General features: G+C 39.5%; 2 protein-coding genes across 6 annotated transcripts; one reads left to right on the top strand and one right to left on the bottom strand.

Annotated features, from left to right (window-relative positions):
- Positions 1-11103: 11103 nt before the first annotated feature.
- Positions 11104-32154, bottom strand: C2H18orf63 (chromosome 2 C18orf63 homolog). Of its 5 annotated transcripts, none has more exons than XM_085052439.1 (15): positions 31569-32154; positions 28726-28895; positions 28010-28088; positions 26504-26560; positions 25059-25170; positions 24264-24305; positions 23251-23327; positions 21748-21857; positions 21001-21097; positions 20820-20905; positions 20068-20251; positions 17538-18614; positions 16455-16571; positions 14803-14890; positions 11104-11521 (listed from the first exon to the last, which is right to left on the bottom strand). In XM_085052439.1, the coding sequence occupies exons 2-14, from the start codon at positions 28857-28859 to the stop codon at positions 14834-14836; spliced, it is 2229 nt and encodes a 742-aa protein (XP_084908565.1). In that variant the 5' UTR covers positions 28860-28895; positions 31569-32154; the 3' UTR covers positions 11104-11521; positions 14803-14833. The 5 variants fall into 5 exon arrangements, with proteins under 5 accessions (XP_084908565.1, XP_084908564.1, XP_084908563.1 ...); XM_085052438.1 differs by having other exon boundaries at positions 31048-32154; XM_085052437.1 differs by having other exon boundaries at positions 30996-32154.
- A 395-nt stretch (positions 32155-32549) lies between these two features.
- Positions 32550-47732, top strand: CYB5A (cytochrome b5 type A). Its single transcript, XM_085052442.1, has 5 exons — positions 32550-32788; positions 42516-42644; positions 44283-44312; positions 45984-46018; positions 46649-47732. Exons 1-5 carry the CDS (start codon positions 32645-32647, stop codon positions 46725-46727), a joined length of 417 nt encoding a protein of 138 aa, XP_084908568.1. The 5' UTR covers positions 32550-32644; the 3' UTR covers positions 46728-47732.
- The last annotated feature ends 24357 nt before the right edge of the window (positions 47733-72089 follow it).

Consider the following 72089-nt stretch of genomic DNA (forward strand, 5'->3'; position numbering starts at 1 on the left):
GTTGAAAGAGATGAAGCTCTTTTAATATCTCACAGATTATAATTTATTGAGAAGGGAAAAGCCATTGAATTCTTCTTCCTCTAATTACTATTAATTTGTTAGGTACGGACAGAAGTTGTGCCACTGTTTATATGGGTGTTTTAAATACTGACCTTATGTTTGCTATCCAAGCTATTCCCATGGAAGAGTAAATGGATTACTTGTGCTCCCTGCAGTTGCTGCAGCACTCCCTGGGCAGTCCTGAGGGGTGTGTGTCAGCCAGGCTGAGAGTGGAGACTCCACTGCCAAAAACATCTAATGAAATAATGAAATGGTATTAATTTTTTCCCATATGGTAACCTGTTCTTGTACCTTAAATCCTGACAGTTCAGTTGTATCAAATGATAAAATGCTTTATCACACGAGTCAGTGCTTAGATGGAAAATGTGACTGGGAGAACTGGTGATGACTTACAAGTCAGTTTGCTCAATCCATTTCTCTGTCCTTAGACTTGTCAAGCATGAAGACAATCAAAACCTGGCAGCATTTGCATTTGATGTCCATCCAGACCAATTTACTGAGTAATAGAATTATCTCAGTTTGACATTTGGGGTCACCAAGAGGTTTTCTGGGCGAAAGATGAAAGCAGGCCATATCTCAGTCAGACTCCTTGATGGCCCATCAGGATAAGAACAGATTCTCTCTGCTGTGAGAAGTTTTCACCTACAGATGTGTATTGTAACATGTGGGCCCATGATTTTCTTGGCAAATTTTCAAAACTGGGCTTTTTCAAAATTATTTCCATACTCACTGAATAGTTGGATGTTCAGAGTTTGGCAGACTTGAAAAAAAAGATCTGCAAAAGGGAATTCAGGGTTCAGAAAGTCACACTCATGTTATCAGTATTTTAATTTGCCCTGAACTCAGGCTTAAATCCAGAAGGAATCATTAAATATTGTATTCTTCTGTAGAACACAGACTTTCATACAGTTACCCTTTGTTGAGCCCCAAAATTGTTTGTTTGCTTACTCATTTCTTCCATGTGAGATTTGATTGTTGATTTGAAGACATCCAGACGTGGAAAGCCCTTCACTTCTCTTCCTGGTTTGTTCCAGTGGCTAATCACTCTCACTTGTTTCTCAATTAAGTCTGCCTGATTCTGGCTTCCAGCCACCCATTCTTCCAATGTCTTTCTCATGAAGTAAGACAGCTTTGGGTAAGGAAGGGTCAGGCACTGGCACGCTACGTCCGCTCGAGCAAAATGCTTTGCAAGAATGCTTGTTGGCATTTTTAATTAGAAAACTCTTTGAATGTTTATTTAAATTAATTTAAATTTAAAAAACCCAAAATGAATTCATGTTTTATATAGCATTTTAAAAGGCATCGAGTGCTCTAAAAGCGTATGGTTTTATTTTAATGTTTCTCTGGGCAGGTATTGTTGAGAACTGACAAAATAAAAAAACCCCAAACCTATGTGTCCCTATGTATTTGTTCTTCTGCTCTGTATAATGAACACCTGCATTCTTGTCCACCTCAAGTGTCTGGTTATGAAGTTAGAGAGATTCACTGCCTAAGGAGTTGTCCAAAACAGTACTGAAAAATCAAAAGAAATTCCAGATGACAGTCTGACTACCTAAAGAGAATGAAATAAAACTCAAAGTTTCACCTATCTCTAACAATACTCATGCAAAAAAAGACCCTTAAAGGCCCACCTATAACATTAAATAATTATATTTTCATTAGAAAGCTGTTTCTTCTCTGCAAACTCTACCCTGAAATCAGGATGGACAGAAAAACTGAGTCCTCAGACACCAAGAAAAAATAGGAATTACTCAAAAAGTACTAAACATACAGCAGAGAGAAGAATTTAAAAAATCTGTGTCTACATCTGTTGAAACTGATGCAAGTTTTGCTCTCAATGTTAAGACATGTTTTATTGCGTTAACTGAAATATTTCTGTTTCACAGACCCCTGAGATTCAAGAACAACCAGTGTCACCTCCTCTGTCAATGTCACTGTGCAGGGGTGGGTCTGTTGGCCCTGTGCTGGTTTGGGAAGGATGGTTTGGGAAGGATGGCAAGATAAGGACATACTGACAATCTAAGAAAATACACCAAACTCAAAGCCCACAGAGATGACAAATCAAGCAGAGCCCAGGGGCAAGGGAAGGAAAAGCAAAAAATATTAAAAACCCCTCCAAACAGCCTCCCAAGAACTATTCTTGAAAGTAATCCAAGTTTCTAAGGCTCCTACAAACCAAACTAGCCAAGATTTGTTTTAATAATTGATTCAATATTCTAACTTCTTGTTGTTGTTTTCCACCATGGAAGAACAACACCGCAGTTAACTAATTATTGTGAATGAATCAATTACACAATTACCATTAGTGCAGATGTCCAATTAAGTCTTTTCACAGAGCTAAAGGAAATCAGACAATCCATGAACATTAATGTGCTGCACCTTTTCTGCAGGATAATCTGGGACTGCATTAAGTGCTATTTCTAAGGACTGCCTGAAGCAGATTTCAATTCTGGTTGGGTTGAATAAAGGAAAGATAATGTTACTTCAACCTCTTACAGTCATCTGGGTTTTGTTTTGATCATATTTCTGGAATAGTCACATGCTTTCCATACATACTGTAAGGGTATTTTTGTAGCATAAAGTTCTCGTTTCTAAGGTCATTTATTTTAGTCAATGCAGCCATGCTGATAAATGGGAGATGATGGGGCATGAGAACTTACTTCCCCATTAAATCACAAACTCTAAGCCATAAACTCCCCAAGTTCTAAGAATTGTTTGGGGCCAAATCTTACATATGGAAAACTAGCTGCTTGCAGGGCGACTGATGACTGTCAGTCATGGATCCAGATCCTCTGTGTTTTCTAAGCCTTTATGTCTCTCTGTCCCTGCTCATTGGGCAGGTCTGGTACTGCCTAATTGCAACCAAGCTGTGCAGTCAGCACAGCCAGCATGAACCTTCCTGTTAGATGGTTTCTGTGGCAGCTCTAGCTCTGGCAGGGATGGGATGGTTGTGCTGGTATGTCATCACATCTTGGGATGAGAGAAGAACAGTTTCCAGATATCCAGATACACAACTGGAGGAACATATTTTTTGGCAGTGATCCCTTGGGGCATAAAAGGATGTAGGAGCTGGAGGAAAGATAGTGGTGCAGTCAGGGGAAGAACATAATCTGTCTGAAATCAGCAGCACATTCCCTCAATCTTGAATGCTGGAAAAACCACTGCTCTAAAAGACATGTCTCAAGGTCCCTCTTTCAATGTAAATCTTTACCTCTTCAAAGTAAATCTTGGAAGAATAAAATACTGGAAAACTTCTTTGTCCTCCCTGGATTTTTGTTTGGACAAATCCAAGCATGGAAGCCAAGGCAGGGGTAAGAAAACACTGATTAGTGACAGAGATGTCTGTCTGGGAAACTAAGAAAACATCAGCCTGGAGTAAGACTCTGGGAGAGAGCAAGCCTTGTGGGAGAAGCTGTCACTGTCTGGTTTTCTGGGATGCACTGGGCTGCTCAGAAATAGATCTCTGGCATGTACTCACAGACAGAATTAGCTAATGCCTGGCCCAGGAGGGAATCATTTCCATGCAACTCATGCAGCACCATCAACCAAACTGCATAATCACTTCAAGCCTGGGATGGGGCAATGGAGGGGTGGATATCAGGACATTACAGGAGGCATCCAGGTGGCCAAGGCCAGATGCTGGCAGGCGCAGAGACACCCTGGGGCAGGCACAGGGACACCCCAAGGAACTGCAGCCACAGGTGACCTGCTTGGGAACAGAGAAAGAGAAAAAGCAGCAAGCAGCAAAACATTGTCACAAATGGGAGTTTGTAGCTTTGTGAGACAGCACATTGTAAGCACAAGCAAGAAACAATAGAAGTTGTTGCAAAAAGACCAAGGATAAAAAAGATTTGAGCAAAGACATGAGCTGAATACCTATGCTCACAGTTTTGTTTTCAGTCAAAATATTTTTTTTCCTACAAGAGTAAATGTTAGAAGGAAAAGGTAAAAGAAATATAATGTGTTTGGTGATGAACAAAATACCTCAATCTCAAAAGACCAAAATGGGAAAATAAAGCTTATTTCAATTCTTGTTAGATTTCCTTTTCAAAAGACACCTGGCTCAGACACTCTGACTGCATTTAATCACGTCTGGCTTATTAAGCAATACTGAGGAACCTAAACTATATGAAAATTGTTACTGGCCCAAACATGACTCACTAGGAATGAAAGCCAGTCCCATTAATTACTTTCTGTAGAGCATTCCCAAAAGTGCATTATTCACACTGTAGTTCTAAGCACATTGTAGTTCATGAGGCAGAGGTGGGAAGACCTTCATTTGGATAAAGGCAGAGAGCTGCACCTTTGGACTGAGCAAGCACAAACTCATGGGAGAGGGGAGTGACAAAAATTACACAGAATTCAGTATGACTGATTACTTACCTTTAATGGAAGTACCACCATAATCATAAAGGGAGACATGATTAAATGTGCAAAGAGCTTGATGGGAACCATGACACAGAATCAGTTGTAAATTTCGATACTCACCAGCTCTCTGTTCCTGTCCATAGTCTGTGCCTCCAAAAATGTGTCTGTCCTGCTTAAGTATAAGCTCATCAGAACTGCAAGTGCCACATCCAGTGATGCTATGTGAGTCTTACATTTTTATAGACATCTGAGCTTATGTGACTGTTACATCTGAAAATGACAATGCAATATATCATATCTTAATAAAATAGTGTGTTACTGCATACGTGTTTTATCCTAAGTTCACAAAAATACAAAAAAAATACCTGGTGCACTTCATACTAATTTCTTTTTTTTTTTGTAATGAACATGTTAAAAGGCTACTGTTATTATTCTGAATTATTCTAAAATAGTTGCTCTGATTATGCAGTAGCAGGCATGTGCAGTTGATTTGAAGGAGCTAAACTTTGCATCAAATTTCCCCTGGGTACTGTGTGAAACTGCACAATAAATGAGTGTTGCTGTAACTTAAACAGATACTGACTCTTCAGAGACGTGAAAATAAAAATGTTCTGGCATTAAAATGTGGCCCTGACAGGTCTATTACACTCTTCACAAAGTCTGATCATTTTCTTCTAACAGTAGCTCTCTTAAAAATTAATGATGCATACTTTCCATGCTATCTCATTGCTGATGCACAACTCAGTAGGTTCAGATGAGATTCCAGCTAGGCAGATATTCCTTCAGGGGGGTGTATTCCCCCTCGGTGAGGAATGGGCTTAGTTCACAAAAAAACTTTCCTTCTCTGTATTTTTTTTCTATTTAATCTACAGAGACTTTTGGTGAGATCTCTGTTCTCTTTTCCAGTTGTCAGTATGACTGCTTTAGATCTCCATCTTGAGTTTAAAATTCCATATAATAGCATAAAAATATACTTTTTTTAACTGAAGTTTGGAAAAAACCCAAATATCTCAAAAGGAATCTTCTATAGCACCTGTTAAGTTTTCCATTAATATTTGAAAAGAACACAGCAGATGAGAACTTTTCTCATAAAATTGCAAAAGTTAAAGCATTCAGAGTATTGAAACTCCCAGCATAATTCTTATGAAAAATTCCCTCAGGCTTATTATAATTGACTAACAATGCTGCAAATACGTAGCTTTCAGATTTTTAATTTAGTTAATTTAAAAATAATTAATATCTGTATAATCTTATATCAAACATGAAAATCAGCTTTCTAAAGCAGTGTCTCTGTGATTTAACTCAACTTATTGCCCACTCCCAGCCAATTGGCTCCCTCCAGCCCAAAAAAAAGGCTGCGAAAGTAGGTAAAATTGGCATTCTGGCCAAAAGAATTGCAGATCTATGTGTGCCAGGGGAGTGCAGGGGGTGAAGGAGTGCAGTTCAGCACCCCTCACCCACCTGCAACCTCAGATTTCAGTAGATGCATCCATGCCAGAGGCCAAGGAATGTGTGCTTATCCAGTATTCCCAGTACGAATGAAATCCCAAAACTGGTGTTGGTTTTCCCTTTACATCTGAATGGTGGTTCATACTGTGTGCACTTATATTGCTAACATCAATTGACTCATCTCTAAATGAGAATTAATGAATATGTATGATTAATACCAAACTGGGCTGGCTGGGTGCCCAGGTATTGGGAGCTATGTGTTTTCCTTTACTGGGAAGCATTTACTTTCACTGATGGGCAGAATTTGGATTTTATTGTTATTCTTTCTAAACTAAAAGAAAACCTGCAGAGACAGAATATTCAAGTAGTACTATGAGACTGAAAAGTAATAACCCAGGACGACGTGCTCACTTTGGGTGGCATTTTAGTGAGGGCATTACTACAGGACCTGCAAAATCTACAATTAAAAGCTTTTGTCAGCCTTCAAAGCATCCTAACTCCCAGAAAACACAAACTTATGGAACTTTAAGTCTTACTTAAGTTTCTCTTGCAATACAAGGAGCAATACAGAATTTTCCTGGTTAACAAATGTTTGAATTTACACATATTTCAACACTTTAAAGTGCTGGCCACATATGTTAAGAGCTGCACAATAAGCTGCAGAATGTTATCTGCATTACCAAGGGTCCATTTTAATTTTTCCCATACTATTTTCCATTGTATGAATGGAAAATAAATGAAGTTAATTTTCTGGTTATTTTTTATTTTGAAGACTAAGAACTATAGGTTATAATTTTGAATTATAATTTACCATCCCTTTTTTTCCCTCTTTAGCAGAGGTTTAATTTAGTTTCATTTACCTCATGTGCTTTGAAATATTCCAGAGACGTGAACTTCCAGTTGCAATACAAATATTTCTGCTGCATAATGTAATAAAAAAGGTGACACAAAAATTTAAATAGGTACCTATCTTTTTTAGATGTGCAGACATAGGGGTTTCTTGCTTGCACCTCCCAGGAGAATAACGCTTCTTATTTTCATTCGGGAAAACACTTTGGCACTGAGCAGTTTTAGCTGATTTTATAGAATCATAGAATGCTTTGGGTTGGAAGGGATGATAAAGGTCATCTTGTTCTAATTCTTGTGCCATGGGCAAGGACACCTTCTGCTAGACCAGGTTGCCCAGGGCCCCATCCAACCCAGCCTTGAACACTTCCAGGGATGGAGTACCCACAGCTTCTCTGGGCAGCCCATTCCAGTGCCTCATCACCCTCACAGCGAAGAATTTCCTCCAAACATCTGATTCAAACCTGCCTTTTTCAGTTTAATGTTCTATCACTCCGTCCCCTTGTAAGCAGTCCCTCTCCTGCTCTCTTGTACCCTTTATGTCCAAGGCTGCTGTGAGGCGTCTCCAGAGCCTTCTCTCCTCTTGAACAACCACAGCTCTCTCAGACTGTCTTCATAGCAGAGATGCTGCAGCACTCTGATCATCTTCAGGCCCTACTCTGGACCTGCTTCCACTTCCTTCTTGTGCTGGTAAGCCCAGAAATGGGTGCAGCTCTCCAGGTGTGGTCTCACAAGAGCAGAATGGAGAGGGAGAATCCCCTCCCTCGACCTGCTGGTCACCATTCCCTGGTACTCGCTGGCTGAACTGAGACAGGTGGCCAATTGCTTTGTAAGACAAATGTTCATTATTGCCAAAATCTGTGCTGTGATTCCATGCATAATTAAGGGAAATGCATTTTACTGGACTGTGGAAGCTGATAAGCACATAACAAAATGTTTTGTGTTTATTTGTGTTAAAAGTTCAGCTTTGGATCATCCACCCAGGTAGCCCTTTCAGCTCCCAGGCAGCTGCAGTGTGCAGAACAGTGTTGGGAGAGGTAGGTCCTGGCACACAGAGAAAAGTCAAAGCTTTACCTCCACTACTGAGTTGGCATAACCCAAGATTTCACACCATAACCATACCACAATCTGCAGCTATCAGCACACTTTGCATACTCTTGATATATTTAGATAGTAGTTGATGGGTTGATAGTGTTTAATTAAGCTCAGCACAGTTAAAACCAGCTAAGCTTTGGCAGCTGCTCCTGTCATTGTAAATTGAGTTTTGTATTTTGGACAAGGGAATCAGGGAAACAAGATGAAAATTATCCCTTTTGCACCACCCCCTGGTACTTGGCAACAGGGAACTACCAAAAACTGCTGCCCAGTCAGAATTGTCTGTACTAGAACAACATTTTTCACATTACACACACTCAGCATATTTATTAAACATCTCTAATGAAGCATAGCCATATGTATGTATGTGCATATTCACACACATGCTCTTATACATACAAGTATATTTGTGCACATTTACATATAAATTTACACAAATATTGGCTGCAATCACAATGGAACAAAACTGTTTCTCTGAAAGTGATTATTTAATCCCAAAGAGCTTCCTGAAAGAAGATCAGACATATTAGCCTTCAATACTTTTGAACTTGTCCCACTGGAACAAGCTTAAATCCCTCTTTAATATTGGGTTAAATAAGGAATTTGTTGTCACTCTTTTGAACAATAAAAAATGGTTGCAAGAAGCTATGTGTGTTCCTGGTGGACCTGTAAACTCTTTGAAAACAATTTTCACATATTTTCCAGCAAGGATGGACTGCCTTGTTCCAGATTCTAACGCTACCCTGGGGGGATTAAGACGTTCAGAGTTTACACTGAGTTCTGCACACATCCCAGGGAAAACAGACTTGTTCATCCTGGCTGCAGATTTTTAGGTGAGAGGTTGAGCTGCTGCTCTGTGCTGTCCATGGGTCAGTAGAACCACTCAGATTTGCAAAGAGCCAGAAGAGCAGTGCAGGGTTTTTCAGGGCTGGGTTAAGACGTTTTCATGAACCAGTTTAGGAGATGCCACAATTCTTCACTTCTCCATGAAGGTAGGATGAGCATGTAGATGCACTAAAACATGCAGGCCAAAGTTCTTAAAGTGCTGTATTTACTAAGTAACATTGTGATATAGTGACATAGTACTTTCAGATGTCTTAATCTGACTATTTTTAAGCCATCTGGTTTGAACCACAAGCTGGTACAGAGCTGATACCAAAGGAACTAAACAGCAAGCTTCCCTGCACTTTTAAGCACCAATAAAATAATCTGTAAACTTTCAAACTGAGATTTGACAGAGGGCTTGAGCCTATGCCAATTTAAAGTACATAAAAATTCCCTCTGGCTTACATCTGTGAAGACAAGGGAGGATAAGAACAGTGTCAATTTAGGAATATATGTGAGGAAAGATCACTCTCTGGAAATGCATATTTCCTAAATATTGTGAACTCATCATGAATACTTCAACTCAACAAATATTTGCTGAATCCTCTAATAAAGAGGCCAAAGAAAGCTTTGGCAAATGTAAATCTGAATTGACTTAGACATAGAATCAGATGATTTGAGAACTGATAGCAAAGCTATAAAACACAATAAAAGCCATCAGTGGGCAAGTGATAGTTTCTGCCAGTTGACCTCTTCAGAGCTTCTCACACTTGAGGATTGTTTTAACCTTTTATATTTTCCCTTGTTCCTGATGTACATTTATACATTTTGGGGGCAGTGGAGGAGTCAGTTTCTTTAATAGTGAGAAACCAAGCCTGCAGACATCACTGTGAAGCCTCTAGGTGATCTGGGATGTCGAGGGGCTCCTGTGCTTTGACAGGTTCTGGAACCTGCCAGAAGTGAGGGTATTCTGCCCAGTTAGTAGGAACTGATTAAAAGCAGAAACTGAAGTGGGCTCTTACAACCTTTCCACATAAACAGTGAAGAGTAAGGCAGCAGCAAATGTCCGTTCAGCACGGTTCTGCTGAAGTGTATCAACACTTTCAGATACATTTACAAGGAGTGGGTGGGTGGGGTGGAGTAACAGGGTTCTCCCCCACAGTTTAGACCAGGAAGTCGCTGCCAATTTAACACAGATGAGTAACTCAATAGTTTATTTAAATGGAACACATTGGATCTGAGATAAATAATTTTTTCTGTATTTTGAGTACTATAACAGATAACACAAAATGACATAAACATGTAAAAATGCAAGAATAGTGCAAAATTACTTCTGTAACACAAGGCAAATATTGGCAACTGGCAGCATTTTAATAGCAATAATAGGAAACAGATCAGATAAAGCACTAATTTATATTGCATGGTAGAAAGTCAACTACTCTACTGGCTTTTCCATGTTGTAACACAGGAGAAAGATCAGTTACACACAGTCAAACCAATGAAAGGTAACTAAACCACAGCATTCAACAAGTAGCCTTGTATACTAATTTTCAGACAAAATGCAAATATAATTTGATTTCTTGCTGAGAATATTGCTCTAACCTCTTTTAGTATTTGTCTTGGCTTGTATTTTTTTGTATTCTGTATAAGAAAATGGCATGTTGTTGAAGAGCCCACTTTCTTTTAAACACTGGCACCCTGAAGTTAGAGCTATGTTAACAGCACCATTTGAGAAAAAACCAAAAATTGTTATAACAGTAGGACAAAATCCAGCTCTGAAGAATAAGATAAATAGAAACACAGCTATTGAAATATAAACTTAAAAAAAAGTTTTCACTAAGTGCAGAAAGTCCCATTGTATTAATTCCTTTAGAAAAAAAGATTTGCAAATGTATGTCCAAAACAAATGTTAAGCTACAGTTCTGTAATGTCTGAATCTAGGAGCTAGTGTGACATTTGATTCTTATTTTCCAGGTAACACAATAATATTCACTTCAAAGTAGCGATTATGAGACAACAATTATGGGAATATATTTGTATTTGCACCTTGAAGTAGGTCACTGAAGACACACTTATGGCAATAAAATTACTCAAAGGGCAACTAACTACAGGTTATGTATGAACTCCTGAAGAATGATATTGTCAATTTAACTTAAAAAATCTTTTACAGAGCAGTTTCACATCTCAAAAATCGTCAAAAATTACAACAAGAATTAATGAAGCTTGAGTAAAATCCACCCTTTAAATTATTCCCCTAGGAATAAAATTGTTTATTTTCTAACCATTTGACTTGACAAGGAAAACTTATTTAGAAATTTTTTACTGATGAAACAAACTCCCAACAACAAAAAAAAAAAAAAAACCCACAAAACAAAAAAAATCTTTTACAGAGCAGTTTCACATCTCAAAAATCGTCAAAAATTACAAGAAGAATTAATGAAGCTTGAGTAAAATCCACCCTTTAAATTATTCCCCTAGGAATAAAATTGTTTATTTTCTAACCATTTGACTTGACAAGGAAAACTTATTTAGAAATTTTTTACTGATGAAACAAACTGGCCCAGACAGGGTAGCAAAGAATTAAATATTATATCTTTAAAAACCCGACTAGAAACAAGAAAATAATTTGGAAGAATGATTAACTGTGTAAGCAAATAGCAGGACAGACATAATGTGATTCAAAACCTAAACAATTTAGTTAAATTTTCAAATGCATTAGAGGCTTTTTAACCTGAACTGTCTGAAGAAGCTGATGATACATGGATTCACTTGACTGTATTTAACCCTCAATTTTTCATCCAGAAACAGCTACCAGTGACAAACAGCAAAATACACAAAGCTCAGAGATCCTCAAGGATGTTACTGCCCTCTTGGGAACCTGAATGGAGGAAAACACAGAAAAAGTTTACATCATAGAAGAAACCAAAAGACAACTGAGAGCTGTATGACTAATAAGCAGGAAAAAAATATTGCTGTATTCCCACACCCCTCTTTGCATTCTGTTTACAATGTTTGGGTTCAGGGCATCCAAACTAAATGTGTGCATTTTTGTACAGAACAAGAAGGAATTCTCTCCATGATAAATTAGTGGTATTATGCACAGATTTATCCTTTCTCTTAGATCTGGGGTTTTTTAATTTAAAGTCCTCAAAATATCACAATCACTTGTGGTTTTGGAAGAAGGAACTTCTGCTGCACAAGTCTATTCAAACCTTCTTAACCTGCTGAGGTCAAGCCGCTGAACCTCATCCTTAACTCTACAAGAAAGTAAGAGACAGAATTTTAAGAAACTATTATTTAGCATTTGTAAATTGTCAGCCATGCAATAAATTAACTCCTAACCCAAAACAATCCCGTAGCAATGGAAAGTGGATAGGATAACAGAAAAAAATGTTACAATAGCAAATTTTTTTTGAGCATGTCTCAAGTACTTAGGTACTAACAACCTACTGATGCACACAGTCCAAAGGTTATTTCTGCTACTAGATTTGATTGTGGAATTTTCTACCATCATAAAATAAACTGCTTTCCCATTGAAAGATTGAACATTTTCAGAATCTTTTTTTTCAATGAAACCAACTATTTTCACTACATAGAAAAGGTATTATTTCCACCTACTATTTCACATCAAGAAAATGTTTGAAAGATGGCTTTGTTGAAATTTTTGTAGAATAGCATTCATATTATAAGATTAATTCCTAAATGGTGGGTTTAGGGATACCCTAAAACAGGGATACCCTGTTTCTTCTTCTTTTAGAAGAAACAGTCCAGTAAATCTCAGCTCAAAACTGCCGAGAATTTTTATATAATTCCAATTGTGTGGACCTCCTACAATATTCTTATGTTCACACCAGATTCTTACAGTAATGGCAGCAAATACTTTCTGGTGAAATACTACTGTTATTACTTTATGTGATGAATTTGTATCTTCTCATTTGCTAAATGAAATTTGGCAGCTGAAACCAAAAGTCAGTGTCTCACTGCAGCACAGGACCAGAACAACAGGAAGAGTTTTGGAGATCAGTGGAAAAGGCTTGGGACCTTCAGTGCTGCCATTTTTAATATATCTGTTCTTCCACCAACATTTGCAATTATGCAAATGCTTCTTTTAAGACATCTTTGTGCAGCAGTAAATGCTGTCCTTTGGAAGCTCTGCTTTTCTGATTGGTCTTAGAAAACAAATTTCCCTTTCCCAGCAGTTTTTGACCTTGAAAATGATAGGATGACGTTCATTGATAAAGAACTAAGCATGAAGACTCTTAGTATTAGAATCAAATGTTCAGCTTAAAAGGTTAAGTACTTCTCTCCTGTTGCTTTATTAAGACACTCAAACAAAACAAAGAAAAAAATTACTATTATGCTGTGATTTCCTGGACAAGTCAAGAGGCTGTGCAACTTGGCACATAAGTCATAAAAACCAACCCTTTTTGCAAGGTAATTGTAAAAAATGTTTTTATTGTCATGAATTATAGAACAAAGTCCTTCCTGCTGACTACATCACTGAATTCCAATGTAAGGACTTCTCACACATAAATCTTGCTACACAGTAAATTTGAAAACTTACAAGTAATTCCCAAGTGTTCAAATGAAAACATGCACTCTGAATGCATGTGTAATAATACATAATAGAGGAATTTAGAGCAAAGCTTTCCAGAATCAAAACTGTAGGCACAAATCCAACAGCAGAAGTTGTTTTAGCTGCAGTTTTCTTTTTAAATCATCAGCACCAATGAAGAACCCGTACCAGTGGGATGCTTGGAAATCATATTTTAAACACTATATGGAAGACACTGTTTTCTCTCCAGGATTTAAGCGTTTTCTACCACAATCAACTCGATCCTGTGGCATTTAACTCATAAATAAGAAAAACGTCAGAGTAAAAAGAAAGTAAAGTTCTGACCATTTATAGAGACACCACTTCTGCTCATCAGTCCTCTGTGAAAGTCAGACTTTGGAGCTATGGATATCTGTGCTGATAACTAAAATAGAACACCTCTGAAGGACCATGCTTGAACTGCCTGGCTTGAAGCAGGAGAGATGAAATGCTAGACCCAGGGACAAAATATGCTGAATACCAAAAATACCAAATATGCTTTATACCAAGTATAAAGGCCATAGATGGAAAGTTTCTATCCATAAAATTGACTTTTTTTAGGAAAAGCAGACAATTATATATATATTCACTGGAGGAAATATATCCAGATAAGGAAAGAAAGAACATAAAGTGCATCTCTGAGACAAAAAACACTTTTGGCTACTTGTTACCACTTCCATTGAAGCTAAAAGCCAGGTTAAAAGATGTAGTTTATATCTTGCTTCTTTATTGCTCTGTTTTTCTATTTGCTTTGTGTAATAGACATTTTTGTGCTGTTCTGTCTGTGTGACCATCTTGCTTACTTCAATATTTTCTTCTGAGTAAATATACTCCTATTTATCTCTGAAACAGTTAACTGTATAGGTTACTCTTTCCTGCATGTTTTACAACTGACAACTTGTGATAGTCATTCAGTCCCTAAACTCAGTGAGGTTCTTATGCTATATGCTAATGCTGTATCCTTAATATTCAAAGGAATGTTCACAGGACAAGCTTGCTTTATCCTGAAAAACTATTACTGACAACCACCCACAATGTGGGTTGAAATATCTTGTCACAAAACTAAATTTATTCCGTTTGTATGACAGAAAATTTTGTCCTTTGATTCGATCTCGGCAACAAAAACGCATTTAGCCACCTCATTTCATGCAAAAATATCAAATAATATTCACAGCTCCACTTCAATGGTTTATGGTTTTAACTTCAGCTCAGATTCAAATCAAACTTTGAAGTCCAAAAAGCAGGTTTATGTTACTATGAAAGAAAAATGAGCCAATCAAAACACAAATTTGTATAAAACTCTAAGTTCTAGAATGTACAAAATGCCTTTGTTTTAACATTGCTTGTTTCACAAAAAAAAAAAAGGCAAAGCTTTATTTGCTATTGTCCAATAAAACTTGGCTTCTGTTACCTCATCAGCTTTCTCTAGAAGCCATTTCTTTAGTTAAGTGATTCCTTTGTAGACAGCTGATATCATCATCATGATCCAAAAGAGTAGGAACTATTACAGACATGTGACATTATTTTAATAAAAGAAAAACATTTAAAATTTGTAATACACATACCCAGAGTTTTCTTTCAATACACCAGAACACTTTAGGAAGAGGGTTTACTTCTTTTGGCTCTCTTTAACTTTGAATAACTTTCTTCTTTCTGCTCACAAAAACAAGACAAACAGAAAAGGACAAAAACCGGTAAAGAAAATGAAGCAGCAATACTAAGCTAACAGTTGAACTAAAAAAGTTGTTTCTGAGTGAAAGGCTTAGTTGAATAATAAGTTTTCTTAATAAAAGTTTCTATTTTCCAATATAAAAAAATTAAAATATGGTTATAAGTACAGTGACTAAATAATTAAGATCACAGCTACTTTGAAAATACTCTACACGCTGGCAACCATAACTTTCAAAACCAACTGATCATTTTTGAGATAATGACAAAGGCTTACTCTTCAGAGATGTGTTTAGCAGTGTCCCCAGTTAGCACCATTAAATTTTAATCTGGAGACAGGAGGAATCAGGCAAATAAGCATCAGAGAGTCCACCCCTACCCCAGTTAACAGACAAGTCTCTTTCCTATTGCTGACACACCACTGAAACTGCCTAAGAGCTGTGCACTCAGCTCCCCTGAGCCCAGTGGTGTCAGTGCTGCAGTGGCAGTGTGGCAGTGAGAACTTTCAGTGTCCTGACACTTCCCAGGAATATCTTGCAGGGCTCAGAAAAGTACCTGTGCTCCTCTCAGCCTGCCTGGAGAGTGAGGAATGCACGGGCCACTTGTCACACCTGACTAGGACAGGACAGTACCCCTTCTCCTTTCCAGCAGTGCTGCCAGACCAGCTACAAGTTCTCCATGCTCACAAGCCCTGGTGTGTCTCAGTCATTCCCAATGCCAGGCAAAGGACTTCAGCATTAATTCATATTGTGGTGGAAGTCTCCCCTCAATACCCAGAGTGAAATAACAAGATGGTTATTCTTATAATGACAGTTATTTTTAGTTGCTGGTTTTCTTCTCTTTGTGAGAGTGACTCTACTGCTGCAGCACTGCAGTGCTGGGCCTGTAACCAGTGACTCAGTTGTGGCCCAGTGGAAGGGCCTTTCCCAGCTGCAGTTGCATGGGGCCAGCTCAGAGCAGCTGGGCTGGCGCTTCCCACACAAACTTTTGTGTTCCCTGCTGCAGCTCGAGCTCTGGGCTATGAGTGTGTCAGTGTGTTCCTCCAGCAGGCCCCTGGGGGTGCTGCACGGGCCTTCTCTGAGCTGCACGCACGGAGAGCACGGACTGTGTTCTTTTAATTACAGCTAAATCTTCTAGAATTGGCTTGTATTTGGCTTTAAAAATATAACAGAACATTGTTTCTAGAGAATGTTGCTAAATTCAAGCCCTTTAGATGAGAAACTCACAGAGCCACTGAGAATGCCCTGAGTTATACTGGGCAGGATAAAACTGTTTTCTGTAGAATCAGAAAATCTGCTTCAGAAACAGTAACATTCAATAAACATTTCAGTAGTATCTTTTGCTCAAGACAAACATTTTAAATGAACTCTTCAAGTGACAGTATCATACCCAATGGTTACTGTTAATTTTATCCAGAGCAAACTCAGTAAGATTTCTTAGTTTGCCCATTTCAACTGGAATGTGATAAAAAGTTTTAAATATCTTTCTCATCTCTTAATTCAGGTCCTTCTGGATTGAACCAAGGAGTGTACACGTGGGAGGGGTTTACCTGTCTTCTTTTGGCATAAGCTTTCTTTACAGATGCTTCCATGTTGTTCTCCTTGACTGGCAAAGTCAGGTTTGAGGTCAGTGTTTCACATGTCAGGTACTTGTTCCCTGCAATCATCTTGAAGTATAGAAGTTTATACCTTCATTAGCAAACACATCCCACAACACTTTGAACAAGTTTTCTAACTGTTGAAATTATCTGCTTTTTCAAAAGGTGTCCTCATCACACAAAGCTAACTTACCAATTACATTATATAGATGAAAAAAGTGATAAGCACAAGACATTTCATCCATGTACCCAACATGAGATATCATCCTCATAAAAATTGCACTGAAATCCACTCAACTATTTATTTAATTGAAATGGAGGGAGAATCACAGAAAATTTAGGTTATAAAGTACTTCTAGCTGTCATGTAATTGTAAATATTACTCAAAACAGAGCTAACTTCATAGATAGGTCAGCTTGCTTTGGGCCCTATTCAGTGAAGTTCTGAGAATCTGAAACAAACCCAAAAACCTCCCTCTGCAACTTGTTCTAGTAGTTGGCTATTCTCACTCTGAAGACTTTTTTCCTCATGTTCAGTGGGATTTTTTTTTCCTGCTGCAACTTGTGAAATTGTAATTAAGCTTATATTTGCAAAACTTCCATGTTTGTCTAGCAGCACAATGCCTTACACACAACTGCTGTCAGCACTACACAATTGACGAGGTTTGAGATTCCTTTCAGGAAGAAGGAATTATTTCATCAATATTGTTTTATAGGAAGAGAGACTGAACACCAAAAAATGTCACCATGTTAACCTCACACAGACCTTGATAAACTGTCTTAAACAAAAGAAAACTAATTACCCCACCATAAAAGCCCCAAATAAAAGAAGTGTATATTCCACAAAACACAGTAAATCATCTTCCCTTTCAGAAAAAAAGCAGCAGTGGCTGAAAACATTTAGTTATATGGTAGAATTTTAGAGAACTATATTGAGAATGATGGTAGAACATGATGAAAGTCATGCTCTTTATTGCTTAACGCTGTTTTTGAATTTGTGAGAAGCAGTGAGAATGAGCCCTGTTCTTTACTGTACCTGTTCAAAGTTAGGTTTGGAATGATGACTGGTTGTCTCAGCAATACAGTCCTTAGCGTGGCATGCTGCTTTATTTTCTTCACTTTTGGCCATGCACACTGTATCTTTGAAGACAGATTCATGAATATTTAACCCAGCTCCTTTATTTGATCTCTTTGTTTGTTGCAGTGACAAACTGGAATTTGTCATTTCATTGTCTAATTTGCAAATCTGCAAATGAACTTCCTTCGACTGGTGTTGTTTCTCGAGAACTTGAGTAGTATTTTGACTTGCAAACTTTTTTCCCCTTCTTGCACTGGAAGTAGGAGATTCATATGTATTCAGACATGGACTGGTGTTTGTTTTCTGAAGCACTGGCCCAACATTCTTAAGAAAGAAGGGAGAATTTGCCTTTTTTTGATTGACTTCACTGGGATTCCCACCTGAAGTTGAGTTTTCAGAAAAGTCAGAATTAGCAGTTTGTCCACCACACTGGGTTTTCCATCGGAATATGGGTGTACCATGTTTTGCATGTGTCTTTGTGTTCTTTGCCTGAAGCACACTGTTATCAGTAGAATTTTTGACTGGTCTACTTTGAATGTGTTTGAAAACCTGAGTTATGCTGGACTTGTGCACAGACAGTGTAGAAGATGAAACACCTACATTTTTTACTGGTGAATGTCTTTCAGCATTTTCCCTTTTCTTCCTGTCTCTTTGGTTTGTGATCTTTCCATTCATTTGCATCAACTTTCCTTTGAAAATTGGTATAATTTTGCTGACTTTGGTGGGGGTGGATTCAAAGGCTGAATTTACAGGTGTTCCTAAAGATTTTGCAGTTGGTAACTCTTGTACTCCTGGTATTTGCTTATTGCTCATTGATTTCTCTGCTGCTTCAGTGCCAATCCCTCCTGCACTCTTACTGCTACTCGAAAAACTGTGTGTTCCTGGCTCTTTGATCAAACGCTCCATCCAGTGGCTGTTTTCCGTACTGCATGGAGAAGGAATCCCAGGCAAAGCCGGTTTCCTTGGAGGAGACTGAGTTAGTGATACTACACAAACCAGCTCACTGTCCAAGTTCGTATGCTTCGGTTTTATTTCCTGCAACACAGCAAGAGTTGCTAAACTGAATGAACTGCATTTAAAGATCTGATAGTACCACCTAATGCATCACTATATGATATCAACCTAATACACATCACAAAATATAAGCATACAATTCCATATTTTGAATTAGAATGACTACATTTTTAAACAATATTTAGTTGTCACTATAAATTAAGTGGGATTTTTTTTTATCCTGCTCCTGTTCTTTGTTTATAAACTATGCTGGAATATCGTATTTCTTGGAAGGAAAAACTTAAATTACAGTCATTATCTTGGTTTAGTGCTTTCCAACTGGATAATATCTACCCCTTTTGGTGGGTCTGCAGAGGGTTAGACTGACAGAGTTCCTCATTTCTTAAGACTTCTAAGAGCCTCTGTGTTCTGAGCCAAAGACTGTTTGGATGTCTATAAAAACTGCAGATGACACTTAGGGCCCATTCTGGCTTTGATCACTGAAGAGACATAAACAGTAACTGCTTTCTGAAAGAGGATTATACTATTTTAGAACCTCTGCAACTTCTGTCACTATTCTTTGTTCAGAATTAATTACTTCATTTCTTCTTTCACACACTACTACCAAAGAAATTTCAGTCTCAGCCTTTGTCACAACGTCAAATTAAAGAAGTTTTGATTACTTGCCTCCTTTCCATCACCAGACCTGGAGTAAATCTTACAGCTTGGTGTTTTAAAATGCTTATGTCCACACAGGTTTTTTTTCAGTTTTTATATAAATTGTAATAATAACAATAACAATAACAATAATATTAATAATAATAATAATAATAATAATAATAATAATAATAATAGAATCACTAATGGTTTGGGTTGGAAGGGACCTGATAGATGATCTAGTCCCAGCCCCACTGCCATGGGCAGAAACAACTTTCACTAGACCAGGTTGCTCAAAGCTCCATCCAGCCTAGCCTTGAACACTTCCAGGGATGGAGAACCTACAACTTCTCTGGACAACCTGTTCCAGTGCCTCACCACGCTCACAGCAAAAATTTCTTCCTAATATCTAATCTAAAGCTACCCTCTGTCAGTTTAAGGTCATTCCTCCCTGTCCTGTCATCACATGCCCTTGAAATAGCAACAATAGTAATAATGTTACTGTTGTAATTATTGTTGTTATTACTGTTGTTATTACAGAAGGGATTTGAGAAAGTTTTGGATATCAAACTGTTAAAAAACATGTATAGAATTGCAAATACTGATAGCAACTAATTAACACCAAATCCATTTTTAACATATTTCTAACGTGAAGATTAACATAACAATGGCAAATTACAATACTATTTTTACTTACACATTAATTAAAAGTTAAAGGATTGATAGTTGTCTGTTGTGAAAAGCAGTTATGTGCTCTTACTGAGCTCTGAATATGTTAAAGATCACTTCATACCATGAAAAAGTACATGACATTAATATGTTTATAAAAAAGCCTTACATGCACTGAAGCCCTGGAGAGTTCCTTTGCAGCATAAAGTGCTTTACTTGTCATCTTTATTGGAAATCCACACAGTTGTGAAAGATTGTTCTTCATGTCAGAAAGAAAAGAGTTCACTACGCTTTCTGCATCTGTTCTAGGGAAATATTGCACTGGCTGACTTCGAATGCAACTTAACGGGTACCTGAATAAGCATTCAGGGATATACAACAAGTTTCTTTAGATTTCTATAATTATTAATCATCTTTGTTGAGAAGAGAGAATGAGTATGTCTACAGCTTTTTTAAAAGGTGAACAAAAGTACTTAGTCCCTTAAGGGCCTGAAGGTTATAAAGTTATAAAGGACTTCAGCATGATTATACCACACTAATCTATGATAGCAAAGATTACTCAATATAAATAATCCTTAGTCTTTCCTGGCAGGAAAAATCTCTTTAAAAGAAATCTTTGTTGGCCAGATTTTTACATCATTTAACTTTCTTTTATACCACTTTCTTCTCCATCAGCATTTAGAGTGGCATTATTGTGTTTACAGAAGCCATGAAGCAAATTGCTCTATTTGACTTCCTACTATTCAATACTGAGACAGAGACTTGAATAAATATTTTGTTTTAATTTGTCTAGTGAAACACTTCTCTACTGACATCTATAAAATTTTGAAAAAAGAAAATGTGGCACATTCAAAAATGAAAAGCAGAGCTTTTCTAAAAGTGTGGGAGAGGAAACTTAACAGATATTTTCTGAAAGGATACGTGAAAAACCTTTCCCCAATTGGTTTGAAGTAAACACTCAAGTATATTTTTGTCTCTTCAAGATCCTCAGGAAGAATATATCCGTACTTGAAAAAACCAAATACAAATGGGTATTACAAGGACAAACTCAATAGGAACAAAAAAGGGAGGGAAAAATGAAAGCAGTGTGTGTATTTCTCACCAGACTCTTCCAGTGCATCTGAAATTCTTTATATGAACGGAAAGGAGATTCTGGAGGAATTACATGGCTGATGTTTATGATCTGACCCATTTTCATGCTGTGCACAGGGAAAGAAAGAAGGGATGCTTAGAAAGGGTGTCATAAAATCCAGCTGAAAAAATACTAGCCTTTTGGGAAAAAAATCTCATTTTTGGCATTCAGAGTATTTACAGATTGTTTTTATCTTTTGAGAGCTAATTCCTTTAGCTCATAAGTTCATGACACAGCAATAGCAATATTTCCTGAAGTATGGAAAAGAACTTGGCACCTACAAGTCTAATTTCTCTTACAATGCTCACTAGCAGTGAATGTAGAAAAAAAAACCAAATATAATTACTTTTGTTATAATTAATGATGAAAAATCGTAGGTAAAACCAGACGTAGTTCATGGCAAAGGTGGAAATACTTTTTCTTTAAATTGACATTTTCTGCTTAGAATGTATTTGAGAAAAATTGATGGTCTTGCATACCATAGAAGTAGCACAAAGATTAGTAAAATTGAAATAGTATTAAAATGTGTGATTTCTGATATGTTGATTAATTTTTCTTATTTTCCTTAATGAGATAATAAAAACAAACAAAAATATTCTTGAATGTAAAACAGACTGTAAAACAGAAGTGTTCTTATCACTAGTATCAAATTCACAATTTGTAGTGCAAACATTCTGGGAAATGCTTATTTCTGCCAAAATGTAAACAGATTCTTACCTTGGCAACACATAGCACCAGTTACTTAATATGGAATGTTGCTGAATAACTGTATTTTCATTGCTGTCAAACAGCTTTACAGTGTTTGCTGAAATATCAAAATCTTCCAACTTAAAAAGGAAAGAGAGTTTATATGCAAATAATTCTACAGCAGTACAAATTTATATTTTTTAAAAATAATTGTGTATCACAATACACTGAAACTTAATAAATTATTATTCTTTTGTCAGCTCTCACAGATTGGTTATTTCAGAAGATATTCCCATCATCAAATTGCACACTACCTTATGTTAGAGCCTTCACTTCCATGAGTAAAAGGTTTAAAGTTTATTGAAATCAGTGAGATTTAAAGTTTATTTGAAATGGTTTCATAAGAGAATAGAAGGAATTTCTTAAACTGAGAGCTGTCTCACTTTCTTGCACATTTTTAGAATACAAATCAGAAACTCATGCTTGACATTCTAGTAACTGAGTGAGTCACTTTGCCCAATCAAGAGCAAATATCCAAGGAACAGAACTAATGGCATATGCAGGTTCATCCTCTGAGAAGTCAAAAAACACCACATATTTTCACAGTGTCAGAATTTGACTGTAGGGGACAATCAAAGATTGAGACAAAGATTTCAGAAACATTTTATCTTTCTGTGGTCTACCAGGGTTTTCAATTATTCACTGACAAGAAAACCTGGCCATTTCTGTTTTAGAAAAGTATTGAAAGGATCAAACAGATAAAGCCATATCATGATCATTTCCATCATTGAACTGTGTCATTTGGGAACTGGATTCCTATAGATAGCTTTAATGTTTATGCTGCCCCAAGCAGGTCTCAGAAGGAATCCTATTCTTCTATTCTAAGAAAGTAGAGTCTGGATCAGAAATATTTATTTTAGAAGAAACCAGCAAATCTGACAAATAGGCCCTGCTTGTATGGACATATTCACCACAGGTGATATGGCTGTCAAAAAGGATGATAAGTTTTCAACCTCAAGCAAGGTTTCTAAAACAATGAATTAATTATGCTTACAAGCAGCATAGTCCTGGCTGCTCCAGTATTCTGGAAGCTGCATGGAAATGAAGCAGATTCCATAATAACCATATACAGGAACTTTAAACATGGTGCTGACAACTCACCTGTGGTTTTATTTTTGTTACTCAAAACTGTCTATGTACTACAGTGTGACTGAGAGCTTTCTTAGAAAACACTGCTAGAAGGAAATCTACAGTCACAAAGATATGTCATTGCTATACTGTTAGCATTTTTGAAAGTTCTCTTAGCCTAGAATCTCAGCTTTACAGTGCTTGCTAGACTGCATCAACATAGATACAATATGGATGTTATGATTTTATAACCTCTGCAGACAGTCAATGAATAGGGTTAATGTCTCTATGCAATCAGAACTAGGCACTTCTATCCCCATCATGCTAACTGGAAGTCACCTAACAGTAAAGAAGATAAAGAGTAATAAAACAAACACAGTAATAGAAAATACAACTGGCTTGTACCTCAGGGGGTGGCAGCCGAATTGAGCAAGGCTCCACACTGATGCAAAGCTGTCTCTCTGACACATTGAGGTCTACAACTAAATTGAAAAAGAAAGCACAACGCCCTGTTTTGAGTTACAGCTCATCTCTTAGACAGAAAGCTAACCCAAATGTTTATTTAAGGTAATTGTTAGTCAAAATGCTGTGTCTGAAAATCAAAAGGCTAGACTTTCTCAGCATGCAAATTAAAATTAGGTGCATTTTACCAGTGAAGAATAAATATAATGAATTACTGTCATACAGTAACTCAGAAATTCAAGGCTGGCTGTGCAGCTGTGTGCATGATACTCGTATCCTTGACAAATAAACACCCATTTTCAAAGCAAATGCACTTCATATAACTATTTTCTGCACAGAGTCATTCAGCCCAGTATTATCTATCCTGGTGCTGTCAAAAGGAAAGACTTTATGGACACACCTCTGGAACTTTCACTCAGCTCTGAGTTCCTCAACATATATCTCTGGAACAAATTTAGGCTCCAATACCCCCAAATGTAATCTTTAGCTTCTATACTGGAATTAAAATATTACTTTGTAATTTTTGCAATAGCTAAACAGCATGCTTTGTGACTTCACTTTTCTAAACAGCAAACATAGTACATGGTGGACAGTCACTGTAGCTCATTTTCCTATCTATTGTTATGGAACTTTCACATCACTTGCAAGACTCATAATTTGAGGCAAGTGCATTTAATTGCAATAATCATGCCTGTGAAATGGAAAATTTCAGTCAATGGCTGTAGATTCATAGTATTTAAAAATTACCTTTTTTGTGGGTAATTTTCCAAAGGTTCAGTTGAGCTGACAGCTATTACAGACAGAGCATCATCTGCCACCAAGTGTAATTTGACAGAAGTTATTTCAGAATGAAAACCAAACACACTGTGCTGCTAATGCCAAGATTGTGGCAGTATGAAAGTCCTTAACTTTACCTTTCTCTCTCAAGTTTATCGTTAACAGAATATTGTACTTACCAACAGCATTTTGCCTTCCAGAATGAGACAAAAAGTCTTTCCCTTAATAAATGGAATAGACAGACATTATTTTCTAAATCATATGTGTAAAGTCTTTATGCAAAAAAAAGGAGAATCACAGGTTTTTTGTGTCTGTCAAAAATGCTGAAAAGTGTGTTCCCTCTAAGGAGACAAAATCCCCTCTATCAATTAACTTTTCACTGATTCATTAACATCTTCTGTAAGAATGAAAGACAGATAAAAGTATATTAGTGGACAGCAATATATACATCGCTTTTTCCTCCTAACCCTCTACTTCCAGCTGCAGCTCCTGAATCAGCTGTTTTCCTTCTGAGACCCTTATATTTTGAAGATACTGAGAAGAGGATACTGTTGTTATTGTGGTTGTTTAGAAAAGCCTGCAAACCATGTGCAGGACTGCCACTGCTGAAAGCATAAATCTGAAAAAAAGGCCCAATTTTTAGAAGACATTCACCGTCCAAACCAGCAGTTGGTTTGGAAATTATTAATCTGGTACATTGCATTCAGTTGACATAATTATTTGATCTTTTACAAAGATAAGGAAGAAGATGAACAAGTGAATGGTATGTCCATTCAGAATATTAACTTGAATCATTTAACTTGGATAAAGAAACAATAACAATGTAGTTAAAGAAAAAAAGTAATAGGATAAAGGAATGAAAGAATTTATTATAATGAATGAAACACTTATGGAAATTAAATCATAGAGAATAAATGGAACAACAAAGAACTGAAAACTAAACGCTTGATCCCTGACCCAAGTGAGTCAAATACCTTGCACCAAGAGATGACCAGCCTTGTTCCATCTGGGTGCAAGCCTGGCTGTAAGTGTGTAGGAGAGACAGGTTTGGAGAAGCTCTGGAGTAACTGTTTGTGGTGCTTCCAGCTAATAACAGTGACAAAAAGAAACATATATTTTTAATAATTTAACAGATTTCTTAAAGGCCTCAGCCAAAATTTAAGCAAATATATTACTACTGCACCTTGGAGCAAAAGCCACACATCTTTAGCTTTCATCTAATTAGCTACAGAAAGAAGTTAGCACAGTATTTGATACAGGCATTTAGATTTCATGCACAATCAAAGTGAGGTGCACTACAGTTCAGTTCCTAGAACGTATTCACAGGACTGATAATAGACTTGGAGAAAAGATTACTTGAACCCTCTGGAGTACTTTACTAGATATGCAACTCCTTCCAGACAACAGGCACAACATTGAAAGCTGACATTACCTCTGCTGTCAGACTCAAGACCGGAGATACTTTCTAGCAATCACATTAGCTAAACATAGCTTCGCTCATCCAGCAGCTCTGCTTGCCTGCCTGTCCTGCAGAGCTTTCTTCTGACCATCCGCATTAGTCAAGAAACTAATTACAATGGGTTTAAAAGAGTTAAGTGATACACCTCCAGAGGGATTTTTCTAATGAATCCTGCAAGGAACTTCTTGGTACTACCAATCTGCTGGTGTTGGAAAACCTAACAATGACCGGTCAGCTATACATATCAACATAAAGCAGTTCTGTAAGGTAAGCATATTTGAACAGTTTATGTCTTGCTTATCTGCATATGCATTTGCACTTCTTGGAACAAATTAAAATACACCCAGCTGGCTGTGCAAATGAATTATGAGAGCTACTGGCTTTGGTTACAATCAGTCTTTTGACTCAGCAATTTTAGTGCATCTGCACACACATTCATAAACCCCACAGATGTTGCATGCTAGAAGATAGTAAATCATATGCATAATGGTCTAAAAATAAATCAGCTGTTAAGATCCTGGGCTCCGTTTTTTCTCTTTGCTTTTATTTTGTTTCCCTAAGACTGTCCTGTACAGGCTGGGTAAACCCAAAGGTGAATGGGGAGACAGGTCAGCTGCCTGAACATCCCCCACTGGTGCAGGGGGATGACACCAGCAGGAGAGCTGCAGGTCTTTGGCCCAAATGTTGTCTTAAAGTCAATCCCAAATGCCTCTGAGTAGGAGTAGGATGCAACTGCAGCAGAGAAATCTGGGGAAATTGCTCACAAACTTCTTAAAACTATTGACTCTGACAAAGTGTACTTACCATACCCAATTCACAGGACACATTTGGTCTTATTCACCCTGAAACTTGACTTCTGTGGTGCAAACCACATAGCCTGTGAAAAATACTCATCTCTGGCAACAGCAATTGCAGACAAGTGTACCAGCCTTATGAACTGTGTCATATTTCAGCACTTACAGTAGCTCCGTGTCTCTCTACATAGGCTTGACATATTCCTGATTCGTAAAATGGTATCTACAAACAACAATAAAAAAAATAAATCAAGTGTCTGGTGTGAAGAGGTATTTTAGCAAATCGTAAATCAAATTCTGGTACAACAGTGACTTTGCCCTCTAAAATCATGCAAGGGAATAGTTAAGCAAACATTCATCTTGTGTTTTAAAGGAGAAAACTAAAATTAGCGCAGGCTCTTGTCATAGTGTAATCTCATTTATAGATAAAGATACATTAACAAGCAAGCCAAGCAAGCAAAAGACTGCCCAAAACAAAGCTGCAGAACTCTGCACCTGCTTCTCTTGTTGCTAATTGGGTGGCATCTTACTAATTGAGTCATTCCATTCCATTCCACAAATCAGTTCACCATCTGTAAAGGAGGTTTCATCAAAAGTGTAGAGGACTTAAGGTGTCCTCTACACCACTAATGCACAAAAATAAAAGTTTGCTTTAAATGAAATGTTTTTACTTATCCTTGATCTTTAAAAAAACAATACTTATTAGAGAAGCATCCATGTATATGTGACTGCTACAAGTGACCCCTAGCCATACTTTGGCTCAGGGTGACCAAGAGGCAACAGCCTCACATCCTTGGGATGAACTTGCAAGCTGGGAAGTCCCTGGCTCATGTACAAGGGAGTGAAGGTGTCTTGAAAAATATTTCAAAAGGTGTTTTGGAAACCCGAAAGTACAAGATAACCTAAGTAGAGAAAGAGATATCAGCACTAAATCAAAGACATCCATCTTGTCTGTACTATTGACTAGGAGCCAACTACTTCACCCTTTAAATATTAAAATCAGGATGGGCCTGATCTAAACTGTCCCTGAACTCAAGACTGTATGAAAACTGGTCTGCATGGCAAGTGATGCTCTTTGAGCAGGGACTCCCCTCAAGGTTAGAGACTCCATGATGGAAATTAAGAGATCATTCCTTACACAAGGTCAACAGATCCCTTACCTGTGATCTGCAGTAAGTGAGTGATAGCATGTTGAATTCATGCTATGGAGAATTACTAATCCATGCAGCTACTCAGACACTATAAATATTGTATGGATAATTCCATCATGCATGAATTGTTGACCAAGTCTGAGATGAAGATTGGATCCAGCCACACCTAGGCTCCAAAAAGGAATTCCCAAAAGGGATCTACTCTGAACCTCATAACTCCATAGGAGGGCCCTCTTTACTCTTTGCACCTCTGGTCTCTCTATGAGTCATTCTAACTCAGTTTTCCTTTTCATGTTTCCTCCATGCAGTAATTATTAAGGCAAATCTTGCCATCAAACTTCCTGAACCTTGTCAGACCACCGTTAAAACTTCGCTAAATTCCGTCAAACTCATCAAACTCTGTCAAATTATTATTTTACCTCAATAAAACATAGTGCTGCTTCTCTCTTTTGAGTGAGGTGCACTCTGCTCCCCTGCAGCAGTCTGCAACTACAGATACTTATTTACACAGTGATACTGACCGCCATTACAACCGAAATTCGATTCAGTGTCCCAATAACAGGTGCAGCAAGGACCTCTGGATACAGGAATAATAATTGCCTATAAAAAGGTGAGAAAGAAATGAAAAATGTTTTATTTTCTCAGATTAAATTTATTTTCCTCACCTTCTGCAAACACAATACATTACACTTTTAACCAGTCTCCATTGGTTCAGTATAATAAATAGGATTAGTCTGAGTTACTTGTTCTAGATGACCCACAGTGGTCTAAGACAAAGACTGCAGGCCTCTGGCACATGAATGGAGCTCTCCAAAAGTGCTCCTTTTGGCAGAATTTCTAATTTCTCCCCTTTTTGTTTGAAAGGAATGACATAATGCTTGGTGAATGCTAAGGAGTGTACATCTGCTTCCCAAATATTCTTTTCACTTAGTCTCAACCTACACAAAACATTCCAACTTTTCAGGTAAACACAGGTTGATTTTAACTATTTTTTAATTTGATGTATGTTAGTTTTAGCCTATGAAATTTAAAACATAATAGAAATTTGTTTTTTGTTCCCCAATAGTCAGCAAGTCCTCTGCCTAAGAAAAGAAAATACTCTTTTAAACAATTTAGTAGTTTGCTGCTGCTAAGAATTTTGCTGATTTTATTACAGAAAAGTCTAGTACTGCTAATAAAATATTTGAATGGCAACCAGTAGCAGCTTCTGAAAATAATACTCCTCAAAATTCTTTACCTGCAAGTCTTTATCTGTGTACTCCTTGCCTCAGTTTCAGCTATCTGAGAACTCAGTGTTACTGTAGCAGCACAGAGCTTCTGCAGCTCAGGCAGACTGACAAAGAACAGAGACTGGAGTCTGGTGCTATTCATGGTATATTGTTGATTGCCCCAGAGCAGTACCTGGGTCTTAAAATAAAAAAAAATAATAATTTGTTTTTATAAGGCAGATATTTGTTTAGATAACTTTATAAGTATATGGTATTAGGTAAATGAATAACCAATTATCTTCTGATTTAGAATATGTAGAAAATACAGTTTGGTCAGCTAAAACAACTGAATATCCTCTTTCTATATGAAATGTATTATGCTTGAAAAAAAATATTTGCAAGATATTCAAAGTAAAGACAAAGACAAAAAAATACAGAGTACATGTTTGATCATGGAAATATCAACTGAGCCACATGTGCTGGAACTCCGTCATTTTTGGAACTTCCTAAAAACCACCTAAAAGAACCCAAAGAGACAGAATTTCAGACTAAGAATATGATTCTTTGATGCTGTACTAACAAATTACATGTGAGTGGGAATAACATGAAGTCATGTTACCCACATTGTTGGGTGCCTGATGTGTCCTTTGCCTTGCAGCACAGGCCAGGCTCAGTCTAATGAGTCATATTATTACTTTGTCATATTTATGACAAAAAAAACCCCTAACATTTCATTATTTGAAGAAAAAGACACCTTTTAGCTGTAGCACCTTTTTCAATCGAAGTATGTCATAGAAAGATAAGCAGTTGGAAAGCCAGGAACAAACACTGTATTCCAGAAAAAGCTGGTTTAATAACTCCCCTCTCTTCAAAACCTAAAACACTTTTGCCAAATGCTCTCACCAATGCAGTGAGGACAGCAATAAATACATTGGTTCCAAATTTTATGAACCCACCAGGCATTCACCTGAAAAGCAATTTTTAAAATTGTGATTAAAAAAAATTATGAACTGGAAGTTTATTTTGAGGAACAATGTCAAAGATAACTTTGTTGTTCTGATTTTGCTTTGCTTTCTTTACAGCGTAACACATTAAACAGATTAACCTCAGCCCTATCCTAGAACAATCACAAGGTGAGTGTTTTAGAACTGTAATTTAAAAGACAATAATGTTTCCTTGTTTCTTACCCTTAAAGGAAAACACATTTCCATGTTTTTCAGCAAAACACAATTCAATTTTTTTTCAGCAATCAGGAAAAGTAGGGGGTATTTTAAATGCCAGCCAAGACTATCACTTCATCAGAGAATTCCAAAAGCTACAGCTCAATGGAAAGGACCATTTTAAACAAATGAGAAAAAAAATCTTGTCCTTATGCAACCATGGAAAAGAAAATGGAGTCCTCAGCTTTCATAATGTTTATTGGGGATTTTTATGGCAGATATGTTGTAAAACACTTGCTGCAACTCTCCGGTGCCCTGCTTGCTGTTTGAGGATGATTCCCCTGTGGGAACCACTTGATGTATTAAACCTAAGTTAAATCTTCCCAGACATCTTAAAAGCTAATGGGACAGATTGCTTGCAAAAGGCTTCTCCCTTCAGGGGAGAGGATAAAGAGAAAAGTAGCAGTTAACAAAGAACTGCCAGTTAAGAAAGAACTACTGGTTATAAATCATCGGAAATAAACACAACTGCCTTCTGTGAGAGAGGACTTTATGAGTGTGGGAGAAATGACACCTTTAGATGACACCTTCAGATACCAAGGGACATGAACTTGAAAACAGCGCTGAGCCCCTGCTCAGCTGAACAGAACATCAGTCAGGCAATAGCCATTCCTGGGTTTTGTCAAAGCAGACAAGCAAATCCCAGAGCTTGGCAGCAATATTTGCAATTTTCAGTAACCTGGAAGTCGGAATGAAGAGCCTCGTTATTAAAGCTGGGAACAGCAGCAATCTGAGGGACAGTAGCTAGTCTTACTGTCAGGCTGACTGAAAAGTTGAGGCAGGATCTGAAGATGGTAGTACATTTGTACTTCAGTGAAGTACAAAGCTGTTCTTGCACTCAGGCTCAAGGTGCAGAAGTTAAGCATCAGCTGGTCACGCTGGGTAAGTTTTATGCTACAAAAAAAAAACCCAAACAACCAAATCCAGCCTGTAGTCACGCCCGAGTGTCCATGGGGCTATTGGTCCTGAGGCACCCAAGTTGTGCATGGACGTGACATGGGGATGTGGGGACCCACACTGGCCTGAAACACAAAGCCATGGAACATATCTGAGACCAGAGTGAAGGAAACACGTTTTACCTCAGGCAAAACCGAAGGGAAACAGGATGCTGGATTGGTGACAGAGCCTCACCGAGAGAAGGGGAAAGCACTGCTCCCGGTGCCCTCAGCCCCCCTGGCAGCAAAGCAGGGCGGTGTGGCAGGGAAGCCTCTCTCCGAGCCCCGCGGCAGAGCTCTCCCCAGGCAAGGCGAGTGACTCCGGCGACAGCCGGGAGGTTTCGAGGAGCTGTGAGGAAGCTCCTGTGGCAGCGCTGCTCCCGCCGGGATCGCCTCACGGGCTGCGCGGGAAAAGCAGCAGCCGCGCGCCTCCCGCCCTGGGGCGCTGCCTCCTGCCGGGAAGGCTGTGCGACTTCCCGGGCAGCCCCTGCCTGCTGGGACACCGCAGGGACAGGGCAGGGCACAGCGCCGGTCGGAGTCCCGGCACAGCCGCGGTGTGTGTGGGCTGTGACTCAGCCCGCGCTGGGCGCTACCTGTGCCCGTGGCAAAGGTGCTTTGGCCGGGCACAGGCAGCTCTGCGCCGAGCTGGGGCGCCAGCCGGCTTTTCCACAGCTGCACGAGGATTATTTAGCTTAGATGTCAGGGAAAACTTCTTACTGCGAGGGCGGGGAGGCACTGGAACCTGCTGCCCAGGGGGCCTGAATCACAGAATCACAGAGTGTTGGGGTCGGAAGGCACCTCTGGAGATCACCTAGTCCAACCCGCCTGCCAAAGCAGGGTCGCCTGGAAGTTTCACAGGAACACATACAGGTCGGATTTTAATGTCTCCAGGGAGGGAGACTCCACGACCACCCTGGGCAGCCCCGACCAGCCCATCTCTGCCGCTCTCAATGTAAATGTCTTCCTCATGTTAAAGTGAAACTTCCTGGTTTTTAGTTTATGGCCATTGCTCCTTGTCCTGTCTCACTGAAAAGAGTCTGACAGCTCCCTGAGTTCTCCTCATAAGAGATGCTATAGACTCCTAAACATCTTTGTGGCCCTGTACTGCACACTCTCCAATAGTTCCTCGTCTTTCTTGTTCTGGAAGTGTTCAAGGCCAGGCTGGAAAGGACTTTGAACAACCTTGTCTAGTGGTCCCCATGGCAGAGGAATTAGAACTAGATGATCTAGAAGGTCCCTTCCAACCCAAACCATTCCAGTGTGGCTCTACATTGCAAATCAGCGGTCAGCTCGTCACGGGGCACAGCCCCGCAGCCCGCCGCTGCCAAAGGTGGCCAACGCTGGCAGCAGGCAAGGGAGAAGCTGCTGTTCCGGCGCCCGGCACCGACAGCAGCCCGAGCGAGCCCGGCGGGGGCTGTCCCGGCCCCGAGCGAGCCCGGCCAGGCTGTCCCGGCCCCGAGCGAGGCCGGCGGGACTGTCCCGGCCCCGAGCGAGCCCGGCCAGGATGTCCCGGCACTGCCGCCCCGCCCGCCAGAGCCGCTCACGTGGGAGGGCGGAGAGGCGGTGGGAGTGGGCGGGGCAAGGTGGCAAAGTCCCGCCCCCGGCCGCCGCCAAGCTGCCCTCTGCTCTGAGTGGCATGTCCCTCCGCCAATGAGAGGCCGGCGGGGCGGGAGGGGCGGGGCGGCGGCAGGCGGTGATAGGGCCTGCGGCGAGGCCCCGGCCGGCGTGCGGTGTCGCAGCGTGTGGCGTGTGCGGTGCGGGACGGGACCGGACAGGACAGGACCGGACAGGACATGGTAGGCTCCAGCGAGACCGGGAAAGAGTCGTGGCGGGGCCGCTACTACCGCCTGGAGGAGGTGCAGAAGCACAACAACAGCCAGAGCACCTGGATCATCATCCACCACCGCATCTACGATGTCACCAAGTTCCTGGACGAGGTGGGTGCCCGCGCTGCCGGGACGCTGCCGGGACGCTGCCGGGACGCTGCCGGGACGCTGCCGGGACGCTGAGGGCACCGGAGCCTCGCGGGGCGGGGCGGGGCTGGCTCGCCGGCGGCTGCTCGGCTCTCCGCGCCGTGCCCCTGGCGGGCTCCCGTCCGGCTGCCCCGGCCCGCCCTCGGTGCCGCGGTACGCCCGGCAGGCAGAGCGGCGGGGCGGGCCCGGGCTCCGGGCGCCTCTCGGGCAGGACAAACCCGCGAGTGCCGAGCGCGCCGGCCGCGCTGCCGTGTCTGCCGCTCTCTGCCGCTCGCTGCCCGCGCCTTCCTGAAACTTTCGGCCTTGGAATTTGAATTCTCAGTAAATGAGGACAAGGAAAAAAATCTGGTGTCGGTACTGAGGGCTCGGACAGGCGGGCTGGCTGCGTGAGTCTTGAGTACCAAGAGTGGGGCAGAATCCGTCTGCTTCTTGCTCTGGTGTGCCAACTGAGAGCAGAATTAAAAGTGAAGACTCAGCTGGGACCCAGAGCCACATTGTCTTGTGAACTAAAAGGTCAGCAACTCCTCTCGTCACACTATTATAGTGTGTGTTGTATTACAGAACAGGAAGGTAACTTCACAAAGTGGAAGGAAAGTATCACGACGTGCAGAATATCACAGATCTTGGGGTTACTCTGATAGTCACAGAATCACAAAATGGTTTGGTTTGGAAGAGACCTTAAAGCTCATCTAACCCCAGCCCCCGTGCCAAGGGCAGAGACAGCTTCTACTGCACCAGATTACTCCCAGCCCCACCTAACCTGCCCTTGAACACCTCCAGGGATGGGACATTCACAGTTTCCCTGGGCAACCTGTGCCAATGCCTCATTACTGGCACTGTAAAAAAAATTCTTCTTTGTATCCAGTCCTTGGTAAATCCTCTTGGTCACAGTGGCTTGTGTTCATATCTGCCAAGTAAGAAAGTCCTGGGTGGCCTTAAGACCTGGGTGGTCTTTTTTTGCAGGACATGGCAGACATGGCATTACATAAAGGCAGCCACGTTCAGAAAATCAACTGAAGCATTCCACTAGGATCTATGCTCTCACTGCTGCCCTGATCTACTTGGTGCAGGGAAGCAGAGTGGTGCTGCAAAGCTGCACGAGTGCAAAGTCTAGTGTGGAGCACTCGAGTCAAGTTCAGTCCCTTTGATTGTGTTTTGTTGGTTTTTTTTCTTTGACAGTTAGTGGTTGATGTTTTTGATCTCTGACAGACAGTGATCAATTGCTCTAAGCATTGATAGTCATGGTTAATGAGTAAGCATTTTAATTATTGGACTAAAACATTCTTCTGTGGACATGCAGAAATAAAACTACCACTTTTTTTCCCCAATAATTTAATGGATCTGGGATTTAGATATTTTGAGTTTTCTCCCTTGCTCCCATTATTCCCCATCTGCAAAGACAGGATCACGGAATCTATTAAATTGGAAAAGACGTCTGAGATTGAGTCCAACCTTTGACCAAACACCATTGTGTCTACTAGAGCATGGTACTAACTTCCACTTCCACATCTATTTCCGTAAAATCTCCAGGGATGGTGACTCCACCATGCCCCTGGGCAGCCCGTTCCAGTCTAATCACCTCTCCTGTGAAGAAATTCTTCCTAAAGACAACTTAGCATCCAATTAAAAAGTGTATGGTAGGCTTACACTGATTTTTTTGTGAATACGGTTTAGATGGGTAGAGACGTGACAGATTCCAAGCATCAGTAGTTCTGTAGCCCTTCTCTTGATTTTTGTGCTTGTAAACACTTGCAATTCAAAGGAGAAATTGAGCATTTTGCAAAGGAGGGTTGACAAGCAATTTTTCAAAGGCAGTGTTGACACAGGTAGTATTTCATTCTTTAGTTGTGTGTCAGTGCAAATTGTTTGGCTTTTCAGCAAGGCAGATTGTGAAACTGATCTACTGCCTCTTCCTTCATTATTTTTCATCTAGCTTTGCCCCTGGTCGTCTTCATCCATTAGTTATGGACATCTTTTTGATTATGCAGGCAGGGCCAAATTAATTATAGAAGCTCTGGAGGAGAATGCAGCTTTTCATGTAGTCTGCAAAACTGGATTAGCTTTGGGAAACTTGATCAGTTTTAGTTGATACATAATTGTATTGTATATTGTCCAGATTGAGGAGGTGGAAACAAGAAGACCCACACCTCAAAAAAAAAAAATCCCAAACCTAACCCAACACAAGAAAAAAAAAACACTTGACAAAAAAAATTCCAGCATCTAATGAGCTTTGGAGTTTAAGCAGTCACACAGCCTCTTTCTTCAGTACATGTGGTGAAAGTGGTAAATATTAAGAGGCACCATGTTGTGTAAACTTCTCCAAGAAAATCTCATTTTCATCCTTCAGGACAACATTGATAATTCAGCAGCATAGCAAAAGAATTTCATTTGTAAGCATTTAAATAGGTGGGTTTTGAACAGCTGGGAAATGTCTTGAAGTAGCCTGGTACACATAAGTCAAACTTCAACCTCGCGTTAAAACAGCTTTCAATAGAATATGACTGGTTTTGAACTGAAATTTCAAAGACATTCTGAGATAATGAATTATATTGTTGAAAATAGTTACCTGAACTATCTTAGTGAAGCTACAGTCTTAGGGAAAGTTTTTGGATATTTTAAGATTCATTGTGTTCGTGATTTTTGTTATGGAGCACTTAGATTAAAATACTTCATAGCGCACTTTTAAAACATTTTTTTAAAATGCTTTTGGTACTTAGTTAACTTATCAAGTGTTATGCTAATTCTTTTGACACTGTCAGACACTGAGGCATTTGCATGTGACAGCTGAGGAGAAATTGGAGCTAGTATCTTGCAGGTTCATTCCAGAGTGCAGTAAACCCTTCTCAAAGTGGGATTGTGTTAGCTGTTTCATGGCATTATTGGTTAAACTCAGGTTTATTTCTTGCAGTTCCATGCAGGAGTAGGAAAGTGTAACATATTTTAAGAATTAAATGTGGGCCACTGAAATTTAAATCCAGAGTATTAAAAAGAATGTACTGCTGAAGCATCACCTCACTCAAGCCCTACCCAAGTAGTAAATAAGTATCATTTTACTGGGGAGTGAGGAAATGGGAGCAGCAGGTGAGCTCCCCAGTCCCATTTATAAAATCAATAAGCCATCTTTTCAGCTACTGCATTAAGCGATGGAAATATGTTCTTATTAATAATGAAGTGGAAAACTTTACTGTGCTTCAGTCTTGAAAACAGCTTGGATGCTTTCATGCTTAATAAGTGAAAGTGTGGTGCTGCCTTTCACTCCATTACAGTAATTAAAGGGTGTTCTTCCTCTGCCCAGCTCTTGTGTCTTCATGGAGCTTGTAGGTGTTTAGTGGAACTTGTTTGGTTTTGGGGAACAATCAGCCTCTGTGAACACTTAATGAAGTTAGATAGTAAATGGACTGGAGTGGTGACATGTATGTGTTGGGAGTGGTAGGGCAGAGTAGGAGAGGAGGCATTGCATGGTGTGACCCATACTAGCTTGGTTTCCTAGAAAAGCCTTAAAAAGATAATTTTGATCTTTTGAAATATAGAAAATTTAAATAGAGAACAAGTGCTGAAGGAGGAAACAGTTGGATGCTTTGATACTCTTTCCTTGGAGTTACTGAAGATTCCAGCAACTGCTTTCATATCTCAATTTTAAAATTTTTTTTGGTGGCAGATATTGGGGAAAATTAGTAGCTTGAAGATTTATCTCTGAATTTTCATTGATTTTCCAAGTCCAGGAGAAGAAATCAACAGACCTCAGCTTTTGGAATGCATTACTTAAAAGGTCTTGGCCAGAAAGACAGTTCTTGAAACCAGAAACTTTTATGTTATCTCTGTTGTTAAAGACTGTCAAACTTGTGTTGCAGAGGGTTTGGGAAACATTTTCCTAGTTTCAGGTCTTGTGGTTTAACCCCAGGGAGTACCTATGTACCACACAGTGGCTCGCTCCCCTTCCTCCTGTGTGCATGCAGAGGAGAATCAGAAAAAGGTCAATCTTGTGGGTCACTATAAGAATAATTTAATTATTGAAATAAAGTAAGTGTAATAACAGTAATTGTAATGCTAATTAGAGAAGAGTAGAACCCAACAGAAACAAACAGTGCACCATACATGTGTTCACCTCACTGACAGATACCCAGCCTGTTCCTGAGCAGTGATTGGTGGCTCGTGGCCAACTCTTCCCACTTTATGAATGGAGCATGACATTCTGTGGTATGGAATGTCCCTTTGGCCAGTTTGGGTCAGCTGTCACAGCCGTGCTCCCTCACTGGCAGAGCATGGGACACTGAAAAGTCCTTGACATGGTTAAGCACTATTTGGCCCCAACCAAAAGATCAGTTCATTGACAGCATTATTCTCATGCTAAATCCAAAGTACTGTTCTGTACCAGCTACTAAGAAGACAATGAACTGTATCCCAGCTGAAACCAGGATAAGGTCCTATGTCATTTAAAGGAAAATAGCTACTAGAAATGCATACTCACAGCAGTATGTCATGGTTATATCTGTATTGCAGATAATTACATATATGAATAACATTAATTGTCAATTAATGGACAAAGTATGTTGGCAATGCTCTATAGTGTTTCCCCATAATTTTAATAAAACAATCCCTCTAGTCAGGCTTTGGCATCAATCTAATGAGCTAAACAAGAGTATCTGGGCCAATAAAAATGAATGATCTGTGTCTTGATTTACTTGCTGTGAGGCTCTTGTGGGAATTTGCTTGGATTCCTTAAGCTAGACAAAAAAGCTGACAGGTATGGGAGCATCTCTGCCACAGAGGAGTTTCTGTTTCTGGAAATCAATTAAGGTATGCATTTAATATTTATGTAATACAGACTTTGTTTAGGTTACTTTAATTGTTGGTGGCCTCAGAATTCAGCAAAAACATTTTTGGTAAATATTTTCTTTTCATAAGGTGTGAACTTCTGCTTCCATAGCATGTTTCCTAAACAACTTTTCCTAGAATGGACAGCTCCCACTAAATGTGTTTGGCAATGTTGATCAAATAAAGTGCAAAGCAAATACTGTTTTACTGCATCAGGATGAAAAACATTCTTTCCCCTATGTGGCAATAAGTTACATTGATGCAGTGTGATGGTGTTGTGGAGGAGCAGCATAATGCCTTCCATGTTTAAAGTCATGATCAGCTTGCATTGAAAGATGTCTGTATTGGTATTGGCACATTTGGAGTCTGCCAGTGAACCATGGGAATTGTTACTGCAGAACCTTGCAGTCTGAGGATTAAACCCAGTGTTAACACTTCCTTAAACTCTGACCAAGCTTGCAGGAGAATTTGAAAGTTCTTTGATAAACAGCACTTTTATGTGAAACTCTGCAAGCTGTAGCTGTTCGTAAGTGGGGAAATGGGCACTGTTGTGGTTTAACCCCAGTGCCCTGCAGCCCCTTGCTCATTGCTCTCACAGCCACTTGGTGCAATGGGGAAGGGAATCAGGGAAAAAGGATAAAATGTGTGGGTTGAGAGGAGAACAGTTCAATAACTGAAATGAAATAAAATATAATACTTACAATAAAAAGGGAGACAAAAAGAGATGCTAACCCATGCCTTGCCCATTGCCAAGCAGTGAGCTGCAGCTCCCAGCCAACTCCCCCCTCAATTTGTATACTGAGCATGATGTTCTGTGGTATGGAATACCCCTTTAGCCAGTTTGGATCAGCTGTCCTGGCTGTGTTTCTTCCTGGCTTCTTGTGCACCTTCTTGCTGGCAGAACATGGGACATTGAAAAGTTCTTGAATTAGGGTGAGTGCTACTTAGCAACAACTGCAGCATCAGTATGTTATCAGCATCATTCTTGTATTGAATCCAAAACACAGCACTGTAACAGCCTCCAGGAAGAAAATGGAACTCTGTCCCAGCTGAAATCAGGTCAGACACCAAGCTACTGGGTATTTATTTTGCACTTCATCTAAAAGCCTAATCATAGTTTTCAAAAATACATTCTCAGATCTTCTTTCCTAGGCTCCTTACATTTTACATAAGCAGACAATTTCTATCCTGGAACTTAAATAGGTGATAAAAATAATTTGGAGGACTCTTTTCAGACTACATGAAAATGCCCTTGAAATAAGGAAGCATTTGTCTGTCTGTCCTGCATAATAAAGCTGAGGTTCTCTGGGTGTTTCTGGCTCTGCCCCCCTGTCTGCTTTTCATTCCTGTAGTGCAGAAAATGAAATGTGAGTTTCTAAGACTGCCACTAATGGAGACCTTTGCTGATATCTCTGAAAGTTAAATTGGACCCTAGATTTCTTTCTCCTGGTGTAGGAAGGCAGAGGGCACAGAAGTTGCAAATTAAGGTAGTTATGCTTTAATCGAGTCTTGAACTATGACACTGAGAAATCTGCATGACTATAGCGAGGGGGAGAAAAGGTGGCGTTCAGGATGAGGTAAGATGGACTTTTGACCCAGATGAGAGCAGCAAGATTGACTGCTTATTTGCCTTATCTAAAGCTTTCTAATGTGCTGCTGTCAGGAATTAGTCTGTGCTCTGTACTGGTGCTGACTCTGTATAGACATCTGTTATGCATGTAACTTAGATTATTTATTATATTGGGAATGTCCTAGGAATGAGCTGGGTTGTCATAATTTATCATTAAAAGCTATTTTGTTTCCCTTGAACCACAATTTTACCTGCAAGAACTCTTCAATTACTTTTATTAACAGGATTTTGGCTTAAGAATCACTATCGGTATAGCCTTGTGGGCTTTCCAGTTCCAGGGTCTATCCAGAGGATCTTCATTAAAGTAGCTGTTCTGGTGGCAGGCTTTGTTTACCAGGCAGAATCACAAACAAAGGCCTTGTGTAAACAAGCTTTGGGAAACTCATCCAACCATGACAGATGCTCATCTTTTGATAGAAAAGTCACTTCTTGCCCTTTGTGTGAGACATTACAGTTGCTCTCTTTCATTAGGGAGGTGAAATCTTCTAATTAATTGCATGTATTATGTGCTAGTTATTTACTGAGGGTTTGTAAGTTCATGTCATTAAACAGAGGTGGCATCTAAGAGCAAAGTGTCTAGTTTCCAAGTACTTCTATCAATGTCTAGTAGGTTATTGTTAACGTTATCTGGTAGGTGGCTTAACTTTGGAATTCTGTGTGTGATTCTCTGTACTTAGCCTTGCTTGTGTCATAAAAAAAACCAAAAAAAACCAAACCAGTTTTCCAGCTGTAGTGGCAGAGGTTGGGGTGAATTTGTCCTCTTCAGCTGATCTGTGATAGTCAGTCAGAGGGTTGGTAGAGAGGGTTGGTTGCAGTCACTGTTGACACTAATATTGTGGTTTTGTAGACAGAGGGATCAGTTGCTAATTAGCCCAAAAACTAGTTCTACAGAGAGAAGCTGGAGTGCCTCAGTGGTGCTGCCCATATAGCTACGTGATTGCTTTGTAGTGGCACAAGGGAGGGATTTGGGAGCACAAGTTAGTACATGATCATTCTGTAGCTGGGAACCTGCTAGTAGATAAAGAGCTCTGTGAAGTAATTTTAATGGAGATGCAGTTACATTGGTAGGTATCCACTTGTTTGGCTGCATGGTGAGGGTTTTTTGAGAACTAGTGTAAACCATGTGATCTTGACAACTTGCTGGAGTAACTGGTATTTTATGTACATGTGTGAGTGAGGGTTGATTTCAGTGCAGTGCATGAATATGAGTTTACATACTGCTTATGCAGCTGGTGCTTTATGGGTAGTTTAATTTTGGGGCCTTTTACTGCCTGTTGATACCTTGTTTGTTAAGCATGTTTTCCAAGGAGTTGTGTCACCTTTTCTGCTGAAGTACATACCTTTTTCTGTTTTGGGGAGCAGAGTTCTTTAGCATAGTATTAAAAAGCCCAAACCAACATTGCTGAAGAAATTCTATGAAGATTTAGTTGAGGCAATATCTGGGAGTGCTGGTTAGACCCAAGTTCAGCTTCTTAAGTGCCATTTCAAGGCATTGAACTTGAGTGTTCCCTCAACTTTTGTTCAGTCCTTTTCTTGAATACTTGCCAGAATGGATTCAAGGACAGGATTTTGGTGAGCATGCCATATTTGCAGGTTGCTTGCGTAATCTTTACTCTGCTTGTACTCTTCTAACCTTTTTTTGGCTCAGCTTCTGTGTCTAATCTCTCTATTGGTTGCTTAATCTTGCTTTTGCTTAGTCATTATTACCCCTAATAGCTGTGGTATCTTGGCTCTTTAAAAAGTGTTGTGTTGGGATTTTTTTCTGTGTGTTTTTTTTTTTCTCTTCAGCTTCCTTAATCTGTTAAAATAAATGTCTGCCTTTAATGTGAACATTCAAATTTTGGAGTTCTGGAACTGCTGGAAACTCATAGTAGCAATTTGCTTCATCTGTATGAACAAAACTGTTTTTGTCAGAAGACAAGGTTTGATAGGAGATTAATAGGATTTGAAGTAAATGCTAAGCTGAATTGCCTTGACTAGTAGAAATGTTTTGCCATTTCTTTAATCTGTTGGGTTTCTGGTCAGATATACTCCAGGTCAGATGACCCTAAATAGCAGAAATTTTGCTTGTGTTTCATAGTTTTGTATCCTGTAGTCATTATGCATTAAAAATTGAATTGGAGCTCCAAAGCCTTTTACTTCCTCTGCCACTGGTGAAGTGCTAATATCTATTCCATGGTCACCTTAATCCAAGGGAGTACTAGTAAGTGCTTTCAACTTGCTTACCTAATCATTCCCGATGTTTATGTAGTACTTTCCTACTTGAAAGTTGAGTGATGAATTTTTATGGCATGTTACTTACCTGTTACATGAATGAGTAACTTGAAGCTGAGGAAATGCACTGGACTAGAAGATGTGATAGATCTTGCAGTATATATAGGCAGTTATTTGATAGATAGAAGTGTGGAACTTCATGAAATTCCCAAGTGGTGCATCCTGGGGAAGAACAGAAGTTAATGGAGAGCAGGGATTTATGTTAAGGGAATGGTGATGGATTGAGGTATTAGAAGATACTGGGAGATGGCTTCTCTGCATCTCAGGGCTTTTATCAGCAATGTGGTTTTGGGATTCCATAGTCTATGAAAACCAAATTGCTATTCTAGGGTCTTGAATGAGCTTTCAGTTGTGCTTAGACACTTCCAACATAGGTGGCTGACTTTATATTTGTACCATAATTTGTTTTGGAAGGACCCTTAAAGTTATGTGGCCCAGCCCCCAGCTAAACCAGGATTAGCTAGAAGGTCAGGTTCCTTAGCACCTTGCCAGCTTGTTTTGCCAATGCTTGATTGCGCTTCTTGTGAACACATTTTTTGGTTTATCTTCTTGGAATGTTCTTGCTGCAGCATGTACCTTTCAGCTTTTATCCTTCTGCTGGATAAAGCATTGCTTGGATAAAGATACACATTCCCACAGAAGTGAAAACCCAGGATGTAACTTCAGATAATAGTTGGGCTGTGAAAATACAGGCTGATTCCCACACAACATTCTAAATGCTTTAGTTGCAGGGGGTAATGCCTCTTACTGCTTCTTTGCCAATGAAATAGAGACTTAGTTTCATTAGTTTTGGCTTCAGAGAGTACATAAAGGTCTCTAGTTATTCAGAAAGGCTTATGTTTGCTCTATAAAGTCTAGCAGCTGATTTTGTTGTTTTGGTTTTTTAATTTTAGAAATGTAAATTGCAGAATTTCTGTTTCTAGAATGTGAAATATATTTCAGTAACAAATTCAAACTCATTAAAAATTGCAGCACCCAGGAGGTGAAGAGGTCCTTAGGGAGCAAGCTGGAGGAGATGCTACTGAAAACTTTGAAGATGTTGGCCATTCCACAGATGCAAGGACAATGTCAGAATCCTTTATTGTTGGAGAACTTCATCCTGTGAGTATATGAGAGTTTCCTTACTTTTGTGTTTACTATACTGTTTTTGCATCTGGTTGCTTGTCTGGTAATTACTTTAAAATCAAGAAGAACTGCTATTTTGGTTGTATGACAATCCTGCAGCTGTTCATGGATGGACCTAGGTTTGAGATAGTTCCCTCAGTGTGAAGGGATTTGATTAGTGTAGCATAAGGATGGTCACATCTTTTGGTGATTTAAATTGTCTTACAGCTTAGTTCTTGAATAAACTGAATTTGGAATAATTTCTAGTGTAGCTGTCATATAATGATGTATAATGACCTATAATGAAACTCTGTAACCCCTGAAAGTGGTATGTCAGAATGTCTAGACCTTTTCTTGTGTGTCAGTATGCAGTGACTACTTAACCACTTACATGCATTCACCATTGTAAAAATGTATCTACTAGGCTTCCATCTGGATCTAAAAGTACAGTGCTGGCTTTTCATATGTATGTTTAGAAAATGGTTATTATAAGCATTGTACTTGCAGTTTTTTGCTCTGTCTTCCCCTCTCTGTCTCCTGCCATTTTTATCTGTATCAGGGTTCCATACTTGTGGTTGTCAGGGTTGTTTATGAACAGTTCCCACTGGATCATCTGTTACTTCTCTTTCTATACTGTCCATACCATTTCCTGTACTTTTAATGAGCACCTTTCTGCTGTCTCAAGTTTTAAAGGATTTCTTTCTAGCTACAGAGCTGCTGCATTGGCTTCCTTCAGCTAGGCTATAGTTCAATTCTCCTGCATCTTAATAGTTGAAAACCACTGTTTAGAGGTTTAGTCTGGTTATCTGCTCTGCTTCATTGCCCATTCCTGCCTCTTCACTTTTCCTCTTGTTTCACATATGTTGTCTTGCATTTGGGGTAAAAATCACTATCTTGAATAGCCTATTTCACAGTAAAATTCCCAACCTTGCTTGTCTCAGGTTGTCTCTTGATAGTGTAGCTTCTCCTAATAAGAAGTGACTTGGCTCTCATGCACATTTGTGGCTTTGCAGGCTTGCCATCTATTTCTGATGCCACTGACATTGTTCTTAACCTGGCTATCAGTCCCGTTCTTCCTTGTTTGACAAGCGCTTGTTTTCACTAGATATGAAACAAACAGCTTGGTAGTTTAATGTTCAAATACAGCACAGGATTATAAATGGTGACTGTGCCAAGTAGGACTTCGAGTTTATGAAAGATTCATAGAATTTGGGACCTTTGGTCCAGTGGACATTGGACCACAACTAGTAAGTTGACTTTACCTGATAATACAAATACACTAGGTAGAAGTAATATGATTGCAATCAATGTATAAGCTCAGGTTATATACTCTCTAGAGACAAAGGAAAGGCAAAAACATGGGCACAAAGAATAATGAAATTTGTTGGAGGCTCACGTTTCACTTCTTTGTTGCATACTGGGAAGTATTATTTAAGGAAGTGATCCTGTTTGTCTTAGCTCAAAATCAATCACTGACATCTGCTCTCTTGCAAGTCAGTTTTTACCTAGGGAAAAATACTTACACATTAACAGAATGAATTGCAAACTGAATTAAGTGATAAATGGTGTGGGTTTGGTTTTGTTTTTTGTGCTTTCAGATTTTGTCTAAATGTTTCTTGCTTGTTTTTCTTGCAGGATGATAGATCCAAGCTTCAGAAACCAACAGTAAGTGTTATTCTTGAAATGCCACATTATTTCTTTTGGGCATTACAGGCAGTGTCTGCGTGCCTGTGTATAAATGAAATAGAAATAATTCGGTTTAAGCTTTATGTTTCAGGTTATAAATCTCCTAGACTTGTTGATACTGCTTCAAATTCTTCTTCCCCTTAACTCTTATTTTCTTTATTTTGTGTGGCTTCATACCAGGAGGTTGATGGCATTATAGCAAAAAGGTGACAAGAATCAGTCAGTTGACTTCTAGTGTTCAGTTTAAGAAAAATAATCATTTTATTGGCAGATTAAGCTAATAAGTGTTTGTGGGAGGAAAAATGTGATGCTTAAAAATCTATTGGTCACACTTGTAGATAGAGTATGTAGAGGCATTCAGTGTATTACAAATCAGTTAAATTGCAATTGTGAACTCTTTTCAAGGTGAAATTATGTTTGCTTCCTGACTATTTCAGTAGATGCTGCTGAGTGTCCTGTCAATGCAGTATTGCACTTATTTTCTAATTTTTTCCCATCCTTAGTAGAATTAATCTCTGTTGGCACTCAGCTATCAAGCTCATAAAACTCATATGTCCCTTAAAGGAGAAAGTGCTTCAGGGATTACTTTGTACAGTTGCTGCTGCTGTGTCCATAGAGCACGTTTGCACTGAGCTTACCAGAACAGCAGCGTGCTTAGGAAATAATTGGAAATTATTTTTAAATTAATCTTAGTAAGAATAAGGTCTTAATCTTGCTGTTCCAAGAGAGATTGCTTCTTAGAAATAATCACTTTTCTAAGATCTTCTAATTATATTAATCAACTAAAGGAAAGACAGAAAATTTTATACATAATATATGTATATATACACACATGTACTGAAATGCTCATTAGAGCAGCATTATATCCTTTTAGTAAGCTCACAGGAATTTACCCAACTGAAGTACTTAGAATATGAGTTTGGCCAATGCCTAGTCAGGTGGGAGTTAAGATGTATCCACATAGCTACCTACGCTACACTTGTTCTCCATCATTCCAGAGGGAAGTTGGGATGTTTTTCTGCAGTAGGGTGTGTGCTGTAGAAAGGCTGAAAAACTTCAATTTGCACTGTACTCTGGGTGGGTATCTGACAGGTTAGGTAGGTTCTGTGCCCTGTCTCTGCAGGAGCTGTCAGAAGGCCTTGGGCTTTCACATGTCCTTCTTGTCTTTGCACTGTGTTTAAAGTACCCTCAGTGCACATGTCCAGCGTCATGAGTTTAAAATTAAGTTTTTATGAGCTGGGCCATATTTCTGATACACTCTTGGTGTGTGGGGAGCCATGCCCTGGGCCTGAATGTCGAAAGTCTGTTACAGAAGGTGTTAGCCTTGATAAAGTGGGCAGCAGCTCTTCCATGCTGTTTGCCTTTGGGGTTAGTTTTTCATTGAGGTGTTCACAAGGGCAACATAGATGTAATCTGAGTCATATTCTTTTACAGACAGTATTTGTCTCGTGGAAACCTAGAATGATTTGGGTGGTTGCAAAAGTAGCGTGCTTGAACCTCTGAGAGGAAATAGAAGATGTTTCCCAAATGCATGCACTGAGTTATTTCTGAATTAATCCCACTTGATGAGTTTTGAGAAATTAAGGGGCTGGTTAAGATGGCAAGGGGTGTCCTCCTGAAGTAAATATCTTCTTTTGCTTTGCTTTCCAGGAAACTCTTATTACCACTGTTCAGTCTTCTTCCAGGTACAGTATGATATCTGATGTCAAACTTGAAGTTTCTCTTGATAGAGTTTCTGAAGCTTAGAAAGCTGAATAGCTTTCATTTGCTGGAAGCTGAGATGTCAGGGTGCATGAAAATTTCTGTTCTGTGTAAAGCCCAAGTTGGCATCTATATACCACTTTACAAGTGTGTCATCTTACTAGGTAGATACTTTTCTCATATTGACAGGTGTGAGTATCTACCAAATGGTTTGTTTTGCACAGGGCTTTATTTCTGAAGTCTGCCAGGTGAAAGGAAACATGACCCTCTGGGTGGGGAGTTTGGGTGCTTAGAAGTGTCACATGATGCTGCTACTTAAATGGCTTTTGAATGAATGATATTCTGGGCAGCACACCACAACTTTAAATGTGCCTAAGGTTTTACTCTTCTCCAGTGAGCAAACTTCTTGTAAGCTCTAGTACAAAGCCTTAACTGTACAAGCTTTTTCACTTGTCTAGAGTATTACTGACACAATCCAGGTGTTCAGTTGCCCTGAATTTGAAGTATTTGTTGGAGTGGGGAGGAGGGACTTCTTTAAGCAGTGATTCTTTTTTTTCTCTTTTAACTTGCTGGTTATCACTTCTTAAACTGCTTTTTCAAAAACTTCCTTTTAGTTCATGGACCAACTGGGTGATCCCAGCAATAGCAGCAATTATTGTGGCCCTGATGTATCGTTCCTACATGTCAGAGTAAGCGCCTTGCTGAGAACTAATGCAAGAAGAGAATACATTCTCTGGGAGAGATTATAAGCAATCCTAACCCTGTATGTTTCTGGACAAAAGCCTGATGTCTGAAGAAAATTCAACTTTTTCAGAAAACGAAACACTTCTTTTTCTGCTGTGCACTTTTCTTCATGTTGCCTTCTTATATGCTGCTGTGAAGTGATAAAAAGGCAGCATTTCTCTTTTTGTATAACAATTTTATTCTCTAATGAATTATTTGATAACTGTATTGGTTTCTGTGTTAGAATATTGTTTTGTATGTAACATTGATTCTGGTTATCTCTCTTTAATCTGTAATAGGGTCATTAGGACTCTCTTTACATATACATTTTACAGCTTTAAATGACTACCAAAACTGTGTACATGTACACAACTTAACTTAAAAAAATCATGTTGTCTTCTTAAATGTAGTATGAATGAAATGCAAGTTAAATGTCATGAATAAAACTGAGTGGAGTAGTGGTTATAGGTTCCTGTAAGTGGTTGGGCCCTACCAATCAGCTATAATGAGCTGGGTTTTTTCCTTTTTTGACAACTGCTCTTATAGTTGTTGTAAATACTCCTACTAGCAAACTGTTCTTTGTCTCACATAAAAAAGTTCAGGTGAAATATGATACTCAATGTTCGGCCCAATCATGTCTGTCTCATTTTTGTGAAAAATAGCTCTTTTTTTCAAAAAAGGCAGAAAAAAGTAACTGCTACTAAATAGCACTGTTCCTGCCAAACACTCAGGTGACTCTAGAATTTGTTCTGGAACTTTTAGCCTTCAATAAAATCTTCATCTTTGTCAAGTACATTATGAGGGGGAAAACTGATAAATGAAATCTATTTCTGACTCTTCTGTGATGTGCTTTGGTGCTTTACTATAAAGAGACTATTTTCACTGCTAAATACAAGATAACTACAAGTTTGCATTTTGTGGTGAACATTTTTAGTCATATGTAAATGACCATGAATAAAAGTTTAATTGCTTACACTTGCTGGCTGAAATACCTTCATTTCCAAATTCTTTGAAGGCCTTCAAAGGGATGTCCAATTGGGGCACTTCATACCAAGCACTTCAACTTTGCATCAAGCACTACCTTCAGTTCTGTTTTTGCCATGGCTTTTCCTCTGAATGTGGTGAAACAGAGTTTAAAAATTCAAGCTTTATTGATATTTTTATAGATCATCTTTAAAAAGGGTTTAATAACTCAGAGTTGGTATTTAGAATCACAAATCAAGTTCCGTTTTTAAAACAACACTTGAACCCATATATCTAGGTGAGGCAAAAAAAAAAAGGGGCAACTATAGAAAGCTTAACTTTCCCCCTCCAAGAATTTCAAACTGGGATAAGTATGTCCAGTGCAGTTGCAGTGCAATTAATGTGAAACACTTGCTGTGAAGTGGTTTTTCTCCATGCTGTGTATGTTGGAGTTTTGATATGACGTAGCTCTGCTTGGGTCCTGTATACTGGGTATTTATGCAATTCCCTGGATTAACTATGCAAGCTCAGTCCTATCTAAAAGTAGCCAATCTGGCATGTGCAGAGAATTTCCACAATGTGAAACAGAAGCATGGTGATTAGAGATAAGTAGGCAATGCTTCAACAACTGATACAAGTAAAAATGCTAATGTCCATGTGCATTCCCCTCCACACAATACAAGTTGTTCCTCAGAGATACACATTCCTTTCAGGTTTTTAAATGTAAATTGATTTTGTAAATGGAGATAGATCTAAACTAGAAAAGTCATCAGGCTTATTTTCCTTTTTAATACTCTTAAGGTTAGAGCTGCTTTCCTTAGGGGTGTCATACAAAACCATTTATGCGACTTTAGCTTTTGAGTATGAATAGAAGAAGAAGAGAAAATGTGTATGGGTGTGGTGAGGAATGAATGGCTGCTATTGAAAAAGCAAGTGAATTAAGGATAGTCAATGTTTTTACAGTCTGACAGCAAAAAGAAAAGAATTGACAGTCTGCTTTCTTCTCAGAACAAAATCCTTTGTTCAAAGATCTGATCTGAAGGTATTTGTTCTAATCGTCTGATAACGAGTACTAATTTTTGTTTGAAGAGGCTGGCTTTAGTGGTTGATGCTTTAAATCAGTTGTCATCTTACACTGTCTACTTATAAAACCTTGCAATGTTTACACTGCCTTTTAATTATTTGGGCATTGCATTTTTGGCCTTTATTTGCCTGTCCTCTGTTGTTCATGAGAATGCACAATGATGGAGAGCTTCCCCTTAAATGGAGATGGCCTTGGCTGCTTCTTGGTGTCTGTGGAGTAAAGCCAGCACAATTTGTTCACTTGCTCCCCCTGAGATGACAAGGAAAAAATAGTGTGCTGTTCCTTTCTCTGGCTTACTTGCTCTGTCATGCTGGTCCCATGCCTTTCCCTAGTTGTCACTGCTGCAGTCAGGATTTTGCAGAATGATAGAGAGAAGCTGGCAAGGGAGAGAAAGCTAGGCAAATTGAAGCTAATCACAAATTTTCTTCAGAGGCAAAAAAAAAATGCAAAGGTGCTGGTTTTGTTTTCTGTTTGTTTGACTACTGAAGATAAAACAATGTTTATAAATTTGTGGCCATTTGGAGCAAAACTTCCTGGATTTTCTGCAAGGCTGACAATGACTATAAACTGAAGCTCAGTGAGAATAAATTATCTATATCAGTGTGCACAAAACATGTAGAACATTAATAGTGTTACAACATTTTCTCCTGAATATAGGATAGAAAAGGATTTCAGAAATGGTATAGAAGGAACAAGAAGCAGGAGGAAACTCATGCTCCTCTAAGCTTAGCTCTAATGCTTATCTACATCTGTGGTGAAGCTACTAACTGATGGATGACATTTGAATTCCACTTTACTTTCGTACTTCATTACATTTCTTTCTTTGATTTATTCATTGTGTGATGAAATATTTCGAGTTTTTAATAGCTTGGCTTCGAAGTAGGTGGGCAGACAAGCACATGAATTAATGAGAAATGTTGGGACATTGGATCTTGGTAGATGATTAATGCTGGAATTTCTGTGCTTTCTGAAAACTAGTTAGACTTGTTCTTAATCTTCTTACATGTAGGAGTGCACATAGAACAATCCTTGACATTTTCTTTGCAAGCTTTTTAAAAGTGGGGACATAAAATGTGACTTTCTAAAAGTGGGAACATGCAATGGTCCATTTTGATGCTGCTAAAACAAAGCTCAGAATAGACACAATTGCACTACAGTCTCATGCATAAGGGAATAGATTTTTGTTTTTATCCTGTGTAGTATAATTTCTGTGCCTGTACTTAAACAGTTTGCTGCACTTAGGCAGACAGAGCCTAAGTACTGCCCATGGCTGTCAGTTCTGCTCACTGACAGGAAAGCAGCACTCTCAGGCAAGAAGTTATACACAGGAAAGCCTTAGGGAAGGTTTTTTGGTGTTTCTGGACAGAACACCAGAGAACTCATGCAGACCCCTGGAGTCCAGGAACTGTACTCAGTAGCACAATTACCACTGGAATTTTCCCTTTTTCCACAGACCCTGGTCTGTGGATAAACCTGAGCCTATTGCAGGATGAGAGTCTTCCATTGTATCTCTGGAGTTCTACCTATTTTGGTCTTGGATAAACAGAGCCATGTATTGCTTGAAAATAAGAGGTATTTTACTCATCAGCGGTGGGAACTGTAAACTGCTTCAATGTTTAGAAGGGCATGAATATTGAGAAAAAGGTAAGCCAAAAAAGGGGTGTGCTTTCCCGAATGACTTTTTTTCAAAAAGGAAAGATCATTCTCCTGTCACAGGTTTCTGAAGCCAGTTGTTGCTTTTAGTGTCAATCATCTTAACATGGCTTGCAGGGATATGCATAAAAGGTGTGTTTTCTGTACAGGTGCTTGAGGATAAACATGAAAGAAGAGCTAAACCTGCTGCTTGAAGCCTGCAGGCAGTGGGCTGGTCAGTGGAAGGAAAAAAATACATCCTTTTGTTTGTAAACTGAGTGGATTCACAACTTGTATATATTTGGATCCGTTTTCAGTGTAATGTTGTAGTTGGTAACATTCTCTGCATCAGTCTGAGGAGGACAAGCAATTAAAAACCATTAAAGGGAGTTTTGTATTTGAGCAGTCATGGCTTCAAGGACCAGAATGAGAAAACCTTATTTTATTTTTAGGTGATTCTGTAGAGCTACCTTTTGACCCTATGGAAGCCACAGAGACTTTTCAGAATGCAGGTTATTATATATTTTATTGTTATGGTGAGATCTTCAAACATGAGGATATGGATGAGCACATTACTAGAATACAAGCTGGGGTGTGCAGACTTAGAGCTAACTAGCTGCTCTCAGGCTGCTCCTGGTGGTGAGCTGCTCTTAGTCTTGGTTGCATGCAAGAGAATTTATTGCACCTTGCTGAAGGCAAGACAATCACAGGCTTGAGAAGCTCAGCATGTCGTAGATGCCAGCCTGAGCAAACAAGATTATCCTGCCTCAAGGTCCCTGGAGAGCCTTGACCTGGGATCATCTCTCAGATCACATATAACACACATCCACAGGATCAGACTCTTCACAGCAAATTACACTTTTTCATATAGTAAGTTGGTGTCTTCAAATAAACGTCAGCAGGTGAGGAAGAGCAGGAATGGTGGCTGAAGAAAAGAGAAACAATCTGAAACAAGGACTGTTTTCCAGGATTTTCTTTCCAAGCTCTGTGCCCTAACTGCTAAGTGCAGAGGTTTTTACTCTCTCCTCTCTGCTATGAATCCAACATTGTTATTTCTACTGGAACGGATGAACTGATTGAATATTTATCTTGGTTCTTGGACAAAGTTTTTCAGCCTGGGCAGGCTCTGGCCTAGTTTAGAGTGAGTTTGGATATGTCTGCATCATTCCTGTAGGCGTAACTTCACTGGTTTCTGCTGGGCCTCGCTTCTGGTTTGCATGAAGCACGAGAATGCAGCTCCAGACTTGTCACACACTTTCATGTGGGAACCTTTCAGCTTGTTCTTGAAGTCGTCACAAGCTCATTATGAATCCCTTAAAAATAGATGGCCTTCCTACTTCCAACTGCTCTTATGCAGTTAAAAAAATGAAAAAAGCAGCATAGGGTTAAAAAAACTAGTCACCAAACTACATTCCTTTTGTACTTTAAAAATCCACATATTTTAAATCTATTGTTGCAGGGATGTGTAAAAGAAAACCCTGTGTGAACAGATTATGATTTTGTCTGGAGTGCTCAGAAGTTCTAGTAACATGAGTGTAAATTCCCTCACAAATACAAATTTGTACATCTGTTAGATTTTCATATGTTTACTATGTAACCTACCAGGACAATTAAAAATCCAAAGTATGGAATGAATTAAGACTACAAACTTTGTCTTGGAGCTCAGCACAGGCTGAGCCCTGGCATGTGAGCTCTGTGAGCCTCTGCAGCTGTGTGCTCTGCTATGGAGTGTTATTGAAAAGCAAACCAGGGGACTATGTGTGTCAGCATCCTATTTCTTCTGGCATACTGCACTCTGGTAATTCTGTCTTCTGGGAAAACTCCCCTTAGTACTCATTTTGAATCCACTAGTACAATGCTATTAGAAGAAAGCTAAACTTACTTTAATTCTTGTTTTATTAACATAATGAAAAAGGGCTTAAAGATTTTGAAAATGTCATACAAATATCATGAGTTCTATTATTCATTGTCATATCCTGGCTCAGATGTTAACTCTGGAGATCAGTGACCAGGAATATAATGAAAGAAACAGGAATTCCACAAAATTATATTCTGTATCATAAACATGCTTTCTTTTTATAAATGTAAAACTTCAAAGAAACTTTAAACTCAGGCAACAGTGTTCATTTTAGAAGGATCAACTCCATCTGTGCAAGAAAGTGCCATCAAAATGCCCTGAAAGAAGAGCAGTCTTCTTCCAGAAACACATTTGCTAAGGTATATGTATTTTTAGCATCTTCTTGCATAAATTAGCCATGTGTTGGCTACAAGCAGCTGCTCAGCATATGACAAATTTCATCTCCTTTGTGTACAATAAAATGAGCATATCTTTGTCAATGTGTTACTCTATAAACACAATAAACAGAAAGTGATATCAAACTAGGTTTTGGTGGCTTTTGTTTAAGTGGCTCAGGCATTAGTGGAAGGTACACCACATACCCTGGTTATGATCTTCCTCCCAGTTCCTCCATTTTATGAAATAGTGTGAATCTTGTTATTACAATTTAATGTGCCCAAGTCAGAGCGCAGGCATTTCGTATCTCTACCCTAGTAATAAAAAATTTATAGGGTACATTCGATGACTTCACAAGGCAAGAAATGGATTTGATTTCCACTCAAAAATACAAAAGGAAGGTTTTTCAACACTTCAAATACTGAGGTTTGCATCCAAAAGGTCCTCTAGTTTTTAATTATATTGTGAGTTACCATGTCATCAGGCAGTTCAGCAATTTGAAGTATCATAGCAAAATAGAAAAGTGCATGGGACTCATCAGGGCTCTTTAAATTGCTGGCAATAGAAAAGAATAAGGAAGGTAAGTGCAATTTTAACAGGTTTTAATTGGTAGAATGAAAGTAAGTTTTGCTCCACGCAATGGGCATCAAAGACAAAGCACATGGATTTGAAAACTCTTAGAAACTCTTCTCAATAAATAAGAGTTGTTTTTCTTATGCCACTTTCTGAGTGCCCTGCAACATTTCACTGGTGCTGATTTTCAAAGGCGAAGGATTTCTGAAGTTACCTTTGGGTAGTGACAGTATCCTTGACTGACTCCTCCCATGTTGCAGCTCCTGTGCTGTGCTAAGGCACCATGCACTGGCTGCTGCAGCCTCCTCAGACATCACAGTATGTCCTGCTGAGCATTTTGGCAGTGCTTTGTGGTGACACTTTTTGACCAGGCTGGTCCCTCTGAAATGGGCACCATTGGCTCAGTTTAAGGATATTTCGTACCAGTGAAGCGGCATTCACAAGATGACTTGTGCTGGTAAAACAAGGTCACCTTCACCCCCTTCTTCCCTTTATGCTCCAAACATCTTGAAAATAAGTGCAAATGTAGCTGCACTTCTCGGGGGCACAGCCATGAAAGAGAGACAGTATTTATTAGAAACACTTGGGCAAAGTAAACAGATTCACCGAGCTTAACTCAGTCTTAAGGTTGCTTAATGCCAAAATCTAGTTGGATTATTGTTCTGTGCTGCTGAAATCTTGCTAATTGTTTATCTGGCTGCATATAGGTAGATACATGTTAACAACTGAAAAGTGGAAAGCTCTCATTATAAACCAAATTCTCAAACTTATCTGCTCATCTGTGAGTACTGAGCACTGAAGAGTCCTTTTCTTTTTGAAAACTTCTGTTCAAACCTTTACTTAAGAATGATTAGTTCTCTTCCACATTTCGCTCTTGAGTCCTTAATGCCTTCTCCTGTGGGGCAAAACCTGTGTCTGGGTTCTGTATCTGTGCCAAATACAGCCAAGACAGAGAACTCAGCCCAAACATAGAGCTGCTCTGTTGCCAGACAACATGAGCAGTGAGGAACAAAAGGTTTTCAAAGAGGTTGAGCTGATTAATTATTTTTTTCCCTTCCCATCTATACCATATGGGATTACATGATCTCTGTGAGCTCTGCTGCAGTGTTTTTTTCTATCAAAGCTTTTCCTTCCCCAGCAGGGTGAAGCAGAGCATACCATGGGCACAGGGGCAGCTGGGGGATCTGTATAAACACCCCACTCAATCCCACTCCCCCAGTTTTACTGTGCCTTTAATTGAAAGTTAGGCAGAGGCAGAAGGAAACTGCCATTAGCAAATGGGCCAAATGCTTCTTGCCCATAAGTTCTGGCTAACTCCCTCTGACCTTGCTGAAATAACAGGGTTCTGAGCCATGGAGGGGCTTGGTCTGTGTCCAGGGGAGTTTTTGGAAGATTCCCACATTCTTAGTGGATTTTATTGTTTTTAAGTACTCAAGGTTCAGAGGAGGAAGAAGTGCTGCGCACCCACCATAGAATATTCATATAATGTATTCATGTGTGGTTTTCCAATGCTTGCCAGCAGTGGTGTGTTGGCTGAAGGCATTTGCTGACTCCCTCTGTGGCCAAGGGTTTAGAAGCTACAGCTGAAGGTTTTTAAACACATCTGGCTGCAGCGGGTTGGGTCACAAGGGTGATGGTTCAGGGCTGCCTCGTGTGCTCTCATAATTCTTCCTTTTCTGTTAGTGTGGCTTTATTTGCAAGACTCCTTTCACAGGCACCTCTGAAGGCTACTAAGCTCTCAGAGCAAACACTTCCCCGAGGGCTTTGAGGGGTTCCTTTGAAGATGTGCCAGGATCAGCTGTGTCACGCAAGTAGATGTTAATGAGGAGAAATTCAGTGACCTTAGAAGCAAGGCATCACCACGTTGTGCTAAGGGACCAAATGCTGGGATCCTTGCAGGAGTCTTGTTAAGTTGATTAACTGTCAAAAAGGTTTTCCATGGGGATGAGGAATACAGTTACATCAGGCCGTGGGCTTAACTGTAGAGACGTAATGAAGCTAACATTTTGAATGAGAGTAGTGTTGTCTTTTCTTCTGGAAAAAATTACTATTTACTGAAATATTTAATGATGAAAAAATGTGGCAAAACCCCTTAAGATCTATTTTTTCAGTGTAATGATAGGTCAAAAAAACTTTTTAGACTTAGAAAATTATTTTTAAACATGGAGTGTATAAACAGAAGAGAATATAAAGTGATTGATCTTTTTTAAAGTAAGCATGGTCTTTACATTTGGTTTTGATTTCTTTTTAAAAGAGGAGAAGGGATAAGAAACTTCTCCCTTCAACATTTTCAGTAAATTTTTAAATCAGTGTCTATGTGTTGAATAATTTTCATATAAATACAAGTAGGAAAGGCTTTGTTCTCATTGTCTTTTCTATCTTTTGTAACCTCAAAACTTGGATAAACCTCTTATCCTTTCTCTATCCTTGCCCTGCACTAGTGCAACAATCAATCTTTTTATGGTTATCCAGGCAGTTTAATTTATCTTTCCTCTCCTTCCCAGTTGCCCAAGCAGACCAATAATCTTTTGTTTACTTGAACTCTGTGTCCTTCTGGACTATGTGAAGGCAATAGTCTCGGGACAGAGTCCAAGGCAAAAGAGTTAAATTGACCCTGTTGCATGACAACTCCATTCAGAGGTTCGCTGCTTAATTAACTATTTCTCTTGCCTAAGAGCCATTGTCATGGTCCAGTATCCAAATTAGAAGGAAAAACGTTCAGAGTTATGTATTTCCTGAGACCTAAGCCAAGTTCAGAGACACCACAGACCAGCAAGCCCAAGGGAAAACTGAGACTGCCTTGGGGACAGGGAACTGTTTTGGGCTCTCCATGGGAATCCTCTCTCCATTTCCCTGCCTGTTGGCCCAGCATGAGCCTTTTCCCAAGCTCCAAGCCCTCAGATTTAGGCAGCAGCAGTGGAGCAGCTGGGAAGCTGCAGGAGTGTTGGTGGCACCAGTTGGACTCAGCTCCAGCTTACTGCTGCTCACGGGTGAGTGCAAGGCTGAGCCATCATCCTCACCCTCCACCTGACTGTAGCTGACTGGGATTTGAGATACACCAAGGTAACTGGTAAGTTAAAAAAGGTGGTGGCTGGCTAAGCTATAAGCTGATGCCTGCAAGGGTATCAGTGCTTTACCTCTGCACAGGGTCACTGAACAGGGGTCAATGCTTTTGTTAGAGTTAGGGATACCTGCAAAAATGTAGCTGCAGACATGAAGGGATTGCAGAGAATGACATGGGTTTAGGTCAGCCACACCTGACAGCCCTTTTGCAGCCCAAGCTCTTCTGGAAAAGCCATCCAAACTTGAGCTGTGAACCCAACCTTAAACCAAACTCCAGCTTTAGCCAGAGTCTAGCAATCCTTGCTGCCCTTTTGCTGGAATATATCCATGCTTGTACAAGTGTTGTGCCATTCAAAATCTTCTTACAGGGGGAAGACACTGAGAATTTAGTGTAACTGAAGTCTTATCAGACCAACACAAAAGTTGTTACTCTGCAGATCGATTTGTTTGTTTTTAAAAATTATTTGCAGAAAGCCTCAATAATAATAATAATACAGTCAAAACTGTTATGCACACATTCTGTAGACTCTACCCCTTTCCCCTGGTGTCCCACTCACCCTTCCACTGCTCCTCTGGGCTAATGGCTGCAGCCTGTGGGGAGAGGCATTCTGAGTCCTTCAATGAGATAAGTTTGGAGGTAGTGGTTTATTCCTCCTCCTCCTCTAGGATTCACTTAAGGTCACACTCCTATTTCCCAACACCTTTTGTGCTTTTTTCTTTCTTCATTGGTCTGCAGTCCTATGTTACATCTGAATTTACTATAAATGGTATATTTTACCTATGTTAGAAGCTTGTGGGGTGGTTCTGGCTTTTTGTTGTTGTTGTTTGATTGGGGGGGTTTTGGTGTATGTTTTGTCTTTTGTTTTTCTATTTTTGTTACTCCTTAGATGGCTTGGTTCAGCTTCCATGTCATCACTTCTGTTGCTCACCAGTGGTGTGCTGGTTATAGCCCTGCAGCGCCCAGCATCACTCCACACTGTCTTCAATATCCTGTGCTGTACTCATCTACAGCACCACTTAGGACCCCACCTCTACAGCCCTTCCTCTCATTCCAGGCCTGCATGACATCATTCTGCTAAGACTGTAAAAGTTTCACACTCCACACAAGAGCTGCATGTTTCTACTCTCTGTATAAAAGCCATGGTTATATCTTATGAAGGTGAGCAAAGCAAGTTCAGTGTAGCTACTTGGTCATTAGAAAAATGGCTGTTACAGCAACAAATCACACCAAATAAAAGGAAAGCCTTGTGCAGGTCTAGGCAAATTCAGGCAAAGCAAGACTGATTAACTTCCACCCCAAAGTTCTGCAAAGCCAAAGCAAAGCCTGTGTCCTGTTAGCTGCAGGAGCTGTGCTGGCTTTATGAGGCTGCAGCCTGCAGGGTGTGCTGGACAACCCATTTTTTTAAACCTGGATACTCATGTTGTCCTGAAATGTATCCCAGACCTAATCCTGTGTAGCCTTAAGTGCTGAAATGTTGAGATGCTAATTATGGAGAGTAACCCTCAGTTCAGCCCAGGGAACCCCAGCCAGCTCAGTCACCTTCCTGCATTGGGCTTTGCAGGGTCTGAAACCTGACTTAAGCCCCTCACTCCACATGCACGTGTTCTCAGGCTCTTCCTGGACCTCCACCATACTCTGGGGATGAGCCCCTGGCCCAGCAAACCATCCCCCATGGGGTGGTTGGTGTGGGAGCCTCACAATAAAGAGCCCAGGCTTGTCCAGAGACCCCTGTAGGTGCCAGCATGCTGGTCAGCCCCTGGTGCCTTCTCACCACCCTTGAGTTAAGGCTCTGTGACCTCATCCCTTGCCCTGTCCTTGGCACTGGGGCAGTGACCTCCCATGGTGGCAGAGACCCTGCCTGAAGCCAGACCTTCACCTTAGCCTGAGGTCCATACTTGACACCCCAATGCTTTTGGCTCTCCTATGTCAGGAGCCACTAACTCATGGTGTCCTCAAAGAGAGGTAGAGAGGGCTGGAACTGTTTGGAAAAATGCTGGTCTCTGTCAGAGGTAACAAGATGAATTTTGGTCTTGAAATACCAGATGATGGTTTTTTTTCTCTCTTTTGGCCTAAATTCAACATGGGTCATGTGCTGGGATCCCCTTGCCAAGTCAACTTTGTAAAGAAGCACGGCATTTTTTCTGGGTTTGATGGCCAAGTTTTTTCAGACACTTATTTTTAATATGGTTGGGCAAGAGGGAAAAATTCATTCATTTCATAACAATCTCAGCTATTATTTTAGTAACTTGTATTCTTAACTTTATCCTATTTATTTTCTTGGTCAACCCAATTTCTTAGTGGGGGATATTTTGGTAAGATTATGGCTGATGCTGCATTTGTGGTTTTAGCTTTCAGAAGCTGGAGACTGAGCACAGGGAAAATTATCTGGTGGGTCATGGCTGCCTTCTGATGTCCCAACTGGAAAATGGAACACAAACAACTTGAGGACAGTATGGCACAGGCTGAGTTAGGGCTAGCGTTAGGTTCAGATGAAAGGCTACCTTTCCTCAGGTAAATGAGAAATGAGGCTTTGTTAAAGGATGGATTTAGGATGATGCTTCTCAGTGTAGTGATGTGTTGGTGTGCTGATATTCTGCCTGGAAGGGAGGACAAGAGGAGTTGATTGCAATCCCAATTCACCAGAGGCTAGCAGAAAGAAGCCAGCTGGGGTTACAGAAGCAACCTCTCTGGTTTGTGGTCATCTCTGCATGAAGCTGTCTCACTTGACCATTGCTCTGTGGAGGAGTTCTGCTGTGTCAGCAGGCAGTGACCAACCTCCTTGGATATGTTCATCCTCTGCAGGTAGTCTAGCTGTTGCTATGTGTGCAGTGCCATCCACATTCCCTGAGATGACTGGAGCTGCCTGGACTAGGTCTGTGCCTTGATCCTGTTGTATTTCCTACTGTTGATGTGCTGTTGCTGTGGCTGTTAGAAGCCAGACAAAATTATTGCCCAATGTCCGAAACTAAAGCTCCTAAAAACCATGCCTAGGTGTTGCCTCTAAGTATCCACAAAAAACTTTCCCATCTGACTTCAGTTTTCTGAATGAGTGCAGTAGCATCTGTATGTGTATCCAGAGAATTCCCAGGTATTGACCAGGCTGAGCAAATTGATACCTTGATTACAGGAACCATAAAATAAATGTCCTTCTGTGTAAAGTTCCTCAGGGCTTGATCTGGGAGGAAAGGCCTTGATGTCTTCTGAGAACACAGACAGGCTGAGGCTCAGTGTGCTACACAGGTGGAGCTAAACTTTTCTCTAAGAGATGAGAGGCAGGCAAAGGGAGAAGGAATCTGGAGTCTTTTCCTCATTTGGGGAAAAATGCTCTAATTCATGCTGCTGATCCTAATAGCTCTGAAAAACAGGGACTGGCGGATTCAGCCCCGTTCTGCTGGAGGTGTCAGCTTTGTACCAGTGGCAGCTGGTATATAACCCAGTTTACAAATCAGCACATTAGTACAAGCCCATCCCCACAGGTGACAGCTTTGCAGTGGCCATGACTGTGATGGATGAAGAATGGAGACAAGGCAACACCTCCATGGGCTCAGCAACCTTTGCTAGTGAACAGAGAGACCTTTAGCAGGATCAAGAACATCTGAAATTACTTTGACATAAGTTACAGCAGCCTTTGTTTTCTAGTCTTGTCCTGTATTTCACTTGGGTCCTACCTACCTGAAAAAATTAATGTAGCTATTCAATATTTTGTGTATTTCAAACATTGTCTGTGGTAATTTTTTTCTCAAGACAACTATATTTTTAAGTAATTGTATTTTATAATGCAAAATATCAGCGTTTTGTTTAGCTTTCCAAAATAAAGTGGAACACATCAAATGCCACATTTTGAAACTTATCTTGAAACGAACCTATATTTTCACCAATTGATTTTATGATTTTGCTTACTGACAACTCTCGGGTGGTGAAAAAGATTTTTTTCCCAGGTAATTTATTAAAAAGCCTAATTAATTACTTTTATAGCTCTCTGAAAAGGTTCATCATTAATAAAGTGCAAAAGAGTTCACTCCTGCCAATAAAACTTTGGACTGTTTGATAGCCAGACTCTATTAATCAGTAAAAGAACTGCTTCAGGGTCTGTGGGTGAAAGAGAACTTAAAAGGAAACATCTTGATACAATTTTAATTTTAGCCCTTAAATTGCATTCCTGTATATAATGTAATTAATTTTTTCTCCTAAGGGGAAAAATACCTATGGTTTTTATGATATTGGGGAGAGAGTAAAACAGTGAAATTGGAAAAGCAAAATTAATCACCAGAACAGTAGATTATAATTGAAATCCCGGTCTGGGTAGAGTGAATGGGATGAAGTGTCTTTGCTTTTACATGATCCCTTCCACTAGTCTCCTTAATTTATTTTGCAGATAAACTCCAAAAGGTTAAGTCCTTGAGCTGCCTGTGGTCTAGATCTAAGCCACTTGTTTATTATGGAAAGAGCATATATCTCCATCCTTGGAGATAATCAGAACTTGACTAGACATGACCCTGAGCGATCTGATCTAATTTTAACATTGACTCTAACTTCAAGGCTGGCCCTGCTTTGAGCAGGGATCAGACAAGATGAGATCAGGAGGATCCTTCTCACTGAGTTTTTTCTAGGAGTTTGTGTATTTGTATACATGTGTATGCAAACAATTACTGAAAGAGGTTACTCCTTGACTCCAGGCTAAGGATATAATTTTCATACTGAAAACATCACTATGAGACTTGTCATAAGGCATTTTGGCTAAATTAGTGAGTAGAGAAAATTAGTTATCCTGCTATTCTAAAGCATTTAAATTCTAAACTCTAAATTAAATTCTAAAGCATTACAGGCAATTAAACCAGCTATAGAGCAGCCAACCCACATGAGTAATGGACCACTATTTAAAGATTTCTGCAAGTTAAATTTCTTTTTCCCAATATATTTATTTTTGGATGAAAAAACATCTAGAAACAATCCTGAATTCTTGGTGTTTTAGTATTTCTCACTCCAAAACAGGTAAATTCAGAAGTCTGGCCTGCCTGCACAGCAGAAAGTGGCCTGCAGCAGCAAGACAAGAGGTGGTGACCTAAGGCAGTGTGGTGGCAGGTGTGACTTGATCAACTGTTGCTGATAACTTGTTTGCAATCTTCCTAGGTTTTTTTTCCTCCCCCTATTCCTGCTCTCCTTCATCTTGCTCTTCTCTCTGCTAGTTGCTGTTATCTAGGAAGAACACCTAAATCCCATCTAAGTCCTTTTCAAATGGCCATAATATGTCTACTGAAGTCTGTTTCATCATAGGAGATGAAACACTGCTAGGAGAAAAAGCCTCCTAGGACATGACATATTACTGTGTGTTAGTTTTTCAACATGCAAACACAGAGCTACTCCAGTTTTTGGAACAGAATAAGAAACCCTGAAAGCTGATGGATTTTGACAGCTGTTTGAAACCAGAATTATAGCAAGTGTTTCTTCAGTCTGATCTCTGAGGGTTTAATGAGGCTTAGGTTCAGGCAATCATCTGTGAAGCCTGAAAATTTTGTAATCTAATGCTCAACTGCATTCAAAGACAGTTGTGTAAGAAGAGGAAAATCACTTTGCAGTGGGTTAAAGGAACAATATAATTGGGAAATTATATAGAAGCCTGATCAGAACTTAGGGTGATCCCAGTATAAGTCAATGTAACCCTATGCCAATCCAAAGATTTACTCCATCTTTCAGCATCTGCAAATGGGATACCACAGCAGCAAAGTAGTTACTAGTATGTAGTACTGCAAGGCAGAGGAAAGCAAAACAAAACAAAAATCCTGAAAGCATGGATGGAAAAGTGACAATTTGTCTGTCAAGAAATCCCTCAGAAATCTCTTTATTCTTTCTTTGATTCATAGCATCAAATCCCGTGTTTAAAATATCTCAATATTTAGATGAAATATTTGAAGTTGAGGAATACAGCACTATTTAAAAAGGAAAAAAAAAGTAGTAAGAATTGAATTTTGGCAACTAGTCCATTAAAAATGAGTATTTAATTAAAAGCCTAATTAATGCCAGATACACATTCAACACCTATTTCTGTAGTGCTTCACCTCAGAAGGTCACTGTAAAAGCAGCATAAATGGTGTTTCTGGAGACAAATCAAAATTATCTTGAAATTAAACATTTAAACTAGAAATTCTCTCACTGACTTGCTTTGACTCCTACCAATTGAGGTCGAAGGTAAAATGTACTATAAAATCCCTAAGAGACAGCACTGAAAATCAGGTTTGTTCCCTCGTTAGCATTTCTCTTTCATTTCTTTGCTTCTCTTAGGGATGTAGATCACCCTCAGGGATGTGAGGACTAGAACAGGGCCTGGGGCAGGTGCTGACTTTTGCATCCAAACTGAAATCTGTTGCACATTTTGCAGCTCAAGAGAACAATGTGCCTACCAGCATTACTGAGAAGAGAACATTAATGATTTCCCTCTAGTGATGAAATATGTCAACTACAGATTATTCTACATATCTAAAGTACTGGCACAGTGCAAGTTGTTGTTTCTTCCTTCTTTTGAACAGACACTTAGGGGAAGAAAAGAAAATCAGAAATTTATTGTGTCTGTAATATTATGAAGTCAAAGTGCAAATAACAGTACTCTCTACCATGAAAATAAAATCACAAAAATTAACAAAACCAAACCAACCAAGGAAGCAAAAAAGCCCCAAAACAACTCAAACGAAAAAACTCAAACAAAAATAAAACAAAACAAACTCCCACAGCAGTCATCAAAAAAACTACCCTCAAAGCAACTTTTTAAAACTAGAAACAAAGTTTTGCACTAAATACAACTCCATATTTAGTTCAGTATTCTGGACAGAAAACCACTACCTGCACTACTTGCAAAAATACCTGGATAGCTACAAAGGAAAAGCAATTTAAGAATGCCCTGAAGGGCATCAGAGCAGGAGCAGAGTCTGTGTGGACACAGAATACCTGTGGGAGGTTGAAATGGAGAGTACCCAGCCACACCTTCACTAGTGTCTCACAGCAGACTAGAGAGCAGGTAATTTACACCTAGCTCGAGGTGTCTCTTACACAGATTTTCTTGGCCACAAGAAGCTGTACACAGAGGGAAACAAGGTTTGAACCTAAAAATGTTGAGAAAGTTGAGATAGAGATGACTTTTATCACAGTGATAAAACTAAGGTGGTACAGCTGGGCAGGAGTCACTGAGTAGTGTCACTGCCCAGGGAAGGACAAGAGGACAGGCTAAGCACAGTTTTGGAGGGTTGCACTGCCATAACATGCAGCTTTGGTAAGGGCAGTCCATGCCCAGTGTGTCCAGCTTCTTGCATGGGGAAGCACCTCACTGCCTGCAGCCATCTGGGCTGTGGGTGCACACAGGAAATGTGGTGTGTGTGAGACCAGCAATGTAGTTTAAGCACCCTGGTATTGATGATCCTGTTTTTCAGGACTCAGCTGGACAAAGCCCTCAGCAACCAAGGCTGACCTCAGGGCTGAGAGCAGGAGGTTGGGCTGAGAATTCCTGAATGGTGTTGCGAGCCTGTGGCCAAGCGCTGGGCTGCTCTGCAACTACCTCCCCATAACATTGTTTCTATACCTTATCTTCCTCTCTCTTATCCTTCCCTTTTTGCTTTCCTGATCCCCTTTGTAACTTCCCTCTTACATCCCTTTCCCTACCTCCCCCTGTCTCCACTCAGATAACCAGCCAGCCCCAAAACTGCTCCCAGTTTTGCTGCATCCCACCTCAACTTTCCTGTTGGTGACATCCTCAGCCTTCGAGGGCATTACCAAAGTGGATCCCCAGGTCTTGTTGGCCTTGGGAGCTACAGTGTGCTCCAAAGTCCCCAGCACAACCTTCAGCTGTCCTATCTGCCCCTTGCTCACACACCTTCCCCTCAGCCCCCTGTGAAACCAAATTTCTCCCACTGTCATCTGTCACCACCAGCAATTTCTCCATGTCCTGCTGAGAGAAGTGACATCAGCTCAGGCTGTGGACCAGCTGTCTACCTGCAATCATTAAACTTCATCTCATTTCTTCCCTCCAGCTTGCTCCTTAGGTCAGCTGCCTCTCCCTCTGCCCCCATCTTCCTCCCCACAACAATACACTTATTATTTAATGCAGTTTTATTCACAGAATATTCAGACAGTGTTAGCAAATACTTAAAGAGCTTCCACTGTTTTTAAAATGTATTTTCTGCAAACCCAGTAAGGGGAGGTGGAAGAAGGAAGGACATTATAGTTGGCAAGTACTCTACATATCATGTCTACTGTACTCATTATAACTGGAAAAAAACCCCACCATCCTGTTAACTTTAAATTTCGGTCTCAGTGGTCATGAGATATCTATGTTAACATGTAACACTCACAACAAAAACATCTCCCAAAGCTGGAAGGCTGCAGAGTCTGAAAAATAATCAGCATCATTTTAGCAAGACCTGAAAATCATTAAATATTTGAACTAGTTTCTCTGAGGATTTAAATTATATTTAAAGAGCAATTCTTCTTTTGCAGATGACAACAAGAATGGTGTCTTCTATGTCGGTAAATTTGCATCCAGGCTATATTTGAAGTCAATTATGCATATTTTAGAAATTAAAATAAATTATTTCTGTGATTTAGAGTTGTTAGCATCACAATACGGATGTGAAAAAACCCACCTGTAATTAGATCTTTTACCTTCCCTCTAATGAGATCATGTCTCCAAATGTTAATTTTGAATATATTGCCAACACAAAACTTAAGGGCACCTCACTTTTTATTCAGCAGCACATTAACTACATATCTTCTCAGCTTTACTTGCAGCAACTGGGGATTTTTGTCTAAAAAGTCCCTACTGTGGGCAACACAATAAAGTAAGGTGCTCACTGCAAATTATTTTTCTCCTGCAAGTGCACTTGGGACAAGAATCAATGTTATTTGTAATCAGGAAGCCAGTCAAAAACTCTCAAGTCACTTCACAGTTTTCAGTATAGTTTAAATAGTTTAATAAAGAGAAGGATACAATTGCTGGTGCTGGAAAATGGAAACCTTCTCTCATGTGGGAACTTAATTAATGAAGAGTTAAAAAAAACCCAAAAAAACAGCCAGAACCCCGTCCTAATCTGACAGCTCTCTGGCAGGCTTTGCAGGGCTGACTATATAAGAACTGTTTGACCTTGTAAATTCAACAGATTCAAAGTGCATCTGAGAGACAGAGTAGGTACCAAGCCTCACCACTCTCACACTTGCTTAAAACCTGTCTGTTCAAACTTACATCTTCAAGTACATATAAACCTCTATCTAAAAAAAAAAAAAAAAAAATTAGATTTTGGCCAATTTTTTTTACTGAATTGTAGCCAAAATACCTATTTTGTGTCAGTACCTTTCTCTAACTACATCTATGCAATGCTTAATGATTTCATTTCCCTTTAATGCAGTACTTGTTCTCCTAGATATTTTGACTTCAGGCATGCAGTAGCCTTCCTTAAACCAGGAAAGTCGGATCAACTCCTAAGTGCTTTACAGCTTTACATTTTAGCATCAAGATGCCAAAGCAGCTTTGCTTGGCACATCGATTAACTCCTGTGTCAGGGAACAGCAAGAACAGAGCACAAATGCTTTAGTTAAATACAAAAAGAAAGCTGATAATTGTGTTTCAGTGGATATTTATTTACCTGTGTCAGAGTATTATAGGGCAAGGTGTACAAAAGTGTAAAAATCAGCAGCTCCAATAGATGAGTAGCCTGTCACTGCATATCATGGAATCAGAGATGATTAGGAGAAGGGGGAACACATCACATATGTTTTGGAGGAGGGTCTGAAACACTACCATGCTGATATGTCCCAAAAGCATTAATCATTTGCTAAAGCTTAGGATCCAAAATGCTTTTCATCTAAACTCATTCCTGCTAATTAAGCTGAGAAAGGGGTCAGAATCCATGAGAAAAGCACCTACCACTCTTGTGGCAAAAGAAAGGGACTATTAATTTTCTGCTAGTAATACACAAAGCAGTATGTTTCTACTCTCCAAACTATCAAATCAATCATGTATGAAAAGAAGCCAGCAATTCTTTTTCTTTGGGATTTATTCTCTTCTGAGGCTGTCATCCCAGGCCTTGGCAGGATCTCAGAGTGAACTAGGACAACCCATCACCTCCCAGATCAGAAAAAATGCCATCAAATTTTCTTTTCAGTATGGCAGCAGATATTGCAGCAGTTCAGTCACACAAGTGGCCTATTTATAAGCTGCTGATGAGTATGAGTTAATGGCAATTTTGGGAGAGTGTTTTCTCTCAAACCCAGGGGAAAAACAGTCTGTATCTGCACATGAAAAATATTTAAAGTAACAGAAATAAAAACACACGGATTTTGTAGCCGGAATGAATTGCTCTTAACCTTGGTACCTAATTTTTTACCACAGAAAGCATTTTTGTAAACATTTTTTTACCATATCCAAAGCTGATATCCTACATGAAACCAAGGCAAGAAGTGAAGTTGCTGACATTTGCACAAGACAGATTCTGATTTCTGTTCCGCATTGTCTATGTCCTAGAGACGGTACAGAACAGCACTGTTGTTGTGCAATTCCCTTCAGGTTTCTGCAGGGAATCTCTCTTGCAGCTTTGGAAAGTACTTATTTTACAACATTGCTGTGGTTTTTGCTATTGCAGATTATTTAATGATTAATTATAAATTAGTAGAATTTTAAAGATAGAAGTTCTTTCCCTGTTAAACATGGCAGTTAATAATATGGTGTGTGATGGCAAATTTTGTAAGGGTAATTTTGACTTTCTACTGTATCTTGTGGATAGGAATCCCCCACCGTTTCTCTGCCCTTGTTTATTAGTTTCTTCAGGAAAAAGATGATCCTGTCTTATATCTCTGGAAAGTCCCTGGGTGTTGTTTATAAACATGCTGCTAATATTTCCCTTAGAACACACTTCCCTTTCATTTATTGCCATTTACCATTTGTTTGGTATTGGCAGTGCTGGCTGTGGGTGTGGGATGTGTTAGCTTCAGATTACTTTCATAAGAATAGTCTGTCTCTTCCATGACTTCTCAGGTCCAAAAGCAGTTTGCAATTTCAGGATACAGTGGAAGCTGAAAGGGTGGGTGTGCATGCACTGGCTTTCCATAACAAACATTCTGTTGTGCAACTATAGCAAAAGGTCTCTGGGTTTAAAATTCTTGGCAACCTGTGCAGCTAAATGCACACGGAGAGCAGCTGCTCAGGAGAGACTGAGTAATTGCTGTGGCTGGTGCCTGCAAAGCAGAGAAGTGAGTTGTGGAGATGAATATGATAACCTGATGTGTGTGTGGGCAGGTCCCATGCATTTCCAGATTTTGTTGTGGGGCTATGTATCCTGGTGAGCACAAAGATGTGTTGGGTAGTTTTGCATATGCTTCAACATAGCTCTGTTGCACTGACCTGGTGCTGCACTGTAGGTGCTTTACCTATAAATATGAGTTTAGCAAATGGAGGTCTAGGCACTGGGGTTAATGGCAGTTGAAAGAGAGCAAAAGTCACCAGTGAAACTAAGAGAGGTTGTAGCAGTGGGGATTTGAATCACAGACATTTAGGTTGTCTGGCCGTGGATCCAGAGAACCTTGTCAGGTGTCCTCCCTGCACTGTGCAAAAGGGACACACAGGGTCAGCATGGCCTTCAGCAAAGCTGGAGCAAAGCTGTTGAGCACAGTTTATGTGGGTGCTGATGACTTCTTAAACTGAAGTCAATTTTGATTTTATCAGAGCTTTGTCTGTACAGTACAAAGTGTTTGTGGGCTGAGGGAGCATGATATCTGGCCTGAGCCACAGTATGAATCAACATGATCCTAACATGCTGCTTCAAATGTCTCAGCTATTGCAGATACCTCCTCAGTACCATGCAGTACACTGAAGATATATGCTTAGTTTTTCATGCTGCCACAATACTCCTGAAGGTACATGCTTTCAACACATATCTTGTGCTCTTTCAAACCCCCATTTGTGTGTACAGAAGAGGGGATGACTAGTTTCTGAACCTGTTTGCTGCAACTTTCTAAACAAACACATTTCAGTGAAACACCAATTTACATTTGCCAAATTTACTCTGCTCCTGTGCCCAAGTACCAAAGTTAAGCAATTCTTACAAGTGTTTAATCGTAAAGGGGTAGGGTATTCCCAGGTACTACTTCGGAAATTAGGCCTAATACATCAGCCACAATTGTAAATAAAATATTTAAATGTGTGGTATAAAACTAATCAGATGCCTGATAGGTAATTGGTAGTGTAGAGTTTTCATTTATGATGACTGCCAGGCAGAAGTTGGAGGTGAAAAAGTTAATCTGAGTGAGGTCCTTAGTAAAGAACCTGCATTACAATATTCTTTTTATAATGCCATCACCTAGTAACTTACAATTTCTGTGTATTTATACAATGCCTATCGAAACACTTACAGGGTGAGAGGAGTTTGAATTTTATCTTTTTCCTTTGCTCTCCTTTGTGAAAGAAGCAAGAGCATGGAGCTGTACACCCAGACCAGTGGCCTCCAAGGATCCTGGTGCCAGGGGCATTATGAACAGCAGCAAGAGACCAACACTTCACCTTCTTGCAAACTCCCTTTTCCCTCTGCCATGCAGAGGTACACAGCATTACAGATAAGGGCTAGTGACTGCTGGTTGCATGGCTTCACTGTGGAAAACAATAGCAGTAAAAGTTGTGGGTGAAAAATAGAATTGTGCTGGTGAAAATACTCCAGCTTCAGTAAGGTATTTCTTAATTGAAAAAATGGATGACTGTATTTTGGGAAGTTTGCAGAGGGCTGTACAAGAGCTAAAAGCTACTATGATTTCCTTTCATAATCTTAATATTTTCTCCTTACTGGCTAAGAATTGCATTAAGAACCATTGCATAGCTTGTATATTTGGTATATGGTCATGTAAAGTAGTACAGACTTTGTCTTGTATTTTGTGATGATACACCAAAATATTTTGCAGCTACACTAGAAAAAAGGTGCATGTTTTGAACTAATAGGCTACTTCTGCTTTACTGGCACAATGGAGAAAGATTAAAAGTTGTAAACTCTCAGTAGTTACTATGGTTTCATGTGTATGCTCTTTATGGTTATTGTGCAAGGTAACACATTTTTAGTATTATGCTTGCTGTACACAACACATACTGCATAGCCAATGTAGCTATTGCAAATTCTTCTTCTGTGTAATTCAGGATCAGTGCCTGCAGGCTGACCTGCCAGGATGAATTCCAGGCAAGTCAGCAATTAAATATCTGGGAAGATCCATCCAGTCAGCAGTAGTTCAGTTAAGTCATTAGGATTTTTGCCATGGCCTACTGATTCTGTGGTAATACCCATAGGCTCTGAAAGACATTTTTTCAGTTCTCAGAAACCATGAGACACATCCAACCCAACAGCTCATTCCTCTGCCTGCTGTAGCCCCTTCATCGCTACGTTAATCTAACAAAAAATTTGTGCTGAATCTGTTTCCTGTTCACAAAGACCCTGAGTTATTTGGCTTCAGACAGAGTTACTATTATCCTCTTAGGGGCTATGTGAATTTGGTATGAGTCATAGTTTGTTGACATATAGCATTGCAAAGAAAATCACTAAAGGTCTGGCCAAATTTGCTGGCTATCAGGAAAAGTTTGTAAGCTTGTGAGCATTGTTTGGAATGTCTTCCCATTTGATAGTATGTCACTGTAGCTATGTAAAAAATGATGCATGATGTAGACAAAACCACTATGAAATCTTATATCTGCTCTTTGTAAAGATCAGCTGAACAAGTCAGGTTATGAATAGAGAAAAAAAATTGATGTTGTTCAGGAAAAAACAAAGAAACTGCATTTCCGGCTACCTTTCATCTATTTTTCACTCAGGATAAAATGCCTGTCATTGCAACACTGCAGTGTAGTGGGAAGCATTAGATAACCACAAAACAGTTTTGAAGCAAAGATATAATTCACAGGTCTGATTTTTATGTGGTGATCAATCCCCCTCAAAATGGAGCATCAGCAGATCTGAGGGAGCAGACATCACTGTGTAGGGCTGATGAGATTCCTCCTGCTGTCATTAAACTCAAGCCTTCTTCTGAATGTCATAAATTCCAAAGAAACAACCAAAAGGAAGAGGTTTTTCCATTTCCAGACATGAAGTGAACTTAGGCTTTCTGAAACTTTTTATGAAATAAGAAGCCTTGCTCTACTTCTTTAGGAATTGCCATACAATTTTCATTGCCCTGTGCATCCTCCAAGACACCCATGTTCCACGGCCAATACAAGTGATTAAGAACTCTCAGAGGAGTCACAATGATGATTAAACAATTAAATTATACTTCCATTTATAAATAATTCTCATCTTGTCTACAAAGAGTTCTAATAGAAAAAAGAAAAACTTAAACTATCTAATGTAGTTTTTCTACTTTATTTTCTTGTCTACTCCTTGAATTTGATTAGAAGAAGGTAATAAAGATAAACTTTTTCTTTAGTTTGTAGGTTTTTACTAACAGTGCTACTTTTTTTGGACAGGTGTGCATAAATCATCCATTTCTGGAGTCAAGTGATTTATCCGAGATTCACAGTTTACTGGTTTGTAGGCTCTGTGACTATGATGAAAACCAGCATATTGACATGTGATTCAAAGCCTAAAGAGATAAATAAGAAAAATAAAAGGATAAGAAATGTTCTTCCAGAGGCTTAACCCATGATTAGTGAATAGGCAGAGTTTGGTTGTGACACAACAAAACAATGACTTCATAAGAGCTGTGGTTGATAAAGCTCCCTTTCCCTAAAAGTGTAATGTTTTCTCAAAGTCTTAAATTCTGGGGTTGCAAAATCTAGACATGTCCTTTGCAATGTAACATTTATTCCTTAAGAAGAATCTTCCTTTTTGGAGTTTTCATTGAAACAACTGAAGAAAAGAAGAGTTCTTATGTGCATCATGTCTCAAAGAGACATCAGGACCTAAGGAAGACAGAAAGACAAGGATTTTGGAAGAGGTAAGGCTGGACCTAAGAATTCTACTAACACTTTCAAAGTCTCAGAATAGCAGATAATGAGAGATTCATTTACATTTTTTAAACAGGTAACTGAATTACTGGTCTTCCAGAGTAGATAGAAAATACAAGTGTTTAGAAGTCTTATATTTCACAGTTCTTCACTAAGCTTATTACTAAGCTTAGAAGTGCTAGAGGTAATAACTTAAAAAATAATAATGTAAAAATTATTAATTTTAATTATTACTAAGAATATTATTTACAGAAGCCTGAAAATAAGTTGTCACAGGCCACAGAAATTCAGGTAGTAGCAGAAAGACAAATAGTTGTATCCCTGAAATAATGAATAAACATATATGTTTATCAAGTGCTGAATATTGCCACTGGCTAACCAGGCAGGGAAACCTGGCTCTTGTCCAGTTCTGCATGGAACTAGTAACAGGGCAAGTCAGAACAGAAGACAGAGAGGAGCAGGAAAACCAGTTTCTCAGGGTGTGTTTTAGGCTAATTCAAATTTACACTGAGAATGTTCACAGCCTTCAGCACTGATGGATGAAGAATTCAGTAACACATAATGCTGCTCATGAAGGATAAATGCTGAATACAGCTGGACATGTTTCCAGTAAAGCAATTACCTGTATTTTTTGTTGATCACTCAATTGCAGACTGGCACTAGGAGGACCAAAAAGACAGAGCCTGGCAGAATAAGAAGTTTATGGGATAAAACCTGTAATTCTTTGCTCTCAAGTAACTTCTCTCTAATACATCTTGTATTAGATGTATTTGTATTTGTACATCTTGATGCAGCTTGAGTGGGGACCTTGAACGTGGTGACCTCCAGAGGTTCCT

This window comes from Lichenostomus cassidix, chromosome 2 (genome assembly GCF_008360975.1).
Source record: "Lichenostomus cassidix isolate B80296 chromosome 2, HeHo_3.0, whole genome shotgun sequence".
Lineage (NCBI taxonomy): Eukaryota > Metazoa > Chordata > Aves > Passeriformes > Meliphagidae > Lichenostomus > Lichenostomus cassidix.

Coding starts and splice junctions, on each gene's coding strand:
- CYB5A (XM_085052442.1), top strand. CDS start 32,645: ATGGTAGGCTCCAGCGAGACCGGGAAAGAGTCGTGGCGGGGCCGCTAC. Junction 32,789..42,515: donor TCACCAAGTTCCTGGACGAG/GTGGGTGCCCGC, acceptor TAAAAATTGCAG/CACCCAGGAGGTGAAGAGGT. Junction 42,645..44,282: donor TTGTTGGAGAACTTCATCCT/GTGAGTATATGA, acceptor TTTTTCTTGCAG/GATGATAGATCCAAGCTTCA.
- C2H18orf63 (XM_085052439.1), bottom strand. CDS start 28,859: ATGAATAGCACCAGACTCCAGTCTCTGTTCTTTGTCAGTCTGCCTGAG. Junction 24,306..25,058: donor TGGTCATCTCTTGGTGCAAG/GTATTTGACTCA, acceptor CCATTTATTAAG/GGAAAGACTTTTTGTCTCAT. Junction 16,572..17,537: donor CCAAACCTAACTTTGAACAG/GTACAGTAAAGA, acceptor CTATACTTCAAG/ATGATTGCAGGGAACAAGTA.